The sequence below is a fragment of the Mobula hypostoma genome, chromosome 9 (assembly GCF_963921235.1).
Source record: "Mobula hypostoma chromosome 9, sMobHyp1.1, whole genome shotgun sequence".
In the NCBI taxonomy this organism is placed as follows: domain Eukaryota; kingdom Metazoa; phylum Chordata; class Chondrichthyes; order Myliobatiformes; family Myliobatidae; genus Mobula; species Mobula hypostoma.
In genome coordinates this window covers 58,547,862-58,619,950 of record NC_086105.1, presented here as the reverse complement: position 1 = coordinate 58,619,950, position 72,089 = coordinate 58,547,862, and the positions used below count along the sequence as shown (strand labels likewise).

The 72,089-nt window shown below is 43.6% G+C and overlaps 1 protein-coding gene across 1 annotated transcript; it reads right to left on the bottom strand.

The window, feature by feature from the left end:
• Positions 1-36,023: 36,023 nt before the first annotated feature.
• LOC134352249 (equilibrative nucleobase transporter 1-like) lies at positions 36,024-48,869 on the bottom strand. Its single transcript, XM_063059541.1, has 12 exons — positions 48,680-48,869; positions 47,620-47,752; positions 47,069-47,115; positions 46,212-46,288; positions 45,536-45,628; positions 44,887-45,026; positions 43,725-43,969; positions 41,106-41,279; positions 39,799-39,894; positions 38,443-38,635; positions 37,000-37,123; positions 36,024-36,122 (listed from the first exon to the last, which is right to left on the bottom strand). Exons 1-12 carry the CDS (start codon positions 48,867-48,869, stop codon positions 36,024-36,026), a joined length of 1,611 nt encoding a protein of 536 aa, XP_062915611.1.
• Positions 48,870-72,089: the final 23,220 nt, after the last annotated feature.

Genomic DNA, 72,089 nt, shown 5'->3' with positions numbered 1-72,089 from the left:
AAAGTAAGTACATATTTGGCACAGCATTGTGGGCCGAAGAGCCTGTATTGTGTTTTTCTATATATTTAAAAAAATCTGATAGCTGGCCACAATTGGGAGTATTACTGCTGAAGACAAAAGTGTTTCTCAGCAGATTAAATGTGGTTGACTTCAACGTGGAGAAGGATGCAAAGTTGTGAAAGAGATGACGTGGTAATACCATGGTTACTTCAGAAAGTTGGGAGTCTGGGCAGTTCCTGTAAGAGGGAATCTGTCAGACAGTTACTGCACCTCCTCCTGTGTGACTACTGCATCTGCAGATGTAAATCTCTCTCCCCTGTCTACCCCAAATATTGGTTAATGCCCAACCTGGATAGATGGAGAACTTTGTAATTAAATGTTGGCAGCTAAATATACAGAGAGCAAAACTGTCTTGATTATCCTGAGAAACTTGTTTAATCTTGCCCTTCTGTGATGGATATCAAGCCTCTTTCAGCCTGCCTGTGAGTGAGTCCATGGGAGAAGAGTGGAGCAGATTTCTAACAGAACAATTGTTTTGTGCTTGCTGCTGTGGGTACAGAAGTTTTTTTTTAATCCCAGGTTCATTTAAGTTGGCTGAATCACCTGAATTTATATTCCCAGCAGCGGTGGAGATAAGTGGATAACTGGAGATGAGCATTCTCTGTGTGTTGCAGGCAAGTTACTGACCTAGTTAGTAGTGATTATCTGGCAGAGGAGGTGATCCATGAGAAGCTGGAATACTGATTACATAACATGGCCATGTCAGTTAATTCCTTTGAGACCAGACCATGTTGTATTGCTGGAGACTGACATGTGCAGTGTATGGGAATATCACACTAGGTTTGCTGATGTGGCGCTCAGGGTTTACATCTGCTGATACCAGTGAGAAAAATTGTGGCCCAACAGGAGGTCAATAAGAAGTTTAGCTTTCTCCATTTTCATTCACAGATTATAGTTCAACAATCACTGAGATCAGGACAGATTTGTGTGATTTCAAATAGTTCAAGGGCCAGCAGAGTGTGTGACCCAGGGAGGGGTGGTGGGCTCGCAAGAGTTTGGACAGTGAGTGACCCAACAGGGTTCTTGGAGGATAATCCTAGTAAGATCTGTCGGTGTCACTGCAGTAGTTGCTATAGAGATCCATTCATCAGTACATTCACGTGCTGTGTAATTATTTTAAATTAATTGTACTGCCTACCCTGCTTGTGCACTGACATAGTCACCTCCTCTCGAGATGATCACCCTGCCAATGACCCAGTTAATAATAACTCAGTGTCCCGCTCCAGAATCTGCTCACCCGGATCCTTGACTCATATTGCAGCCCCTCATTCTGAGTCCGTGTAGTGCGTGGTTTAAATCACTCTAACCTGCATTTCGTGATTTTATTTTTCAGGTGGGAAACTAACTTGGATGCGGAAGTTTTTCAAACGTCTTTTGTAGCTCATCAAGGGGGCATGATCAGGCTTCAGGAATCACAACCACAGAGCAAAGTGTGATTAAGGAGAGTTGCCTTGTGGAATCTCTCCCAGCTTCAGGGAGGGACGAGCAAGGTCAGCATGAAAATAGTGTTGTTAGGGATGGTGACCAGGCTGCTGTGGACAGCCCACGTGAGGCAACTCCTCTCCTCAGAGATTCATTGATGAGGGAAATGTCAAGTTTCGACCAAGGTACGGGTGAGTGAACTGGGAGAGGACAGGGCCGGGGAATGAGGAAGAACAGAGCTGCAGAGTTGAGGGAAAGGTGATAGCAGCTATGGAGGAGACAAAGTGCTGTGGGAGGGGGCAGAGGAATATGGGGGGGCAGAAATGAAAGGGGAGTGGGTAGGAGAGGGTACTATTGCACCTTCAGAGCAGGAGGGTTGATGATGCTCAGAGCCTTTGGTTTATGGTATTGGAGGAAATGTAGCTGCCTGAGTGAATAAGTATTTCTGGGGTGAAAGTGTCATTGGCAATGCCAGGATTTATTGCCCGCTCCCCACTGCCCCCATTCATGGGTACGGAATTTCTGGCGTAAGGACTTTCACTGCACTTTTGGGTGGGTTTTAGTCCCAGCAACACTGAACAAGTGGAGAAATATTTCAGGTTGGGGCTGTGACGTGCAGGTGGTGGGTCAGTTTCCATGTACCTGTTCTCCTTGTCTTTGGTCAGTGAGCCAAGGGGCTTGGGAGCCTCTTCTCATTACCACCATCAGGGAGGAAGTACGAGTCTAAAGACGCGCACTCTGTGCTTTAAGGATAGCTTCCTCTTCTCCGCCGTTAGATTTCTGAACAGTCCATGAACCCGTGAACACTACCTCACTTGTTTGCTCTCTTTTTGCACTGTTTATCTCTAAAATAAATTTATTGTTGTAACTTAGTTATAATAAACCTGATTGTGAACTGGGTGAACAACAGCACTGCACTTTGAAGGGGGAACACACAAAATTCACTGTGAAAGCGAGAGCTGTGCGCTGGGGAGGGGAGAAGGGTGGTGGGCACAGTTGAGCAAGTTTTGGGGGTGAACAAAGGTTCAGGACTGGAGCTAGTGGGGAGTGAGGGCCATTTTCTGGCCAGCGTTTACTTTTCCATTGCTGTACACAGACCCAATGTTCCAGCTTGTGAAACAGTGGGATGATTACCAACTGTTCCAGCTGACCAACTTTCACCGAGAGAGACTGAAACAGGCGATTGAAGAAGGGGTAGAGGGACTCGCCATGATGTTGAGACAGAAGGGCCATTTCAGTGGACAAGAACAAGAGGTGAGTGGGAGATAGAGGGTTCATTCAGTTTATTTTAACAGAACTGACAACATCAAAGGAAAGAGACCAAATTTGGTGTTGCGCACATTCTCCGCATTCTCGTGTTCTGGGCCTGATTACTGCAGTCACAGTGTTATGTGTACCGCAGATCAGAGCCATAACCTGTGAGCTGGGGAGCACTGAGGTCCGCAGCTTCAGAGCCCTTCTATTCATGTCCCATCTAGACCTGTGGCCCAGTTTCCTTCATTAAATCACAAAGAAAATTCAGGATGAAGTAGCCTATTGGATTCAATATTGGCTTAGCATGGAAAACTACATTGGTAGTAGATGGTTGCCTCTCTGACTGGAGGCCTGTGCTGAGTGGTGTGCTGTACGAGTTGGTGCTTGGTGCATTGTTGCTTGTCATCTAGATCAGTGATCTGGATGATATTGCGGAAAACTGGATCAGCAAATTTGCAGATGACACAAAGACTGGGGGCATAGTGGACAGGAGGAAGGTTATCAAGTTTTCCAGCGTGAAAAGCCAAGCTGGGAAAATGGACTGAAAAATGGCAGATGGAATTTAATGCAGACGAGTGTGAAGTGTTGCACTTTGGGAAGACAAACCAGAGTGAACAGTAGGGCACTGATAAGTGTGGTAGAACAAAGTGATCTGGGAATACAGATCCATAATTCCTTGAAAGTGGCATTACAGTGAGATGGGGCAATAAAGAGGGCTTTTGGCATATTGACCTTCATAAATCAAAGTACTGGGTACAGGAATTGAGATGTTATGTTGAAGTTGTATAAGATGTTGGTGTGATCGAATCTGGAGTATTTTGTGCAGTTCTGGCCACCTACATACAGGAAAGATATCAATAAGCTTGAAAGAGTGCAGAGAAGATTTACAAGGATGTTGCTGGGACTTGAGCACGGGAGTTATAGGCAAGTTTGAATAAGTTAGGACTTTATTTCCTGTAGTGCAGGGGAATGAGGGAGATTTGATAAAGTTATAGAAAATTTTGTTGAGTCTGGATAGGGTGTGTGCGTTTAGGCTGTTTCCCCACAGGTTGGTTGAGACGAGAGCTAGAGGTCATAGATTTAGGGTGAAGGTGAAATATTTAAGGAGAGTCAGAGGGGGATCTTTTCCACTCAGAGGGTGATGTAAATTTGGAACGAGATGCTGGTGGAAGCTCAATTTAACATGTAATAGAAGTTTTAGGTACATGAATGGCATGTACAGAGGGATATGGTCTGGTGCGGGTTGATGGAATTAGGTAAATGGTCAGATTGGCATGGGCTAGATGAACAAAACTGCTTGTTTCTGTGCTGTAGTATGCTCTGACTCTGTAACATAAGGATGTCAGGGTGTCGTCGTCAAAGCTACTGGATTCACTGATGTCATTTAGGAAAAGAGCTCTAGTGACTATACCTGGTCTGGGCTACATGTGCCTCATCGGTGGCTGAGTCATAATTGATGTCCTATGGCAAAGGAAATCGCTGGTTCAGCTTCAGAAGCGTAGAATAAAAGACCAAAATCTGTTGACTTGCCAGCCCAGATCACCTTGCAGGATCCTCACAAATAGTGAGGTTTGTACTGCAGAACTGTCACGTCAGCCTGAGTGTTATAGGAAAATTAAACATGTGACGGTGAGTCACTATATACGCATTCTGATTCAATTACTGTGGTCCTTAGTACATCAGAGAGGCTTCAGTTTGTGATGTAAAGAATAGGAATATACGATTGTATATTAAAGTAGCCACTTTATTAGGTAACTCCAGTATTTTAGTGGCCACTGAGTTTGTTCATGTTTTCTTCTGTAGCCTATCAAGGTTCGACGTGTTGTGTGTTTAATGTGTGCTAATTTGAGGTACTGTCACCTTCTTGAACCAAACTGGCCAGTCTCTGATTTCTCTAATTAACAAGTGTTTTCTCCCACAGAACTGCTGTTTACTAGATGTTCATTGAATTTGCACCATTTTCCATAAGCTCTTGAGACTGTTGTGCATGAAAGTCCCAGGAGATCAGCATTTTCTGACATACTCAAATCGCCACATCTGGCACCAACAATGATTTTATGGTCAAAGTCAATTAAGTTACATTGCATCCCCATTGTGATGGTTGGACTGAACACCAACTGAACCTCTTAACCATATCTGCATGCTTTTATGCATTGAGTTCCTGTCACTTGATTGGTTGATTAAATGTTTGCATCGAGGGACAGATGTACCTAGTAAATTGGCCACCAAGTTTGTAGTTCAGCATATAATTTCATAATCTGATGATTTTACTTCATTTTTTTTTCAATTTTATTTTCAAATATTTCCCACAACTCTAAACTCCTTAGACTAGTTAACAGAGGGAATCCAAGTGAACGCAGTTACAGGTGGACAGCAGAAAATTACTGCTGTTGTAATTGCGTTCTCCATATTCCCAGTGTGGAAGGTCTCTTTGCTTCCCTACAGTGAGCTATGCATGGAGATCAGACCCAGGATATCACTGCAGGACTTCCTCCAGTGGTATTCCTGGTGCAGCCGTCTTCATCTGCTTCATCAGTGACCATCCTTCCTTTGTCTATTCAGAAATGTGAATCTTCATTACTGATTGTATAATATTCAATTCACATCTCAGTAAATGCAGCAGCTCAAATCTGTACATGGCAAGGTGTGGAGAGAGTTTAAAGCACTAGGGTTCAGACTAAAAGCACAAACATAATTTTTACATTGTGAATACCAGGCAGTGATCATCTCTGACAAGTAAAAGTCTAAGCACTTCCCTTTGTCACATAGTGGCCATGATGCATCATGGATATCTCAAAATTCAAAGTAAATTTATTATCAGAGTACATCTATGTCACCATGTACAACCTTGAGATTATTTTTCTTTAAATGCCTGCAAAAAAAATCAAAGAAATACAATAGAATTTATCAATAGCTATATTTAACAAAGACTGACAAACGGCCAATATGCAAAAGAGGACAAATCGTGCAAATAATAAATTTAAAATAAATAAATAGAACTGATTGTCAAGTTCTTGAAAATGATTCTGTAGGTTGTGGGATCAGTTCAGTGTTGAGGTGAGTAAGGTTATTTACACAGGAGCCTGATTATTGCAGGTAATAATTAGTCACGAACCTGGTGATGTGGGGTGTCGGGTTCCTGTATCTCCTGCCCTTTTTTAGTAGTGAGAAGAGAACATGGATTCACTTTGTTTGAGAGGCATTTAGACACACACACACAAACCATAGAAGGAAATTGTTATAATGAAGGTAACTGGGATGTATAGACGGGCAAATTGTCAGCATAAGTGTGGTGGGTAGAAGGCCGTTTATCATCTGACTGTTGTACCTTACAGAAAGTCACAGAGCTTGTGGGGAAGGGAAACCGGACAGAGAGCTGCACACTCTTTCTCAACCTGGTGACAGAGAAAAGCTTACAGGCCCGCAGGGTGATGTGGGAATCCTTTGTGAAAATGCGGAATGGGGTCCCAAAGTTGGACCAAGCACTAAATAAAATCCAGGAGATGGGTATGGTAAAACAACACAATGAACACAAAATTAGAATAAAACAGTGGAAAATTAATAATATTCAAATTTTGTTTCATGAATCCTCATTAATTTAACAGGTCCTAATCCTCATGAATACATGGACGTCACTCAAGGTTTATCTGAGTTATCCAATCAACTGAAAGGTGAGAGGGAATGCAGATTTGAAATCTTTCAAATATTTTTTATATTATATACAATTTTTTTTGAAAGATTGTGGATTTGAAGGTTATGGGAAATTGGCACAGAAGACGAGTTGAGGTCAGTGCACGTTAACCATTTTCATATCCAATGGGGGTTAGGCTTGATGGGTGGAGTGGTCTGTGTTGCTCCTATTTTCTTGTGGTGTTCTGAGACTGCACCCATTTGTTGAGAGTATGGAATGGCTAGATTGCAGATGTAGAAGACCATGAGGGATATCAGGTTGGAGCAGATTATGGAGACAGAGGCATCAAGAACCTGCAGTAGATTGTGAATGGGAACTCAGTTGTTAATTCAGGCTACTGTAGGGCAAGCAGTGAAGATATGGAGTGAAGTGTGAGCTGGCTAAATGAAGAGGGTCTTGCTACATGTTAAAGGGCAGGCTGGTGGTGTAGTGGCATCAGCACCGGACTTCGGAGCGAAGACTCCCGAGTTCGAATCCAGCTGGCTCCCTTGCATGCTTTCCATCCGTGCTGGGTTGAGCGTCGAGCTAGCAACTTGGCCTCGTAAAAATAAGAAAGCCTGCTTAAAAAAAAAAGACGCCGTCATGACGGCATCCCGATGACTCCACTCGGAGTTAAAGGCTTTCTTCTTCTTCTCGCATGTTAAAGGACAGTAACTAAAGTTTCAAAAAAATTTATGTTGATGGGGAAAAGGGACCAAGCAGAAAGCCAGAGCAGTCCATCTGACGAGGTGAGGAAATGAAAGGAGTGGGTTGTTGAAGACCCATCGATACAGCAGGAATGGGATGATATTGTGAAGGTGGATGGATCCTGTGATGGAGAGAATATGGTATCACCATCCCAGCTCATGTGGACACACAGTGGAAACAGTCTAGTGAAAATCCTTTCCTCTCCCAGTACACTGATGATTGGGGTAACAAAAGCACACATTGATACAGTCTAGGTGCAACCCCTGCCCATTCATGAAGCGGGCTGCCCTTTTCCCTGCGTAGTGTCCTCCAGAAAACCTATCCAAGGGCTGAAGCAAGAGCCGCCAGCAGATGTGTGATGCCAGCCATGGACATAATTTTTCCCCTTCTCATCACTGCTTATTGACAGTTTTCTCTGAATTCCAAGTTTTCTCTTCCATCTTCATCAACACCAACTCGTCTTTTGGCAGCCTGTTGTTTTACCTCCTCCCTGCCACCATTCAGGGACAGAAACACCTTCCTGCAGAAGCAGTAGTGTGTTGCATTTGTACTTCAATGCATTGGATTAGGTACTCATTGGTGGCCTCCTTTACATTGGAATAAATAAATACAGCCTGGGTGACAACTCTGCAACACGATTGCACATTCCTCCCCACCCCCTTCCACGCACAGACAGTCGGACACTTTTCAGCTGTAAAGGATAGAACATAGAACATTACAGCGCAGTACAGGCCCTTTGGCCCATAATGTTGTGCCGTTATTTTAACCTACTCTAAGATCAATCAAACCCTTTCCTCTTACATAACCCTCAATTTTAAAATTATCCGTATACCTGCTTAAGAGTTTCTTAAATGTGCCTAATGCATCTGCCTCTACCACCACCCCTGGCAGGGTGTCCGTACACCCCACACTCTGTGTTTTTTAAAAAGTGCCTCTGATATCCCCTCAAGTTTTCTCCAGCCACCTTAAAATTATGTCCCCTTGTATTAGCTGTTTCTACCCTTGGAAAAAGCCACTGGCTATCCACTCCAACTATACCTCCTACTATCTTGTACATCTGTCAAGTCATCTCTCGTTCTGCTTTGCTCCAAAGAGAATAGCCTTTGCTTGCTCAACTTATCCTTATAAAACATGCTTCCTAATCTAGTCAGCATCCTAGTAAGTCTGCTCTGCACCCTCTTTAAAGCTTCCACGTCCTTCCTAGATTTCAAAGTATTATCAAAGTACATGTATGACACCAAATACAGCCCTGAGATTCATCATCTGGGCAATCACAGTAAATACAAGAAACACAATAGAATCAATGAAAGACCGCACCCCACAAGATGGATAATGACCAATGTGCAGAGAAAAACTAACCTTCCAAATACAAAAAGACAAGAAATAATAATAACAAATAAATGATAAATATCAAGAACATGAGATGAAGAGGCCTTGAAAGTGAGTCCATAGATTGTAGGAACAGTTTAGTAATGGGGCGAGTCAAATTGATTGAAGTTATCCATCTGGTTTGAGAGACTGATGGTTGAGGGGTAATAACTGTCCCTGCGCCTGGTGGTGCAGGTCCTGAGGCTCCTGTAACAACTTCCTGATGGTAGCAGCGAGAAGTGTGCATGGCCTGGATGGTGGGGGTTTTTGATGGATAATGCTTTCCTGTGATAGCGCACCATATAGATGTGCTTAGTGGTGGGGTGGGCTTTACTCAAGATGAACTGGGCCATATCCACTACTATTTGTAGACTTTTCTGTACAAGGGCATTGGTGTTTTCATACCAGGCTGTGATGCAGTCAATATACTCTCCACCACACATCTATAGAAGTTTGTCAAACTTTTAGATGACATGCCGAATCTTCGCAAACTTCTAAGAAAGCGAAGGTCCCGTCCTGCTTTGTTTGTAACGGCACTTATGTGCTGAGCCCAGGACTGATCCTCTGAAATAATGAAGTGATTAGAACTGAAAATGACATACCAAGTGTAATCTAACCAGAGTTTTATAGAGCTGTAACATTACCTTGAGGCTCTTGAACTCAATCCCTGATTAATGAATCTGAGTGTTCAATTGCCTTCCACTTGAATTCTGCATGTTGAATTACAAGTTGACCCCACTAACTTTGGCCCTCCATGTATTCCAAGAAAGTCCAGAGTAGTTCAAGGAATAACACACTGATTTTCAACAAGATGCATAACAGCACTCTGACCTCAACTTTAAATGCAGTATCACCATATTACAGCCTCTCCAGTCTGTATCTGATTGTTTTCTCGTTATGACAGCTTGTCAATCTGTAAAGTTAACTGAGTTCTCCTTTCTCCAGAGATGCCGCTCAACCTGTTGGCTTTTTCTCTCAACTCCAGCATTACTTTACCCTCTCATGCAGTAGACCAGCTTTCACTACCCTCTCTCAGCACCGTGTGCATCGTTCAGTCTTCCTCAGTCCAGCCCCTCACAGACATTCCCTCTGTGCTCTTCACTCACCCTTTTCTCTGCAGCTGAGGACGCTCTGGTTTTCCAACTTCTCCGTATTCCGATGACAGATTCTCGACTGGAAATGTTAACTCTGCTTCTCTGCAGGTGCAAGCTAGCTCACTGAGATCTCACAGCACATCCTGCTATAATCTGACATAATGCTTGTGAATCTCAAATCTGTACTCTTCCCAGAATATGCAGTGCTCTGTACCCCATCTCTGCACAACAGCCAAAAAGAGCAGTTTTGAAAGTGTCGATGGGAAAGTGGTAACTGCAGCTTAAAGTGCAAGGTCCCCTACAGTACGGATGTGGAACAATAAGGTGTCAAACTTCTACCTTTATAGCTTAGTGCACAGCAAAATATGATATCTGACATTCCCCTTTGCTGTTCACTAGCTACTCAGTGACTGTTAATCAAATTGTTTGCTAAAGTTCATGGAAATATTGAATTAAATGCCAAACATTGAGTGAGTTGGATATTTCAAGTTCTACTTTAAGTTCAGGAGCTAACATTGTGGCCACTTTCTGTCTCTTGCCATGGAAGATGTTCAAGAGAAACACAAGGAGACTCTGCGGGCGCAAACTGAAACACTGAGAGTGAACATGATGCTGATGAAGGAGAAGGTGAAGAGTTTCCTGCTGGTTGATCGCTGTGCTGAGCTCACGGTCATTTCTACAGTTCAAGGTCAGAAGCTGGTGGAACATGAGCTGCTGGCAAAAGGCCAAGACCATGAGCAGTGGAGATGGAAACTTCTCCAGGGTGCGCTGGAAAAAATCCAGACTGATGTATTGTTCGGGAGCAGCATTTCCCAGAGTGAATCCAAGTCTGGGATTTCGGCATCAGTGTCTGGAGTGGCGAGGATTGGGAAAACAACAATGGTGAAAAGATTGTTTATGACTGGACCATGGGAAAAGTATATCGACAATTCCAATTTGTTTTCAGTTTCAGATTTCGATATTTAAATTCCATTAACTGTAGAATAAACCTGAGGGAATTGATTCAGGATCAGTATCCTTACTTTAGGAATATCCTGGGAGAAATCTGGAAGAACCCAGAGGGATTACTCTTTATATTCGATGGTCTGGATGAATTCAAGCACAGAATAGATTTTGCTGACAGTTGGAGACACAGAACCTCAACACATGTGCACGGATCCTGAAGACTGGTGTGAAGTGTCTGACATAGTGCACAGTTTAATCCAGCACAAGCTGCTCCCAGGGTGTTCAGTGCTTGTGACCACCCGTACCACTGTGTTACATTTGTTGGAAAAAGCGGAGATCAGTGTCTGGGTTGAAATTCTGGGATTTGTTGGTGATGAACAGAAAGAATATTTTAACAGATATTCTGAAGATCAGGCAATGGCAGCGGCTGTCTTAAAACACATGCAGGAGAATGAGATTTTATACACCATGAGCTACAACCCGTCCTACTGCCTCGTCCTCAGTCTGGCACTGGGCTTCTTCACACAGAGAGATATAGACATGGGGCAATTTCCCAAAACCATCACCCAACTGTATTCTCACTATATTTGCAACATTCTGAAACATTGCAGCCGTGAGATTGAAAGCCCTCATGATGTACTACTGAGGGTTGGTCAGATGGCCTTTGCAGGAGTGTCTGAGGGGAAGATTGTGTTTACAGATGAAGATTTGATCAAGTACAATCTACAGCCTTCCCAAATCCTGTTGGAACTTTTGGAGAGAGAGGATTGTGCCGGAGTGTGGTTTACATATTCCTCCACCTCACCATCCAAGAGTTTGTAGCTGCACTTGCACAGTTCCTGACCCCAGGTTTTGGGGGAATCCTGAAACTCTTCACTGAAGCCCACAGCAAGGAAGATGGGCGATACGACATAGTTCTTCGCTTTGTTGCTGGTCTCTCCTCCCCAGAGTCATCTTGGGGCCTGGAGGAGTTTCAGGGTCCATTTCCTCACCAAACAACCTACCAAGTGCTTGAATGGATGAAGGGAGAGATTAAACACCAGAATGAAAACTCCAGGAGTGTTGTGAGAAAAAGGAACCTTTTGAACACATTGCACTATGTGTTTGAGTCCCAGAGTAGTGGACTGGCTCAGGCCACACTGGGATCTGTGGATTGCGACTGACCTCAATTGACTGTGCAGTCTTGTCTCATGTCATTGGGTTCTGTAATACAATAAAACACCTCAATCTGGAATGCTGCTATATTGAGTGTGAAGGACTCCAGAGGCTGGGACCTGAGTTGCACAAATGCCAAGAGTTGGGGTAACCATTCATTTATTTGTAAAAGAGAATTGTAATTTTTTTCTTTGTTTTGCTTCAAAATGACACAATCGGTTAGAACTGCAGAGAAGCAGATAAGACACTTTTGACAAATGACCATATCTAAAATTGTTTCCAGGTATGGAGGGAATAAACTGGCTCCTTGGGATGGGCAGTTAGGGTTTTTATCAGAACAGTAATACCATCCAGTGCGTTAATTCTGTTTATACCTGTGGTTCTCACTGAGGTTCCTTCCCGCTGTTACTGGTTCCCAGGCTGATGTTAACAGCAGTGGTTTGTGTGCCAGACCATCTTGCCCTCTTCCCATGTGGCAGGACAAGTGCGAGCAGGAAAACCAGGAATTTAGTAATAAAGGACAGTATAGCCTCGGGCTATCAGTGGGTGGGTTGAGTTTTCCCCAAGGTTGGGGGTTGGGCCAAAAGTGTGGTATCTAATGCCGCGGATACTGCTAGTTTTTGACCCCAGGAATTCCTTGCGATCCATCCCGTGTAATGTCCTGCTCAGAGAACTTCTGAAAAGCCCAAAACTCTTGGACAGTCTGTGGTCAGAACTTAATCTTGAGGAATGAGGTGTTGCATTTTGAAGCACTAATAATGCTTGTGTATGAACCTTGAATGGTCACGTCCCTGGATGTATTGACAACAGAGAGAATACAGTGGTAGGGTGGCTGCCTCACAGCACTAGTGATCCTGTTCTGATCCTGATCTCCAGGGCTGTGTGTGTGGCATTTCTTCCACAATTTCTCCTTGTCACCATCTGTCTTTCCTCCATTCGCTGTTTTCTTCCACATAGTGCACAGAGATGAAATATAAATGCTTCTCATGCGTAGGTGAGAGGTACATCTGGGAATGATAGGGATGTGGGGGAATAAAATGAGTGTTTGATGGTCAGCATAGACTGTACTCTGAAAGGCTTGTTTCTGTGAAGTGACTTGACGACTTTAATACTTGCCAGATGCTTGCTTTCATGATCAGAATCGGGTTTATCATCTCTGATATGTTGTGAAATTTGTTGCTTTGTGGCAGCAGTACAGTGCAATACATAAAATATAGTTTAACTTGCAGTGAGCCATATTAGAAAATAAAAGACACAAGAAGATGCTGGAAATCTGGAGCGGTACAGTGTGCTGGAGGAGCTCAGCAAGTTGGGCAGCATCTGTGAGAATAATAACATAGATGGGAATAACAGTCGACATTTTGGCTGAGACCCTTTATCAAGACTCAAAATTAATACTGCAGGTCGTGCAAAAAGTGATGAGGTAGTGCTCATGGGTTCATTCTGTTCAAAAATCTGATTGGGGAATGGGAAGAAAGAAGCTTTTACTAACTTGCTGGGTACAGGTCTGCAGGGTCCTGTAGTACTTTTCTGCAGGTAGTAATGAGAGGAGGGCATGTCCTGGGTGGTGGGGTCCTGATGATGGATGCTGGCTTTTGAAGGTGTCTTCGATGGTGGAGAGGCTAGTGTATATGATGAAGCTGGCTGAGTTTTTAATCCTCTGATGCTTTTTCTGATCACATACAGTGGCCCCTCCACACCAGACAGCAGAATGATCTCCATGGTGTATCTGTAGAAGTTTGCTAAAGTCCTTGATGACATACCAAATCTCCTCCAGCTCCTAATGAAGTCTTGCCGCTGTCATGCTTCCTTTGTAATTGCATCAATATGTTGCAATATCATTGTCTGGAATTAGAGGATGGTGGTTATGATGAAACTATACTGTATTTAGCAGCTGTTAGACCGCAGCTGGAATATGCAGTACCATTTTGCTACCCGTAGGACGGAGGCAATTGTACTGGAGAGGATGCAGAGGATAATGAGAATTCTGCCAGGGATAGAGCACTTTCACTATGTAGTGACACTGGGTTTGTTTTCCAAGGAGTGTGGAAGGCTTCAGGAATAGTTTTGCAAAGGAACTAAGCAGTTATGTTGGGGACAGAAGGGGCACTTTTTTTTTCCTGAGAGCAGAGCTGTCTGTAACCAAAGGGCAAAAGTTTCCGTCCAGACTAAGAGGTTTAGAAAGGAACTCGGGAAGAAAGTTTCACCCAGAAGGAACTGTTGGGGGCGGGGGCTGGGTGGGTTGAAGGTGGTACTCTTACCAAGAAGTAGCCTAATGGTATAGAAGGTCATGGCCCAGTATTTGAGCATGGAGAGGTAGTGGGTGGTCAAGACATGTAATGTATTGAAGGAGGGATCATGGACTAAAATTGTGCAGTATTCCAGGTGAGGCCTCATCAACACACTGTACAACCACAAGAAACTGTCACTATTTTGAAACAGCATCTCCTTCACTAGAAGGTCAAGATGTTGTTTTCTTTGTGACCTATTTGTTGGACCTGCCTGCTAACTTTCTATGATACCTGCATGCAAACACCTGGATTTGCACGCTTGTGATTTTAAGTAATAGTCTATCTTTGGATTTCTTTTACTGAATTTTATGACCTTGCATTTGCACAATTAAACTCTAACCACTCAGTTGCTCAACCCATCCATCTTCTGTTGCAGAATCACGTTGCCCTAATTACAACATGCTCTTCCACCTATCTTGTATCATTGGCAGACTTGAAAACCTTGCATTTCATTTCTGACTCCACTCATCAGTGTAAACAGTAGACAACTGAGAGCTAAGAACAGATTCCCAGGCTTGTATCTTCACTACATTCTTCCAGCTGGGAAAAGTGCCCATTTATTACAACTATTTTCTTTGGGACAGTTATCATTCTATGCTAGCACACTTACTGCAGCATCTTGCATCTGACTGGAGGCATCTCATTTTGTCTGTCTCTGTTTAGACTGGATAATAATAAACTGGGAGATTCAGGGGTGAAACTCGTGTGTGCAACTCTGAAGAACCCGGAGTGTAAAATACAGAAATTGCTGTAAGTACTATACTGTGAAAGATTATTTTTACAGCCACTGGGTATCTGAAACAACATCAGTTTTGGTGCTGCCAATAAATTATATATAAGTAAGCAGATACATAAATAAATAAACAAACGCATACATTAAAATAAAGGGGAGCCTTTCTAGTTGGCTGCCAGTGACCGGTGGTGTTCTGCAGCGAACAGTGTTGGGGCTGCTTCTTTACACATTATTCTCATGCACTTTGGTAGAAGGAAAAAAGGTGCAGACTATTTCCTACAGAGGGAGAAAATTCTGAAATAAGGGATGCAAAGGGACCTTATGCAGGATTCCTTAAAGTTTAACGTGCAGGTTGAGTTGGTGATGATCTTCATCATGTCCCATGTTGTATGATGTGGGTGATCATGATCTTTGACCATAATTGGTCTTAGCAAATTTTTCTACAGAAGTGGTTTGCCATTGCCCTCTTTTGGTCTGTGTCTTTACAAGACAGATGGCCCCAGCCATTATCAGTACTCTTCAGAGATTGTCTATCTGGTGTCAGTGGTTGCATAACCAGGACTTGTGATATGTACCAGGTGCTCATACGACCGTCCACCACCTGCTCCCTGGCTTCACGTGACCCTGAATCGGGGGGCTAAGCAGGTGATACACCTTGCCCAAACATGACCTGCAGGCGAGTGGAGGGAAGGAGCGTCTTACATCTTATTTGGTAAAGAAGTACCTGCATCCTGCCAGCCTATAGAGTCAGTGATAAGGAAGGCAAATACAATATTAGCATTTATTTCAAGAGGACTAGTATATAAAAGCCAGGATGTGGTGCTGAGCCTTTATAATACAATGGTCAGATCGCACAGAGTATTATGAACAGTTTTGGGCCTCTTGTATAAGAAAGGATATGCTGACATTGGAGAGGCCTGAAGGAGGATCATGAGAATGACCCTGTGAATGAAATGGTTAATGTATAAGGAGTGTTTGATGACTTTGGGCCTGTACTCACAGGAGTTTAGAAGAATGGGGGGTGGGGTGGAATCTTACTGAAACCTGTCAAATATTGAAAGGCCTGTACTCACATTGCCACAGAAGGCTGTGGGGATCAAGTCATTGGGTATATTTAAAGTGGAGGTTGATAGGTTCTTGATTGTCAAAGGTTATGGAGAGAAGGCAGGAGAATGGGGTTGAGAGGGATAAATAAACCATGATGAAATGGAGCTGACTCAGTCGGCCAAATGGCCTAAATCCGCTCCTATGTCTTATGGGTTTATGGTCTAATCACTGGGGATTTGCATATGTGTGTGTGTGTGTATATATATATATATATATATATATATATATATATATATATATATATATATCTCTCTCTCTCTCACTCACACTCACACTCACACTCACACTCACACTCACACTCTCACTCACTCACATCCATCTCTAGATTGGGTGCTAATGGTCTCACACATTTATGCACCTTGGATCTTGCTTCTGCTCTCAATGCAAGTCGCTCACTGATGAAATTGGACCTGGGTGGGAATAAACTGGGAGATTCTGGAGTGAAGCTGCTCACTGAGGCTCTGAAGTACCCAGAATGTAAAATAGAGGAACTGTGGTAAGTATCTATGAGAGAGATTGTGTTCAGTGGCTGGGTGGCTGACGCTGATCATTAAAATGCTAAGTAATTGTGTTACAAACATTGGGGATTTGTACTGTCGTCTGTCTCTCTGTGCCCTTTACCCTCAATCTTTCTGATCTCCAGGCTGGGCGCCAATGGCCTCACAGATTCCTGCATGGAGAATTTTGTCTCTGCTCTCATTACAATCCCCTCACTGACAGATCTGGGCTTGAGATCAAACTGCTTCACAGACCAATCAATCCTAGCTTTCCAGTGTTTTATACTGATCTGCCAGAATTTGGAACGGATCTGGTGAGTGTGCTAATGTTTGACATACCTGATCCATAAACCTTTCTGTTGCTGTTTGTGTGCAAGTACTAATCTCAGCTCCGTGTTGTTGACACGTGTGAAACCCATATATTTTAGCTTTCTTGATTCTTCCTTTCTTTCCTAGGCTGGAAAGGAATGCATTCAGTTGTGCTGGGGTCCTACAATTGGAATCACTGCAGCAATCCAGACCCAAACTGAGTGTGGAAGTGTGACCATCTCAACAGTTCCTGCCATGTAGTCAAAATGATCGTGCTCTGGTTTAAAACCGAAGGCATTTAGTGCTTCCTGATGGAGCTGCTATTGTGCTCTTCCTTTGGGACACTAGTAGTTGCAGTCATTCTTGGGGGGGGGGGCGCAGGTGGGATTATCTAGGGACAATCCTTTTGTCCACATTGCTGTGGGTGATGTGGGAAATTTTTCTTATCCGATCAGCAGCCTGAAAGTATGATAGTTTATTACATCCCTTTGAGTGTAAATTTATAATCTATGGTCTTGCGCAGAATTACACTAAAACTCAGGATTGAATATTCAGCCTGCCACTCATTGTCACATGAATGCTAATGCTGTGGGATTGAAATTGTAATGAGAACCTTTGTGCAACTTATTTTATCCACAAATGAGAGTTACTTTGCCATAGAGTAATAGAGACCTACAGCACAGAAATGGGCCCTTTGGCTCATCTATTCCATGCCAATCCTCTAACCTTATCCTATCAAATCCAGGGCAAGCATTAAAAAGGGCCACTTTTCAGCATAATTGTATAAGGGCTAAGAGAGTTGTAAAAGCGCGCCTGAAGGCTTTGTGTGTCAATGCAAGGAGCATTTGTAACAAGGTGGATGAATTGAAAGTGCAGATTGTTATTAATGATTATGATATAGTTGGGATCACAGAGACATGGCTCCAGGGTGACCAGGGATGGGAACACAACGTTCAGGGATATTCAATATTCAGGAGGGATAGACAAGAAGGAAGGGGAGGTGGGGTGGCGTTGCTGGTTAAAGATGAGATTCACACAATAGAAAGGAAGGACATAAGCAGGGAAGATGTGGAATCGATATGGGTAGAGCTGCGTAACACTAAGGGGCAGAAGACGCTGGTGGGAGTTGTGTACAGGCCACCTAACAGTAGTAGTGAGGTCGGAGATGGTATTAAATGGGAAATTAGAAATGTGTGCAATAAAGGAACAGCAGTTATAATGGGTGACTTCAATCTACATGTAGACTGGGTGAACCAAATTGGTAAAGGTGCTGAGGAAGAGGATTTCTTGGAATGTATGCGGGATGGTTTTTTGAACCAACATGTCGAGGAACCAACTAGAGAGCAGGCTATTCTGGACTGGGTTTTGAGCAATGAGGAAGGGTTAATTAGTGATCTTGTCGTGAGAGGCCCCTTGGGTAAGAGTGACCATAATATGGTGGAATTCTTCATTAAGATGGAGAGTGACATAGTTAATTCAGAAACAAAGGTTCTGAACTTAAAGAGGGGTAACTTTGAAGGTATGAGACGTGAATTAGCTAAGATAGACTGGCAAATGACACTTAAAGGATTGACAGTGGATATGCAATGGGAAGCATTTAAAGGTTGCATGGATGAACTACAACAATTGTTCATCCCAGTTTGACAAAAGAATAAATCAAGGAAGGTAGTGCACCCGTGGCTGACAAGAGAAATTAGGGATGGTATCGATTCCAAAGGAGAAGCATACAAATTAGCCAGAGAAAGTGGCTCACCTGAGGACTGGGAGAAATTCAGAGTTCAGCAGAGGAGGACAAAGGGCTTAATTAGGAAGGGGAAAAAAGATTATGAGAGAAAACTGGCAGGGAACATAAAAACGGACTGTAAAAGCTTTTATAGATATGTAAAAAGGAAAAGACTGGTAAAGACAAATGTAGGTCCCCTGCAGACAGAAACAGGTGAATTGATTATGGGGAGCAAGGACATGGCAGACCAATTGACTAATTACTTTGGTTCTGTCTTCACTAAGGAGGACATAAATAATCTTCCAGAAATAGTAGGGGATAGAGGGTCCAGTGAGATGGATGAACTGAGCGAAATACATGTTAGTAGGGAAGTGGTGTTAAGTAAATTGAAGGGATTGAAGGCAGATAAATCCCCAGGGCCAGATGGTCTGCATCCTAGAGTGCTTAAGGAAGTAGCCCAAGAAATAGCGGATGCATTAGTGATAATTTTTCAAAACTCATTAGATTCTGGACTAGTTCTTGAGGATTGGAGGGTGGCTAATGTAACTCCACTTTTTAAAAAAGGAGGGAGAGAGAAACTGGGGAATTATAGGCCGGTTAGCCTAACGTCGGTGGTGGGGAAACTGCTGGAGTCAGTTATCAAGGATGTGATAACAGCACATTTGGAAAGCGGTGAGATGATCGGACAAAGTCAGCATGGATTTGTGAAAGGAAAATCATGTCTGACGAATCTCATAGAATTTTTTGAGGATGTAACTAGTAGAGTGGATAGGGGAGAACCAGTGGATGTGGTATATTTGGATTTTCAAAAGGCTTTTGACAAGGTCCCACACAGGAGATTAGTGTGCAAACTAAGAGCACACGATATTGGGGGTAAGGTATTGGTGTGGGTGGAGAATTGGTTAGCAGACAGGAAGCAAAGAGTGGGAATAAACGGGACCTTTTCAGAATGGCAGGCGGTGACTAGTGGGGTACCGCAAGGCTCAGTGCTGGGACCCCGGTTGTTTACAATATATATTAATGACTTGGATGAGGGAATTAAATGCAGCATCTCCAAGTTTGCGGATGACACGAAGCTGGGTGGCAGTGTTAGCTGTGAGGAGGATGCTAAGAGGATGCAGAGTGACTTGGATAGGTTGGGTGAGTGGGGAAATTCATGGCAGATGCAATTTAATGTGGATAAATGTGAAGTTATCCACTTTGGTGGCAAAAATAGGAAAACAGATTATTATCTGAATGGTGGCCGATTAGGAAAAGGGGAGGTGCAACGAGACCTGGGTGTCCTTATACACCAGTCATTGAAAGTGGGCATGCAGGTACAGCAGGCGGTGAAAAAGGCGAATGGTATGCTGGCATTTATAGCGAGAGGATTCGAGTACAGGAGCAGGGAGGTACTACTGCAGTTGTACAAGGCCTTGGTGAGACCACACCTGGAGTATTGTGTGCAGTTTTGGTCCCCTAATCTGAGGAAAGACATCCTTGCCATAGAGGGAGTACAAAGAAGGTTCACCAGATTGATTCCTGGGATGGCAGGACTTTCATATGAAGAAAGACTGGATGAACTGGGCTTGTACTCTTTGGAATTTAGAAGATTGAGGGGGGATCTGATTGAAACGTACAAGATCCTAAAGGGATTGGACAGGCTAGATGCAGGAAGATCGTTCCCGATGTTGGGGAAGTCCAGGACGAGGGGCCACAGTTTGAAGATAGAGGGGAAGCCTTTTAGGACCGAGATTAGGAAAAACTTCTTCACACAGAGAGTGGTGAATCTGTGGAATTCTCTGCCACAGGAAACAGTTGAGGCCAGTTCATTGGCTATATTTAAGAGGGAGTTAGATATGGCCCTTGTGGCTACGGGGGTCAGGGGGTATGGAGGGAAGGCTGGGGCGGGGTTCTGAGTTGAATGATCAGCTATGATCATAATAAATGGCGGTGCAGGCTCGAAGGGTCGAATGGCCTACTCCTGCACCTATTTTCTATGTTTCTATGTTTATCCTCTTATTTCATACAACCCAAATATATAATTTTATATACAGTGGATTCCAGTTAATTGCAGCATTGGCTAATTGGTGCAGCCGCTTACTTGGGACAATTCTAATAACTCTTAAGAACAAAATTGAGACAATTGCTGGGATTCTTGGTTTATTTGGGACTCATGCCGCTTAAATTTGGGCAGAAGACTATTGCTGAATGGTTTCTAATTGGCAGCAGTTGCATGCGCTTATTGTGACCTTTAGACCCTACACCATGTTTGGATCAAACAGTTTGTAAGTAGCATTTGTTGTATGTGTTGATGTTCAAAAACCAGTGATTTTGTCATGTACAGTTGATGATAAATAAGCAGTAAGACAATTTAGAATTGTTTTCCTCACTGTGGTTTCAAGCATTTAGTCTTGGAGGTGCCAGAAATGACCAAGAGTGAAATGGAAGGATTGCACTTCAAGTTTCAGAGGTACATTTAATGTCAGAAATGTATACAATATACATCCTGAAATGCTTTTTATTCACAGCCATCCATGAAAACACAGGAGTGTCCCAAAGAATGAATGACAGTTAAATGTTTGAGTCCAAAAGACACCACCCCCCCCCCCGCCAGTGTAAGCAGCAGCAAGCAACAATCCCTCCTCTCCCTCCCCCCACCAGCAGAAAAAAATACCGGTACCCGCCACCAAGCAGTCAAGCTTGAGCAAAGCAACAGTAAAGACACGGACTTGCAGTACCCCAAAGACTACTTGTTCACCTGGTATTCAACACGCTACAGGCTCTCTGTCTCCCCAATAAGGGAGGAAGGGGTGTCTCTGTTTCACAGCAAGAGGAGAGACATAACAAACAATTCGCTGGTTTACGATGTTAAAGTCTGTGGTGTCACTTCATATTGAGGTCTGTGCCCAAAGATCTCGGGTTTCTGTGCACACAGCCGTAGATCTTCTGACTCCCCTGACGACACACGGATCTCCTGCCGTGACACTGGCCTTCAATCCACCCGTCTTCAGACCCCCAAGATCCTCCACCTCCAAAGGTGAGCTGACTTCTTAGGCTGAGCCCTTGGCCTTGTGAAACCCCGACAGCAGGTCCCTTTCCGGTAAAGAACCGTAGTCAGCGTGTAACTCCAGGTCAGGGTCTTCAAAAGAACCCTGAAAGGGAAAAATAGAGATATTAAAGATGGAAATAAAGCTGTTTCCGAAGATGCAAGCAAAGGAGTTGCTGTTAGGCGCCATTAACCCGCCTACTCCTGCACCTATTTTCTATGTTTTCTATGTTTTAAGCTCCGCCTCCTAGTAGTAACTATGTTGATAGTAACTATGAAGAACTTGGAGGTATCATCAATTGTCTTGAATGTTACAGTGAAAGTGAATACTTGGAGGATGCGATCACCATATGAAAGCAGTCCATTATAGAACCATGGAACACCACAGCACAGAAAACAGGCCATTTGGCCCTTCTAGTCTGTACCGAAACTGCACTAACTGCATTGTCTGCGCTAGGTGTCTGTGCTGATTTGGTTCATTGCATACATTGGATGAATTCCTCCATAGATAACCTAATACTTAGCTTATAGTAGTGTAGCACCATTGGCAGTGTTCTAATTCATTCTGTATTTCATTTTTGTAAAAAAGTTTTTTTTAGTTTGTCATTAATTATTTCTATGAAACCAGCTAATTGGGATAGCTGCTTAATTGAGCCAAAATGTACTGGTCTCAATGTGTCCCAATTAACCAGAATCTACTACAACTTTATAAGATCACTGGCATCCCCATTCTCCTGAGCTCTAGAGAAGAAAGTCCTAACCTATTTAACCTTTCCTGATTAACTCAGGGTTTCAAGTCCTGGCAACATCCTTGTAAATTTTCTCTGTACTTATAATCTGTGCATATAAAGCAATTCCAGAATCTTAGTATCAGTCTGAGGCAACCACTCAGTAGCTGGACTCTTTCCCACAGTCTGCACAGCTCTGTACTCCCGCATTTATCCATTGGCTATAGCTCAAAACTTCTTCTGGGAGAAGAGTAGATCCCCACTATGATCTGCCGGTCATGTCCTCCTGCTCTGAATTTTGCAACTGTTACTTTTTTTTTCCCACCTATGTCCTCACTCTAACTGCTCCCATCCACCAGCTGATCAGATAGTGTTGTCTTACAGCTTATCCCCAGCGTCACTTTAGTTTTATTCTGTCAGAATAGTCACTCTAGTCTTACTGTATCAGAGCCATTCTCCACTGCTGCAGGGAGTGTCACTAAGACAGCCCACCTTCTCCAAGAAACTGGGAGCTGGCTGTCGTGCAGTTGCTGTTTGATTTATGTAATTACCAAGATGATTACAAGATCAATGTCCATGGAGTCCCAGTCAGTGAATTTTTGTTTCTTCTGTTTGGTCGTGACTTGGTAAGTGAGATAAAATTTTAGTATGGAGAAGCCCATGTATAGCTGTGCCAGAGCAATTTGAGCTGCTTTATAAGAATGGGCCTCTGATGCAAAGCTAGAGTTGGAAATATGAATGCCATGGTGCAGAGGGAAAGATGTGTATTTTGAATGCATGCGAACTACATCCTGGAGGAACTTCTTAGTCTGTGAATGGAGGTGCTCCTTCTGCCCCAGTGTGACAGGCTTGACGGTCACACTCAAAAACAAAACCACTGGAATAACATGTTGGATCAAGCTGCATTTGTGCAACTATGTAATGGTCAATACGCTGCATCAGTAAGAAAATACAGAGGGAGGGTAGCCAGTGTGTGGAACTGAGAACAAGGGGTAATGGGTAAGAGAAGGAGGAGTGTTGTACAGATACAGCAAGTGGTGGAGGCAGTAAGGAATATTGATAATCTGGGTAAGTAAGATAGTCGATAGTTTGAATGGAGGACAGAGGACCAGTAGCTACAGCAGGTGATGGGTGAAACCAGACTGAGGGAGGTAGGGTGATAAGCAGATTGGAACCAGGTAGGTGAGATGTGTTCTGATAAGGGGGGAATCAGGAAGGTCCTACCACTTTGTAACAAATTTGAATCATCTCCCATCCATGCCCCTCACTTGCTGAACAGCACTGGTACAGTTTACCAGCTACTTTTAAGTGCCCCTTACTGTCTGGACATTGCAAGCGCACTCATAGCGACCATCCCCAGAATGCCCTCAGTCTAGTTTATAGGCTCTCTGATCACCTGGATTTTGCCTGTGGTGCCTATTTCTGATCACAGCACAAAAAGAGGTGCTCTGTCAGGCTGAGTTTGAACAGATCTTTGAAGTGCAGCACTACATATATAATCTCTGGATTTCTTCCAGTTCGCTAGCTATAGGAAAGAGAAAGTCAGAGGAATATGTGACTGAAGGGATGGCACACATCACGTTTAGTTTCTTGGATCATTGGGACTGTTTCTAGGAAAGATCTGGTGCATACAAGAAGGGCAGGTTGTGCTCAGATCAAGAACGGGGACCAACATTTTTGCAGGGAAGATTTATGTGTTTCTGGGGAATTTTCAAACTGGAACTGGGTCTGGAGTAGATTTTCAGATTGGGAAGTGCAGTCAGTTGGATAAAATATGTCAGTCAGTGCAATACGCAGAGCAGGCAGTGAAATGCATGCATGGATACATCTATTTTAATGCATGGTAAATAATCAGGTAGATAGATGGACTTGAAACTTAAAAATGTGACCTTGTTGCCATCTCAGAGACATGGCTGAGTGGCGGACAGAATTCTGGAGGAATAGCATATGATTGTTGTTGTTTATGCAGTTCCAAAGATGATGTTCTTGTTTCTAATCATGCTTACGTACTGTTTCCGAGCTCTGATGAACCATCACAACCACCATCGCAATATAAATGGTTCAAGAGTCAGTAGGACATAGTGATCATAACTCTAAATTACAATGCCTTAATGTTAACGTAATTCCCCCACCCCACCCCGGTAATCTTCTGTACTCCAGTCGGGCAGAAGCTCGAGAACATGTACCACCAGATACAAGGACAGCTATGATTCTGCAATTATAGGACCTCTTATGCAACAAAATGAACTAATGTTCTCCCAAAGTACCTTTTTCTTGGCTTTTGCACTTTATTTGCCCACCTGTATGCATCAATTTTCGTTTTGTACTTCCTCTATGTAAATGGAATGATCAGTTTGGAAAGCATGTAAACAAGATTCACGATATCTCAGTACATGTGGCAATAATATACCGATCAGCAGGTAGTTATGCAAGCGGATGGATCAAAAATTTTGAAAGGCAGGTGTCAATATTTTCAGACAGGTGACTAAAATGATATGAGATAAAATACAGCAGCAGTGAAATAAAAGCAAAAATAAAAATCTGAGGGATGGAATTAATCTCCACTTAGAAAGGTAATGACCAATTATGGATTCATTTGGTCTTGTTGGAAAGATCTGTATGATAAGTTTTCCTGCCGCCTTTTTCTGGAGAGGTAAGAAAATATATGGACGATGGGTATGCTGTCGTCACAATGGGCAACAAGAGCTAAATATCATTTCTGATAAGAGGCAGTATGTGAAATTAGATAAGCACATCTCCACATCCTTCTCAGTCAGCAGGAATGTGTTCTCTTCCTTCTCATTTTCTCTCTACAGCAACGACTGCATTTCCAGTGATCAATCAGTTAAAGTGATAAGTTTGTAGATGACATCACTATCATTGGACCGATTTCCAGAGGCGATGAATCCGAGTACCACGAGGAGTACGGTAAACAAGATAGCGTCCGGATGCAATCACAACAACTTGGAGATGAATATCAATCTCAGGTCACCCACTTATCAGCAACTCCACAGTTAGCATTGTTTCAACTTTCAAGTTCCCAGGCATCATTATTTCACAGGACATTATGTGAAATAACCATATCTCCTTCATTAACAAGGCTTGGCATGGATGTACTTCTTGCAACAGTTGATAAAATTACACCTTTCTCAGAAAATATTGGTACAGTTCAAGCAGGTTTCAATCACACCGTTACATGGTAACCTGTCTAAATGATTATCGCCTAGTGGCAATTAAATCCACAGTGATGAAATGTTTTGAGAGGCTGGTGTTGAAGAATCTCAGCTGCTGAATTGTGACTTGGATCTGCTCTAATTTACTTATCGAAGCGACAGGTCTACAGCAGATGCTATCCCGTTGGTTCTTCACAAAACCCTGAAACATCTAGACAGCAAAGATGCATACATCAGGATGCTGTTTATCGATTACAGCTCGGCATTTAACACCATCACCCCCTCAAAACTATCTGCGAAACTCCAAGACATGAGCCTCAATACCTCTTTGAGCAATTAGATCCTGGATTTCCTTACTTGTAAACCCCAGTCAGTTCGGATTAGCAATAACACTTCCTCCACAATCTCAATCAGCGCAGGAGCACCGCATGGTTGTGTATGTAGCCCTCTGAGTGGTGTAAGAACAATCACCTCTCATAGAACGTCAGTAAGACCAAGGAACTGATAGTAGACTTCAGGAGGGGGAAACCAGAGATCCATGAACCAGTAATCATTGGAGGGTCAGTAACTTTAAATTCCTATCTCAGAGCACCTGACCTGGACCCAGCATATAAACATAATTGCGAAGGAAGTATGACAGTGCTTCTACTTCAAAGATCCTCACTACCCAGGCCATGCTCTTTTATCGCTGCCGCCATCGGATAGAAGGTACAGGCGCTTCAGGACCCACACCACCAGGTTCAGGAACAGTTACTGGTCCTGAACCATTAGGCTCTTGAACAAAAGGGAATAACTACACTCATTTATGGACTCTTGTCAATTTCATGCTCGTTATTTATTGCTATTTATTTATTATCTGCATTTGCAGTTTGTTTACAGTTTACAATTCCTGATGTTTACAGTTTAGAGATCCTGTTCCTATTCCAGAGATTTGTTACCGTTCCATCGATTTGCTAAGCATGCCTGCAGAAAACGAATATGGTGACATGTATGTATTAAAAAAACACTGAACTTTGAACTTGTCGTCCCCCTGTTTAAGAGCAAGAAAGTGAAGCAGGAGTTGTACGGTAAAATGTGGTTAATTGGGACACATAGGGTCAGTACATTTTGTCCCAATTAAGCGGTTGCTCCAATAAGCAGAAGTTTCATGGAAATAATTGAAAAGGTACAAAGGAAGACGAACGACCGCTTAACTAAGTTTTTTTTAAAAAAGAGTTTAAATCGAATACAGAACAAATTAGAACATTACAGTAATAGAGTAGTATTTGTAAAAATTGTGTATTGGATCCTAATCAACGAGGAATTCATCTAGTTTACGCCGCTATGTTCCTTCGATTGACTTTAAATGAGCAAAATCAGCGCAGGCACCTAGTGCAGATAATAGATTAGCTTCATACAATGCTTTTGACGACTGCAATCTTCAAGTATTCATTTTCATTGTAACATTCAAGATGATTGTCGATATTTTCAAATAGGCATCGTATTCTAAAGTGAGAGGAACCAGTCTATTCTGCCCTTTAGTTTATACTTGTTAACCAACACCTAATTCTCACTATATATTACACGCAGTTATATTGATACTCTTAACTTTTATCAAGGGCTCCTTCGTATTCTTTTTGGTCCAGAAAATCATCTATATACCACTAAAACTCTCATGCTCTGTCTGTCTGTTTGTGATCTTCAACTAGCGCAAACGGTGCATTACAGCGGCAACATACATCAAAGTTGGTGAACGCAGCAGGCCAGGCAGCATCTGTAGGAAGAGATGCAGTCGACGTTTCAGGCCGAGACCCTTCGTCAGGACTAACTGTTAGTCCTGACGAAGGGTCTCGGCCTGAAACGTCGACTGCACCTCTTCCTACAGATGCTGCCTGGCCTGCTGCGTTCACCAGCAACTTTGATGTATGTTGCTTGATTTTCCAGCATCTGCAGAATTCCTGTTGTTTGCATTACAGCGGCACTCTTTTTTTGGCTAAATCGAACTAAAATGCGCTAACTTACAGAATGCAGACAAATTTCAGGGTTACATATTCGTATAAAATTGCTCATTCGCCAAAAATCAACAGGCTGTCTCTCACCGGCGACCTGATCGGCCATCATGGAGACCGCGACGCCGTCGTCCGACGCATGCGCACGGCCAGCCTCGGCAGCGCCTCCCGATGCTCATAGCAGCTAAAGGGCAGGGCTATCCCGTCCATTTAGGAGAGCACCAACCACATCATCAAGAAACAAGAGCAACTTGGAGGCTTTGGTGTTACTGCTTCCTATCTTCTGTCAAGCATCAGGGTAAAAATATATGGATAGCCTAATTATGCCGCGTGGAAAGAGAAAGGGGACATTATGGTCAAGAGATAACGCCAAACGTCGTCGGGAAGCGGCAAAGAGAGGGAGAGAACAACAATCGGATGAGGCCAGGGCCACACGAGTCCAGGATCAAAAAGTCAAGACAAAACAGATGAGAGAAGACGAGACAGAGGAAGACAGGCACGCAGTCTCCAAAATGACAACAACAATAGGCACAGACGGAGGAGAGAACAAGAATCCGATCAGGCCAGGGCCGCACGACTCCAGCTTCAGAGAGAAATAACAAATGGTAGGAGAGAAGAAGAGACGAAGGATGAAAGGGCTGCGCGTCTCCAGAATGACAAAAACAGTCAGAGAAGGAGGAGAGAGGAAGAGACAGAGGAGAAAAGGAAAGAACAATTCGAGAATATGTGGCACAGAGTAATTATTGCGAGAGTTGCTAAAGACGACAATGCCCGCTTTCGACGACAATACCTCGACAGAGAAAGAGCAAGGCAAAATGCACGACTCACATGCCGTCACATTTCTGCTGATGTTGATTCGATGACCAGGGTATGCCCTCACTGTCGTGCCTTCCTATTCACTGGAGAAACCGCACATTTCTGCTGTATGAAAGGAAAGGTCAGGATAGGCAATTTGCAGCCTCTACCCAATGAACTCCTCAATTTGTACAGCAATGATGAACCTATTGCAAACGAATTCAGGAAGAACATCAGACAATACAATTGCCTCTTCTAAATGACATCCTTTGATGCCAAAGAAGTCGGTCCAACTACGAATCGATGGAATCCCTCTGTGATTATTCAAGGCCAAATCTATCATTACATCAGACATTTAATGCCAGACCCCAACCAGCAAGCCCGATTCCTTCAAATTTACTGCATGGATCCTTAAAACAGCGTAGAATTGAGAATGGGGATACTCCAGAATGATGGAATTCAACGTGAGATTGTTGAATTACTGGAAAACCTACTACGACAACGAAATCTATACATTGCGTCCCTTCAACTTGCAAAAGAACAAATTCGAGGCATGCCAGAGGCGTCCATTGTCACTGCTCCTGACCGGAGACCGGCATTTGAACATGAGAGATCTAATGCACAAATTGCCAACGAAGTCACTGTCATTACACCGAACAGCACCGAACCTGAAGTAAGATCACGGCACATTGTGTTGAAAGAACGAGGAGGTGATTTGCAAATAATTTCAGAGTCCCATCGCTCATATGACAGCTTTCAATACGTACTTTTCTTTCCACTTGGAGACAATGGCTGGCATCCTCAACTCCGAATGACGAACAACAAGAAACTGACGGCAATGCGTCGTTATGCGTATCGAATAATGAACCATGAAAATGAGTTTAATTACCTTCTCAGCGGAGGACGTCTATTCCAACAATACTTGGTCGATATGGCTGCTAAGATTGAAGGCGAGAGGCTGAGCTACATCGGAACGAATCAAGCAACCTTGAGATCAAGAACATATAGAGGCCTGACTGATGCATTGAATGATGACGATGATTTCGGAAACATCGGAAGGAGCATCATCCTCTCCTCATCTACCCGATATTCCACAATCCTGCAGAACTCTTCTCAAGGAATTCTATCTTGGTTCCTCTTAATGAAATGATGCGAAAAATGAACTTCAACTGCATTAGACACCTCCCTGGAATCATGAAAAAATACTGCTCCTTCAATGCCGTAAGTAAAGAAATTAATGCCACTCATTTTCCTGCAGAATTCCTTGATTCCGTTGAACTCTCTGGATTGCCACCACATAAACTGGAATTGAAGAGGGGATCTCCCATCATTTCAATGAGGAACTTGGATCCACCAATGCTTTGCATTGGAATGCGAATGATGGTGGAAGAACGGCGTGATAATCTCATGTAGCAAAGATAAACATTGGTGCATTCAAAAATGACACTGTCATGATCCCAAAAATTACTCTCAATTTATCAGAAGCGGAAGATGTCCCTCCTCAGCCGAGCCAGCTCCCGATACAGTCATGCTTTGCTATGACTATACATAAGGCACAAGGCCAAACATGGTGAATGTGTTGATTTATCTGGAGAAACCGGTATTCCAGCATGGTCAGCTGTATATGGCTTTAAGCCGGGGAAAAAGGAATGAAAATGTTAAGAGTATTCCTGAAGGGCGGCAGATCAACCAGAAATGTGGTCATAAAAAGTGTCCTTCGTTAAACGAGGAGGAGCAATATTTGTCTTGCTACGTGTCTTTGTTCTTTAATACACTGAGTACTTCTTCTTTAATTTCCACAGCACATCACATCACACTGCACTACCTTTCTCTCAAAAGGTGCCCCAGCGAGTCACCTGGTTGTCAAGTGCGCCAATAAATTCGACAAACTCGTAATTTCAGTGGTGTCGCACTGGCAATTAATTTGGGGTTTTGTATCTTACATTTATTAATAGAGTACCTGTAACCGTTTGTTGTTTTTATTGTTAGATGTTACACAATTGTCTAATAAATATCCCAATACACCAGCCGTGTTCAAACAGAGCGTTAGTAATAGAACTCCCGCTGACTCTAATGCTGATCTATCAGGTTATGCGGGATATCGTAACTTTACTGAAGTACGAAATCTCTCCCCACCTCCCCCTCGTAAGGGGAGTCTAATGCCAGAGAGTAAAGGTGTAAGAGATTCGGAATTTGATAAGGATTTGAGGAAAATCTTTTATCACACCAAGGGATGGTTAAAATCTTTCTAGAACACATTGGCCAAGGGAATGGTTGAGCTCAAAACCTTCCCCAGGTACCTAGAACGTCCTTATCAGTCAGCAAGAACCCATTTCTCTGCGCATGGCCTGTGGCCTTCTCTGACTTCAAGTGCGCGTCCTGATTCCTCTTAATTCTGTCCGAAGTTCCTCCTCCATCGTATCCTCAGATAGTGCGCTACAGAGTCCAGCTAAGGGAAATGACATCCTCTAACCCCTCTACACCGTACTGTAAACCTTTGCTTTGCGCCCCTTTTAAGGGGAACATGTCCTTACAATCCATCCCCAACCGAAAATGATTTCTACTCTAGCCCGCAGCCTCCTCCGTACGAAGGACTAAAAACAAAGATCTGCGTGTATGCGTGTACAGAACGTTCCTAGAAATAAGCAACGCTCACGACACACTGGAGGAACTCAGCAGGTCGGGCAGCATCCGTGGAAAAGATCGGTGGACGTTTCGGGCCGGAACCCTTCGTCAGGACTGTAGGAGGAAGGGGCAAAGGCCCTATAAAGAAAGTGGGGGGAGGGTGGGAAGGAGAAGGCTGGTAGGTTCCAGGTGAAAAACCAGTAAGGGGAAAGGTAAAGGGGTGGGGGAAGGGAGGCAGGGAGGTGATAGGCAGGAAAGGTGAAGAAAGAATAGGGGAAAACACAATGGGTAGTAGAAGCAGACAGAAGCAAGAGGGAGGTGGTAGGCAGCTGGGGGAGGGGACAGAGTGACATAGGGATAGGGGAAGTTGGGGGGGGGGGGGAATTACCGGAAGTTGGAGAATTCAATGTTCATACCAAGGGGCTGGGACTACCTAAATGGTATATAAGGTGTTGCTCCTTCAACCTGAGTTTAGCCTCATCATGGCAGTAGAGGAGGCCATGTATGGACATATTTGAATGGAAGTGGGAAGCAGAGTTGAAGTGGGTGGCTACTGGGATATCCTGTCTGTTTTGGCGGACGGAGCGGAGGTGTTCGACGAAGCGGTCCCCCAATCTGCGTCGGGTTTCACCGATGTAGAGGAGGCCGCACCAGGAGCAACGGATGCAATAGATGACCCCAACAGACTCACAAGTGAAGTGTTGTCTCACTTGGAAGTACTGTTTGGGGCCCTGAATGGTGGCAAGAGAGAAGGTGTAGGGACAGGTGTAGCACTTGTGCTTACAGGGATAAGTGCCAGGTGGGAGATCCGTGGGGAGGGACGTGTGGACCAGGGAGTCGCGGAGGGACCGATCCCTGCGGAAGGCGGAGAGGGGTGGAGAGAGAAAGATGTGCTTAGTGGTGGGGTCCTGTTAAAGGTGGCGAAAGTTGCGGAGGATAATGTGTTGGATCCAGAGGCTAGTGGAGTGGTAGGTGAGGACAAGGGGAACTCTGTCCCTGTTGTGGAGGTGGGAGGATGGGGTGAGAGCCGAAGTGCGGGAAATGGAGGAGATGCAGGTGAGGGCATCATTGATGACAGCAGAAGGGAATCCACGATCGTTAAAGAAAGAGGACATTTGAGATGTCCTGAAACGGAAAACCTCATCCTCGGAGCAGATGCGGCGGAGACGGAGGAACTGGGAATAGGGAATGGCATTTTTGCATGTGGCCGGGTGGGAAGAGGAATAGTTGAGGTAGTTATAAGAGTCAGTGGGCTTGTAGAAGATGTCAGTGGACAGTCTGCCTCCAGAGATGGAGACCGAGAGATCGAGAAAGGGGAGAGAAGTGTCCGAGATAGACCAAGTGAATTTGAGGGCTGGGTGGAAGGTTGAAGTAAAGTCGATGAAATTGACGAGCTCAGCATAGGTGCAGGAAACAGCACCAATGTAGTCGTCAATGTACCGAAGGAAAAGTTGGGGAGCAGTACCAGAATAGGTTTGGAGAACAGACTGTTCCACATAACCAACGAAGAGGCAGGCATAGCTAGGACCCATGCGAGTTCCCATAGCTACACCCTTGGTTTGAAGAAAGTGGGAAGAGCCAAAAGGGAAGTTATTGAATGTGAGAACCAGTTCCGCTAACCGGAGGAGGGTAGTGGTGGTGGGAAACTGGTGAGGTCTATTATCCAGAAAGTAGCGGAGGGCTTTGAAGTTCCAAGACATCTCAAACGTCCTCTTTCTTTAACGATCGTGGTTTCCCTTCTGCTGTCATCAATGATGCCCTCACCCGCACCTCCTCCATTTCCCGCTCTTCAGTTCTCACCCCATCCTCCCGCCACCACAACAGGGACAGAATTCCCCTTGTCCTCACCTACCACTCCACTAGCCCCCGGATCCAACACATTATCCTCCGCAACTTCCGCCACCTTCAACAGGACCCCACCACTAAGCACATCATTCCCTCTCCACCCCTCTCCGCCTTCCGCAGGGATCGGTCCCTCCGCGACTCCCTGGTCCACACGTCCCTCCCCACGGATCTCCCACCTGGCACTTAACCCTGTAAGCGTAAGTGCTACACCTGTCCCTACACCTCCTCTCTTGCCACCATTCAGGGCCCCAAACAGTACTTCCAAGTGAGGAAACACTTCACTTGTGAGTCTGTTGGGGTCATCTATTGCATCCTGTCCTCCCGGTGCGGCCTCCTCTACATCGGTGAAACCCGACGCAGATTGGGGGACCGCTTCGTCGAACACCTCCGCTCCGTCCGCCAAAACAGACAGGATATCCCAGTAGCCACCCACTTCAACTCTGCTTCCCACTTCCATTCAAATATGTTCATACATGGCCTCCTCTACTGCTATGATGAGGCTAAACTCAGGCTGGAGGAGCAACACCTCATATACCGTCGAGGTAGTCTCCAGACCCTTGGTATGAACATAGAATTCTCCAACTTCCGGTAATTCCCTCCCACTCACTTCCCCTATCCCTATGTCAATCTGCCCCCTCCTCCAGCTGCCTACTACCTCCCTTTTGGTTCCGCCTCCTTCTACTACCCATTGTGTTTCCCCCATTCTTTCTTCACCTTTCCTGCCTATCACCTCCCTGCCTCCCTACCCGCACCCCTTTATCTTTCCCCTTCCTGGTTTTTCACCTGGAACCTACTAGCCTTCTCCTTCCCACCCTCCCGCCACCTTGTGTATAGGGTTTTTGCCTCTTCCCCCTACAGTCCTGACGAAGGGTTCCGGCCCGAAACGTCGACCGATCTTTTCCACGGATGCTGTCCGACCTGCTGAGTTCCTCCAGCGTGTTGTGAGTGTTGCTTTGACCCCAGCATCTGCAGATTATTTTGTGTTTACGGTTCCTATAAATAACATTTCTATTTTACTTCAATCAGCCTCTTTTGAATACCATCAGTTAAGTGTCATTTGTAATGTGAATACGATTACACCACATTGGGGCCACAGTTACTGCGTTACTGCTTTAGAGACCCGCGTTTGACCCTGACCTCCGGCTCTGTGGTGTGGGAATTGTCGCCTTGAGTTCAGAACTTTATTCAGTAAACTTCAATTTATCCCACCTACCAAAAAGGCCGCGTGATGGATTATTATAAATTATCTCGAGTGTTTCGTTGGGGGTTTAGATCAGAGGCAAAGGTAGAGTTGCCAGTCAGCACGTTTTCCCAAAGAGGAAATGGGTAATACATGAAATATTTATAAGGCGATTAGAGGAAAGTATGGGGGCGCGGATGCCAGAGGTCGTTTTTGTTTGACACAGTGCATGGAACGCATTGCCAGGGACAGGTAGAGACATGTAAGTTACGGATATTCAAGAAACTTTTAGTTAGGCAAATGGATGGAAAGAAATGGATGGATGGAATGGATGGATGTGTGTTGGAAGGGTTAGTTTGATCTTGGTGAAGGTCGGCACAACATCTTGGGTGCAAGGACGTAGTGTGCTGTACTGTCATAAGTTCCATCAGTTGTAGATTCTGAGAGGAGTTGATGAGAATATGGGAAGAAAGACATCGGATCAGAGTGATGGTCGGAGCGGACTCTATGCGTTTTTTTTTATTAAGTGCAAACGTGAACAATGGCCAAATCAGAAATACTGATCAAGTCAACTAGCTCCCAAAGAGAACTCTGATAGGCCAATCAGATGGTTCACTGCTGCTCAGCGATAGACCACTAAAAATCATATGTACAATTAATTAGCTCGTAGCAAGTACATAGAACAGGACCAAGGGTCGCTAGCGCCCGTACCCCAGAAACACACCTGAGCAGTGCGGCAGAGGTATGTGCTGTGCATGACCTGATGTGAAAGTCTCATGTTGACTCATAACAGATAGTGTTCACGGTGGAACAGCTTAGTCAAGGATGGGGTGATCAGCACAGATGGACAAAATTATACCTCCACTACTCCTAAAGTATCTCTTTAGGTGCTCTGGGATTAGTGTAACTTGGCGCTTGATGGTCGGAACCGAGTCGGTGGGCGGAAGGATAATCTTCTCTGCTGTGTGACTCTTACACGGAGAGTTCAGCTCCAAAACAATGGAGAGACACATCGATTTTAGTCTCACTTGTTTTCGTATGAATGCAGAGTACTGCGGTACACTCGGGGAAGAGATTTAATTCTGTGAATAGAATAACTCTGTGCTTTTTATCACTGAATGGAAGGACTTTAATCCATTATTATTCTTACTTTTTCACTATTGCACCACATGAAATGTGAGCTTTGCTCTCGGGTCTCAACAATACTCCACATCGGAGTTACCAGTACTCTGAGCGATCTTTATCCCGAAATACGGTTTCGGATGAAAGGACTTCTCTGCTCTCACACAGTCCCGAGCTGCACGCCGAAGCCTCTTTGTTTAATTGAGATTATTGACAAAGACCAGCCTTGCCGGAGGGGTTACCTTCCGCGGAGCAGAAATCATAATGGACAAACAAGATTAAAAAATGCAATGAAATCCCCGTCTGACTGGCAATGTTAGTAAGAAATAAAGGAATTCAGAGGGAAACAGAAATTTTATTGTGTTACGGACGAAAACATTGATTATACAAGACGACGCGAGCTGTGAATCTTCCACTCTCTGTTGATATTTCAGAAACAAATCGCCCAAATTAAATATTCCGGATTGTTGGACGGAAATAACAGAGAAGTAGGTAAACCATAGGTGGGTGTGGTTATGGTTTCCAAGTTGTATTCAGGCTCTAGTCAGGAAAGTATGGGTATATGTCAAGACAGACCATTGAAGAGTGTAAGGATGTACACCTAAGAAGGAAATTATGAAGAAAGGGGGACATGTGACATTTCTGGCAGATGAGGTAAACATCAATCATAAGAGGTATGTAAATATATCTTTACCCAGGAGATGGTATATCTCCTTAAGAAATAATATGCGCATATAGATTTTTTTTCATACTAAACAGCTCTATGAGCCTATTTGAAGAAAAGTGCGAACTCCTAATAGTAGCCCTACTCCACCATACTAGCTCTGACTCACCCGACTTCCCCAGAAGCTTTGGCACAGATGCCCTTCCACCATTAGCTCCAACCGACCACACAACCACTCCACATGCTCCCACTGACCGCAAACTTGCCCTTCAATGCCACTAATACAACAGCTCCTCCACCAGCAACCACTGATCCCACACTTCTCCCTATCAGTTCCCACTCTCGACAACGCCCCCCCCATTAGTACCCACTAACCCACAACTCCCTACTAGTCCCTCCCATTCCCTAACCCTCTGCCACTGGACCCTCCCACTAAACAAATATGTCTCGTCGGCAGCTCTCACTGCTCCGAGGTCCCCCGTGAAAAACGTGTTGTCCGTGCTCCTGTACGCCTCTCGCTATTCCACAGACGTACCACCTCACCCCGTTCTCTTCATTCTCTCCCGTCTGCACCACAGGTAGACGTTCAGTGGGTGGGTGAAGGCCAAGGTCACAAGCGCAATAAACGCGACGTTCATCTGTCAGACAAACACGGAATAAATAGCCATCAGTGGGTGAGAACTTTTTTAAGAAACTCAAAAATTCTTCCTTCCTAATAACAACGTGGTTTATTGTACCGATATACTACTACATGACCTGTCGTTTATGCCGTTACATAAATACATATTGGAGCTGATGTGAAAATCTGAATCCAACATTGTAAGCAACAATCCAGAAAATAACTAACATGGTCTGGTTCTGATACGCACGAGGATGGAATTTTGGACGAAGTATATGTGATGTATCTGAAAATGTTCCATTCAGAACCGTGCCCTGAAGACGTATGTATGAATATTAGATACATCTATCACTGGATTTCGCCAACTCATCCTAATAGATTTTCATCAGATTCAGCTACTTTTCTTTCAACCTCATTCGTCTTATTCAGCATAGATCTGTCTTATTCAGGTGCGCTCTGTCCTTTCTTTTCTCGGTACATTGGCCACTGAATTTGTTCACTCATACAGAATGGGGAATGTTTATCACTTTCACTGCCAATTTTCAAACACTGCCGTTTCTTTCACCTTGCCTATCTGTATGAACCCTCATAAAATGCTTGAGGATCTCAGCATGTCAGGCAGCATCTATAGAAATAAATAAACAGTCGACGTTTCGGGCCGAGACATTTAATCAGGATTTCCCGCACCTGTAGATTTTCTCGTGTTTGTGTATAAAACTTCTCCTTCTCGAATATCTCCACGTCAGGAGATAGAGATGGTCCATTGGTCGAATAGCACCCCAATAATACCGTATCCTCAGAAATGCCAGTTGGATAATCTGCTGAAGGGCACAGGTTATCTACCTTTCTGGAACCGTCCTGACGCCCTGGACTGGGGAGGAACTTCCGATACTTACGTACAATGGGTTATTTTTCAAAGGTCCCTTGACGAGAATGAAACACGGATACTGGATGAGGGAGACCACGGCCCCGAGAGCCTGCGTGGTTCCGCAGACCTTCCCGAAATGACACGGGGGGAAACTGTGGCGAGAGGAGAAGGAGGCAGTTAAATGTTTAAAATTCCGCACTTTCACAATTGAGTGATTCGGCGAAATTGACGATTTTGGGGTTGGCTCGGGACAGTCTGTTTCCTGCCCTACCTTTACATTCTCTGGTCCCCTTTCCCTGCGTTGCATTTAGAACCAGCGGAACCTCGTTTCCGGCCTCCAATTAGTATCTTTGTGGCCCGTTCCCCGCGGTTTTTTGAAACATTCAATTGTTTAATTTTACCTGGTGCACCAGAAAACTGACAGAAAGTGTGTTGAGCGTGAACAATTATAATATCTAAAAGCGCAGCAGAATGAGAATGGTCTTACTGAGCATAAAACATCCCGAGCAGGTGGAAAGCAGTAGATTCCGAGATGTTTCCAGGAATGAGAGACACTGCAGCGAGAGGGACGCATTTTCAATGAAACGGACCCACCACTTAAAGTAAATATGTGCGGAAATTTCTTTAGAGAACGGCAGTGTAGTTCTGGACAACACACGCAAAATACTGGAGGAATTCAGCAGGCTAGGCAGCATCTGGGAAAAGAGTACAGTCGACATCTCGGGCTGAAACCCAAGGGTTGTAGATGCTGCCTGGCCTGCTGGGTTCCTCCAGCATTTTGCTTGGATTTCCAGCATCTGCATATATTCTCTTGTTTACAGTATAGTTTTGGAATTTTCTATCCCAGAGGGTGACGGGGTAATATGACGAAGCATACGTATAAACGAAGGATTATTGGCATAGAAGAGGAGATAAGGTATCTTGTAGGTCAAATTAAATGGCGGATTAGGGCAAATTTGATGGGCAGAGTGGCCTAACCCCGCTCCTTTTGCGATTGTATTTTCGTGACCACAACTCCAAGGTCCGGAACGTAGGCTACCTCATTCCTTCCAGGGTGGAAAGCCGGGAGGAGCTCAGCTACTAGATCCGCTGTCTACAGACCAGTGTCCCAGATTCGTGCTGATTGTATGTGCTATCCCGGTTGGGCTTGAACTTTCCCCCTGTCGCTGTCTGGATCTCCCATTGGGGCTCTGTCTTTCCTTTCACATCTGAGTTACATGCTGGGTAGTTGATTAGCAGGCTAGTAAGACTTTCTGTGGTCGGTTTTGTGTGGATATTATTCGGGGAGTTGAATGTCTCTGTGGACGAGGTAGACTCGGTGAGCTTGGGTCCTTCTTTCATTGTTGAAATGAAATGGGGATTCTACATGCAATATGGGAGCCCAGAATCGTTGATATAATTTTAGGGAAAGCAGTAAGATTCGTGAGTGACAAGTACAACTGTGTGCTAGCTGGACTGTACTTGGACTTACGCGACGGCGACGAATGCGGAGTCACTTCCGTAGAGGAACGCTACATGGATCACGTGTAGGATGAAGGTCAGGAACTGCACTTTCAGCACTGGGATAGTGGCGCAGAGAGAGAAGAGGACGGAGAAAATGACGGTGAAAACGAGAGAGAGAACCGCTGACTGCATGTCTTCCAGTCGCTGACGGGCAGCCGAGCCTGAAAACAGGAGGGGAGACCAGCTATGTGTTACTCCGGGACCCTCCTTATCCATACGGACAGTTAAAACCACAAGGTAAAACACCGGACAGACAAACAGATCAGCAGCATCCACAGAAGTAGAAATAAGTAATAATTTAAAGGTGAAGTTAAAGCGTGTTGGATTATTAATGGGAATGCTACCAATTATACCGGAAAATAATGCAGTGCGACCCCACAGAACCGGATGATCAATGTTAGTTTTTCCCTGTTTCAATACATCTGTTTTGGACAGACAGGAGCATTCCAGCACTAGGAGTTAGAATAGCATCTAGCGTTTTTAGAATACCGAGACAAAAACTGAAGATGTTGGAATCAGATCTGGGCGCACATTTTGGAAGTGAGATAGTTCAATGTTTCGCTCTTCTCTCCCTGACTGCCAGCTTCCTGGCTTAGTGTTCTCTTGGCAATTATTGTCTGCAGCCACGCAGGGACATTACCTCTCTTCTTTCTAATCCTTTCCTCTCTACAATTTCATACGTTTTACATTTTGTTTTCTGTATTGCGGTTACCGACGTGTATCTTTCACTCTCTCTGTTCCTCGATATTGCCAGATCTGCTTTCGGCCTTTGTCTCTTATCTTAGAGCAATACAGAGATATTTTCTTTAATAATTCCAATAATTTTAGCCTCGTAATCAAGTAGCATACAACTATTCAAATAACATTCTTGATTTTAATGGATCTGAGAGGAGAGAGCGAGAGAGAGAAAGAGAGAAGGAGGGTAAGGTGCGTGAAGGAGGAAGAGGGATTGTCAGAGAGAGGGAGAAAGAAGGAGTTACATAGCTAAAAAGTTCGAGAGGTAGGAGAGGAGAGAGAATAGAGAGTGCGTGATGGGTGGTTCGCAAGGAGAGCGGTTAAAGAGAGAGTGTTGGAGTGGGGGGACAGAAGGGCAGGAGGAAGGTGAGTCAGAGAAAAGCGTTTAGGAAAGAAGGGAATAGGAGAAAGTGTGGGATGAGTGTAGAAATGGAATTCTGATCGAACCCGAGATAGCGATGCCCAGGGTAAAGAACGCAGAGTTCTGAAGGAAATGTTAGTCCCCTAAATGGTTTTAAATCCCGACCTCCGAAGGCGGGAAACTATCTTTACTGCCATGGATTACCTGTGACTGAGTCTACCCATCGACCTCTTCGTTTGTGTCGATCCAGGATCAGCCCATTCCAGGGAGCACAGAAAATGGCGCACATCTGGGTGAACGCGAAGGCGTTTGTATAGCTGCTGACTGTCAGAGAGGAGAGGGGTTGTGGGCAGACACAGAGAAGGAACGGGTCAGATATGGCACAGATGGGCGGGTGGGTAGATAGATAGATACATAGATAGACAGACAGACAGACAGACAGACAGATAGTCCCAGTTTTTGCTACCGTATCTACACATTTCCAGATATCTATCTATTAGCCCCTTACGGCCTCTAGATCCCCGCCATCTCCGTAAGCCCCTCCAGTCTTCAAAGCCCCACGTATTCATGTACTATCTTACTCCCCCCAATGTGGCTGGTTCTTCGCTTGCGAAGCTTAGGAGGGATCGCTTCGCCCCTTCTCCATCGCTGAAGTACTTTTCTTCCCGACTGCATCGCGTGGAATTATAGTGAGGGTCGGTGAGCACGGACTGATTCCTCATCCTTAGGCCGTGGAACGTTGCACACTGGCACAGCGAGTTGCGGCGACAGTGACGACCGCAAGGCTGTAGGTGGAGAACTGGCGTTTTCCTTCTCCTAGACAGACTGCCTGGCAAGGCTAAGCAGTCCCGTCTATCCAGATTTGGAATCGGAGTTGTTCTTCTACTGGTCTGGCTGCCAGCCAAGGCTGATGAGCCTAGCCTGCCTGCTCAGTTATACCTCTGGACACTCGGTCACGCCATGACATAGAAAACTGAGTAAGAATAGGGATGCCACGTGAAGGCGTTTCTATGGGCACAGTAGTGTATGAGCGGCCATATGCGAGTGACCTCCTGCATGGCAAGGCTAAGAGTAGTCCTGCGGGGATCACTACACCTGGAAGGGAGAGGCTATGGGAGACGTTTCACTTTCCTTAAGTGAGCAGGACGTCCAGCCCAGGACTCACCCTTGCCGTCTATAACTTCCTCCGTAGATCTGTAAACACTCCCGCTTGTTATCCGCGCTGGTCACTTTCTCTACAAATACCCTCCAAACATCAACTCTTATATTTCTGTAACACTCTCAAGTCCCTAAATGCGTCCCTATCTCTATTACATCCTCTGATCCTTCTACCCCAGCAGTCTATCACCTGCTCGCTCTCTCTCCCTCCCCCTCTCTGTCTGTCTGTCTGTCACTCTCTCTCTCTCTCTCTCACTGTCTGTCTGTCTCTCTCTCTCTCTCTCTATCTATCTATCTATCTATCTATCTATCTATCTATCTATCTATCAATCATCTATCTTACTGTCTCTTGTCACTGCAATGGGTTCCTCCCTTACCTTTCCTGGGATCCCCGTCCGTCATCAAGTTCAGCATGGGATTCAGCGTTCCGATAAACAGGAAATGACGGAGCTGGATAAGCGAGAACCAGAGGAGGTGCGTAAGATAAAGCCGGGAGAAAATGCAATTCCTGAAAGAGGGACTTTGATCCTGGTTGTCTCTGGCCACCGACTCTGTAACGAACAAGGGGAAAATAGATCTGAAAATAGCTGATGATTCATGGTGGATATATCCAGGCCGTATATTCCAGAAATTAATTCTCGTTGCAGCGTAAGAAGCTGATTGTCTCTGTACTCTGTTTTGGTACAGTAGTAAACACAATCAGAAACCCAATCCATCCTTGTCGTTCACTTCTGTCCACCACCCATAGGGCAGAAAATACAAGACTAAAAACACATAGAGTAGGCTTCTATTTCCCTTTTCTAATGTCAATGAATGATCCCTTAGCATCCTGAAGATGAACTCTTGATCTCACAATCTACTCGTCGTGGCCCATTTTCCTTATTGTCAGCCAGCACTATACTTTCTCTGTAACTGTCAGACTTTATTCTGCATTGTTTTCCCCTCGCATTCAATGCACCATTGTGCTGAAATTATCTATATGCATGGCGTGTGAAAGGCGTTTTTGTTTCACTGCATCTCTGTACATGTGATAATCATAAATCAATCCCCCAATTTACCTATTTACCAATTTACATGACCCAGCATTGTAAAATTATGAGGGACAAAGATGCAAGAGACAGTCACAATCTTTATCCCATGGAAGCGAAGTGTACAGCTATAGCGCACAGGGTTGAGGTGAAAGAGGAGAAATTATCAGAAGACACGATGAGTAAGGTGATGGTGAAGAACTGGAGCGGCCGACCTGAGGACATAGCAGAGACAAATGCAATTGCGTTTAAAGGACATTCGAACTGGAACTTGAATAAGAAAAGCGTTGCAAAATACAGGCCGAACGCAGGCAAACACGATCAGCGCAAAGAGCATCACAGTGGGTATAGATGAAGTGGGCCTAACGCGCTCATGTCTGTGCTCTATGATTCTGTATCTCCGCGATGTTCTCCCAATCGGGACCATGCCGCATCATAGAGCAATGTCCTTTCATTTCAGACAGCGGAGGCAGCTGTTCGTGTAACATAAATCGTCGGATATTTTACATTTTTACTTCTCAGGTCATAGGGAAGCCATTTGGCCATCGAACCTGTCTAAATGCCTTTGACACGTAGTGATTGCATATAATTTCACCAGCTCCTCTGACAGCGGGTTCCCAAAATCAACTGCTTTCTGAAAACCTTGCCCTCAGACCCCATTAAAACGTTTTCCTCTTATGCTAACCCTCTTACTTCTGGTTTATCTTTATACAAAGATATTGGGGGAAATATTTTTGATCATCGACCATACTGACGTCGCTCATGATTTTACACAGTTCTATTAAGTGACCCTCGACTTCCCTTTCTTCATGGAAAACACGTCCAGGCAATTCCTTATCGCTTCATAACTCCTGTCCTTCCAGTCCAGTCAACAAACGGCGGAATCTCCAGCGCACCGTGCCCTTCTTGTAACGTGGCGAACAAAACTAGACTCGCAGATATTTGATGCATTCAGTCCTATTCGTTCCAGGCGCTTCTTGCTCTCCCGCAACGCTTCATCCTGCTTCTGTAGCCCCACGGGTGAGGTGGATTATAGAAGGAAGGGCTTGAGGTGGAGAAAGGGTAGCTGAGTGATGGGGCAATGGCAGAAAGACTGCAGGAGGAAAGACAGCAAGGTTGTTTTGTGGTTAAGCTGGGAAAGAGCGGCCGAGTATGAAAAGGTAAAATGGATTACAGAGTAAACGGGGTGGGGTGAGGTAGGCAGACATGGGAAGCGGAAATTTGGGACGTGGAAGAAAAGAGACAGTAGGGAACTAATGGAAGTGCAGGAAGGGGGATGGATACTGAAAGTATGGGGGAAGAGGGGCGAAGCGTACGGACTTGGTAATATGTGGGGTGCTATAGAAAGAGGTGGTATTAGGGCAGAATACTGGGAATGTAGTGAAGGGAGCTACTGTTGGAGAATCGTGGGGGGAGTGAGGGAGTTATGGAGGGGAAGGGCCGGGTGAGGTTAGAGCACAAAGCTTAGTTGTTGTTACTTTGATGCCAAGGAATAAAACAGAGGAATGAAAGGGAGGGTATGGAAGGATGTGGAAGACACTGAGAGGGAGGAGAAGTAGGAAGTTTCATTGCGGAGATGATGCGAGGAGTGAAGGGGCGCCAAGGAGGAATGGACAGACCTCGAGAGCAGTAAGGAGGACAGACAGGGAATGTTGAGGGAAAATTAAGGGTAGGAACGAGCCCTGTGGAGATCAGGGTGACGGCAATGTAAAGAGCTAGGGAGCGGACGGGATGTGGGAGTGCGGGGGTGGAGGGAGGTAGTTGGGGAACGGCGGGCTGAGGTTAGAGTGCAGTGCTTGGGCGGAGTTGATTTGGTGTCAAGGGATGAAACAGCAGAGAAGGGAGAGTAGGCAGGAAAAGAAAGCCAGTGAACAGAGTGAGGCTAGGAGGGACAGAAGGAGAAGGGCAGAACAGAGGCGAGGCCGGTGTTTGAGTGGGGAATGACACATGCTTTGAGGTAGTTCTTACCTTCTTTCCCATTGGGCTGGAGATTCCCATCATTACTTCCATGTATCTCTGCCGTATCCCCTTTGGACTCCATCCTCCTGTGTCTCCCCCCGACCACCGCGTCGTCCCTTCCCTCTTCAACGCCTCCTCCGGTCTGTTCCATGCACTTGCTCCTAGTTCTGGGTGTTTCCCAGCTGGAGCGCCACTGATCGAACGTCTGCTCTTCACGGCAGACCGTGATCAATTTAAACATCTTACAGGTCGCCCTGGGGGAAAAATATTCAACAAACTACATGTTATTGGGATAGGCAAGATGGCGGCACCAGCTCTCGGGCGATTTAATGTGGGAGGAGATGGACTAGTGCGAAGCATTTTTCCAAGACGATCATGTAATCAACAGATGAATTCATGCAAAATCTAGTTAATGTCCGTCGATATTTTGGTATATGGCACCGGTTAGCTTCGATATAATCCTGTCCCATCTGCTAACCTTTGCATACCTTCCATTCTCCCAAGTGCCCGTTCTACGTATAACGTGCATGTAAACTTCGATTACTGACTGGCCAGTAACCACTGCTGATTATCTGTTATTCCATATATAAACTTTCCGATTCCATCGGATACATTTCAGCCTGCAAACACGTCCTCTGACAGGTATTATTCTATATATAAATTACATGGACTCTCCGATTAGATGCTAGTCTATTATTTTCTCGCATACATCTTTGCCCTGTGAGTGATCATTCGAACACAATGATTAGAGTGCAACCTTCAGCTCACTGCCAGGGTTTGCTGTTCTGTAGGTAACTCCCAGTAGTAAATTCCATTTTGCATTGTGATTTCTGCATCCGTTACGTCCCATATAACTCCCGACATCACAGTTATTTTCCTCCCAGTGTTATCCCTTATTCTATATATAACATGTCCTTCAGTCCCAAACGAGTTCCTCCATTAGATTTCATCCTGTATCTAATGTCCGTCCACCTGCTGTCCCATCAGGACCCCACGATTAGATTGGTGCCTGTCACTTACTCATTGGCATATGATATCCCTTGCATAAACCCCAAGAATCCCACAATTATAGGCCGAGTTGTAACTAACACCTGGGTGTCTATTATTCTCCACATAAACCACGCTGATTCCCAATCCCCTCCCCCACCATGTATTCCCAGCTCCGCCTTACCCGTAGGTATATCCCTCTGGAATGGGGTATGGGATATGTGTCCGTGGCATCAGAAAGATAGTGCGCACGATGTGTAAGAGGCTCAGGGAGCTGATGAATAGGAAGATGGATCTCAGGGAGAAACCAGTTTCGTACAACACCTGCAGGGAGGGCAGAGTGCGGGAGGAAATATGTAGAGGGTGAAAAAGTGTGACTTTCAGACACCATCACCGCCCCCCTATTTATTCATGTTCCTGTTCTTAATCACGAGCGCTTCTCCCTGAAATAAAACATTCACTCTGTTCTGTCTGTTAATCTCATAACTTCTGTTTCCCTGCCTCCTTCTGCCACCCATCCTTTCCCGTTCATTCCATAGTCTCTCACACTGGAGTAGCGCGAGGAACTGTTGCTTCACAATTCCGTGCTTCTGATTTCTCTCATCCCAATCATTTTGTACCCCGGCGCTAATCCCTCACCGATGTCTTCTGCCCTTCGAGAATATCTCTTCCTCTCTCTCAGTTTCCCCTTCACCCCTTTGGTCAGAATGTCTGAACGTGTTGAGACCGTGGCAATTTCCTACTTAGGGTAATTACCAATCCCTCTCTTGTTTAAACCTGGTGTGAGATACAGGAACTACACTCAAAGTTGTGTCGCTGCTTGGAGCTCTTACCTTGACAACCAGAAACACGGCTGGCGATGAATTGTAGGCTCCGAGGTACAGTGTGATAACAATAGAGCGCTTGCTTTCAAATAGATTTCCAACCTGGGGGATGTTGTAAAACCAAAAAAAAAAACCACTCAGCGGGATGTCAGGAAGAAGGCTTGGTATTGAAACCCAATTATTTCACCACATAAATTGCAACATGCGGGCAAGAGGCATCTTTCGCATTGTGATTAGATGTCGGAGACACGCATAAAGGCAATTGAAGTAATATCCTCTATCCGATAGGTGGGGGTTACTTGCATAGCTGTTGCTATATGGGATTCAATATGCAGCATTCAAGTAACATATTATCGGAGAGTCAACCGGAGGGAGCATTTCATTTGGGGAAAGTTATTACTGAGGGAGCGCCGCTCCGCAGGAGACCAGAACCCAAGTAGCGCCGCACTCCGTAAAGGACAGCAACGCCGTAGGAGGGGCAATGTCTCGGGAACGGAGCAGTGTGTGCGGTCGCAGTTTGACAGAGCGCTGCACTGTGGAATCTGGATTGCGGAACGAGCGCCACGCTATGAGAGCTTGGGTACGGATGGAGCGCCGCACTGAGGGGTCGCCGTTGCCGAGAACAGTGGTCGCACTAAGGAAATACGTTGAGGGATCATTGCAAAGTTGGAGAGGAGCAGTTTACCTGTACGTTTGATATCAGCAAGATAGCTCCGCCCAGTCCAAGTAGGGCAAGTGCAGGAAACAGGAGCTTTGCCGAAGCTGCAAGTGAGAGAGACAAAGACAAATCTGACTGCTTTCTAGTTGTAAAATTTTCATTGCAGCAACAAGTTTCACCGACTGTTCAAACACGTCGGACAAACAAGGAGACCTTTATTTCAGTTCAGGTGCCTGGTGTACCAGAAGGAACAGTTCCTGGCGCCACATGTTCCAACAACTTGGGCAGTGCTTTAAAGGTAAGTATCGAGGGCCGGACTGTGGCGTCACGTCATTTATTTGTAATAGTGGCTGGAATATCTTTACATCCATATGGTGTGACACAATCAGTAGAAAGGTCTGAGGAATAACAGCGCCGATAATGGCGGATAGATTCTTGGCAAACCGTGCGTTCATAGCTCTGCGCTCCCTCGGTAATACCGCCAACATCACTGTAGCTCCCATTGCACAACACTCAGCCGTACTTCCCCTCCTACGTTGCGGCGCTCCCTCAGCACCTACCATGCTGAGAGTTCATAGCTCCATCTACACTAACGGTACAAGAAGTCATTATTTCCTCGGTAAAACCACGTTGATCTCTCTCTACTCTTAGTACCACCGCTCCCTTTGAAATGCTCCGACCTTATGTCGGCGTTCCCTCAGTATTTCGGCAGTCCCTCTGCGCTGCACTTTGGTGCAACTCTTCCACAATTGTGGCTTACCAGATGATAGGAAATGTGAGGATAGGCCCGGCTATAAGCTGCCAGTGTAACAGATAGAATGGGCATACTTGTATCTCTCTCCATCAAACACACATATTAACAAGCACAAGCACATCAGACTCACCAGCCGTGGAGAAGGCGGCCATCAGTGTTGCGGAAGTGCAGAAGGAGCTGCGAAGATACGAATACGAATTGGAACACTAGAGACGCGGCTGTCAATGCCCACTCCTCCCGCAGGGCACTCCGACCCTCACCCATAACCACCGGGAGTAGGTACCCTATTCTCCATCACCGTTCCCAACCTCAGAGTTTTCGAATCACGTTTCGATGGGCAAAGGAATAATTCGCGGCCTAGCCTTTTTCAGAAATCTTCCCCAGAACTCCGTCGAAGTATTGCGCCCGATTCCTGTTACTACTGGATGATCTATTATCGGTATTATATCTCTTTCCCTTTTTCATTGCACCATGTCCTCTTGCTCCTCCTTTCAGTTCGCTCTCTGTCTTCATCCCTCTTCCTCTCAGACCCAATCATGACCGCGCCTTCCACACGTTCAAACCCCCTCCCTGCGTCCTCGTCACCCGCGGGACACTCGGACTCCAATTCGTCGGTAGCTTTTCCCGTTGACCCAATCACTACTGCCTGTGCTCCACACCCAGCTCACCAGAGCGACTTACATGGCCACGAAGCGGGCCCCCATGGTGCCACAGTAATCGAACATGAAGCCAATGGCTGTCAGCGCGATGTTCATGACGAAAGTGGAGATGGTGTAGATTAGCGTGAATTGCTCGTCCTGTAGAGTGCAGTCCACTGTGTGATAGAGAGAGTGGGTGAGCGGGTGATTGCTCGTCGGAGGAAGGAGAGAGGAAGTGATAGGGGGACCAAGGACGAGGAAGTGAGTGAGGGAAGAAGGGAGTAATGAGAGAGAGGGAGGGAGGGAACGAAAGGAAGAAGAAGGGAAGAATAGCAAGAAGGAAATTCTGTGGAAGGGTAGAGGGATGGAAGATGTGATCAAGTGTATAATGCATTTGGAAGAGAGGATAAGAGAGAGAGAACTAAAAAGGGAAAGTGGAGGGGAGAGAGAAAAGGGTAAAGATATGAAAGGAGATGCAGGGAGAAGGGAGAGAAACAGTAAGGAACTGGGAGAGTAAAGGGGGATTAAGGGAGGGAGTAGTAATGACGGAAGAAGAATGCAATGGGGAGAGCGTGAGAAAAAGGAAGGGGGACTGGGTGAGAAAGGACATTTTCGAGAGGAGTAGCAGTTTGCAGCGTAGAGAGAGAAGTAAAGTGAGTGATGAGAGGAAAAGGGAGATTTAAAACGAGGAAGGCTAGGCACGGAAAATGAGATGAGATATGGAGCGAAAAGAGGGCGAGAATGGAATCTGACGATGGACAAAATCAAGTTGAAGTCTCTTCCTTCCCCGCTCATTGTGCGCTTCACTGTCTCTCAACCTCCATCTCTTCTCCCTCCCTCCCACTCCAACTTTCTATTTTCCGCTCTCTGTTGCGGCTCATCCTCATATGCTACCCCCTCTTAGCTTTTCTTGATCCCCCTTTCTCCATGACTTTGTTTTCATTTGCTTCCCTCTGCAAGCCGTTCTCTTCCTCACCCCAACTCTCTCCCCAACCGCTCTCTCCGTCTCGCCTTCCCTTTTCCCGGTTCATCTACTCTACCGATACCTCTCGTTTCCCCGACCACCCCGCTTCCTCTTAGTAGAGTCGCAGAGTCACACTCACCGGTGGCATTCGGTGCCCGCGGACCGCTGGAGTTGTGCGCCGTCACACAAAGCTCGGCGAAGTACCGATCCCGCTTCAGCACATAAACGAGCGAGGGCCAACCAGCAATCATACCGGTGAAACAAAGGCATTCGACCAGGCCGGTGGCAAAGGTTATACACCGTTTGACCCTCTCGCCCAACCGCCGCATTAACACGATTCGGAGTAAATCACCTCACACAATCCTGAGCAGTACCGTTCTGGCAGTTAGTCCGCGGACGTCCTGTAGCCCTCTCTCTCGGCACAGCGCTCCGCCAGCACTCCCCCTGCGACTGTCACTCCGCCCGGGATCCACTCCTGTGACGTGTGGTGCTAATTCTGCAAGCTCATTGGGCAAATCAGTGCTGAGCATATAAGCAGTTTAAAAATTTCGCGATGAACTGATGAAACACATTTGTTTCTGTGAGCTGGGGAGCGGAAGTGAAGAACGAAAGAAGAAACGGAATGACGTTTTATGAGAAGAGAGAATGGATGTCCTGAAACATTCTTCCACGCTTTTGGAGCGCTCCTGATGTGATTCATAGGTAAAGGGGCGCCTTTGCGGAGGCAGGGAACTTGAGCGCAAGATCTCACGGATTTTTTTCTCTCTGAGAGATGAGTAGATCCCCACCCTGACCTTTCGGGTATGACCTTCTGCTCTAAATTTCGTAACTACAACGTCCTTTTGTCTATGTTCTATCGCCAATGTCCCCTCTGTAATTGCTCCAACCACTCACTGAACAGATAACATTGTGTAACGCCCTGGTTAAGATTTTTTTTCTGCTACGCAGTAGGGATTTCATTTTAGCATTCCTCTAAGAGCAGTTTGTTCTGCTTTCAGCCTGTTTGGGTTTGAACTAAGATAAGGAGCTTGAAAGACTGGTGCCAAACTACAAATGTTTTCCAGTTGATGAGTTTTGGGGGAAGCTGTCCAATGTAAAATCTGTGAGCACAGGGCAGTTGAGTTTCAAAGAGCTCTGCCAGTTGATGAAGCTGCTTTTGGTGCTGCCAAATTCTAATTGTGATGTAGGAAGGGCAGTCAGCGTGGTGTGTCACATTGAGACAGAATTCAGAAGTCAGCTGTCTCACAAAACACTTGTGAATCCGGTGTCTTGCAAAATTAACAAATTTATTGATACAGACTGCTATGAGGTTGAGACTTCAGGTTGAGACCTCCCTGAAATAAGTTTTTGCAGGGTGAGATGTCTGGACTTTATTGCTCCACTCAGGAATGTTGTGTCAGCCAGTCAGGATGGTGGAATTGGGAGAAGGTTCCAGAGAAAGCTGGGTGGAGAGGTTTTTTGGCGGGAACTGGGAGAACAGAGGAACGAAGATGGCTGAGGATGTCGTCCCTGTTGTACAATGTGCTTTGTGCAGATGAATGGTTTCAAGGAGGAAGGTCCTATAATCCCATGAGGGAGCCCGTTCGTTCGAGAAGGAGTTCGAGCGCCGTCCGGTAAGTGGTGCTTGCTTTCACGCAGAGGGTCCAACGAGTGAGTTAAAGACAACTTCAAGATGACCTCCAACTTATGTGCACACTTGAATCAGGTTAACTAACGGGCCTTTTTAATTTTTTTCTTTTCTTTTTGGACCATAAGACATAGGAGCAGAACAAGGTCATCTGGCCCTTCGAGTCTGCTCCGCAATTCGATCATGACTGATCCCTTTTTCTTCTATCTCCTCCTCAACCCCAGTCCCTAGCCTTCTCCCCGTAACTTTTGATGCCATGTCCAATCAAAAACCTATCAATCTCTGCTTTAAATACATCTAACGACCCGGCCTCTACTGCTGCAAGTGACAACAAATTACACAAATTCACCACCCTTTGGCTAAAGAAATTTTTCCACATCTCTGTTTAGAAAGGGCGCCCCTGTATCCCGAGGCTATGCCCTCTTGTCCTGGACTCCCCCACCATGGGAAGCACCCTTTGGACATCTGTTCTGTGTAGACCTTTCAACATTTGAAAGGTTTCAACGAGATCACCCCTTAACCTTCTGAACTGCAACGAGTACAGACCCAGAGACATCAAATGTTCCTCGTATTATAAGCCCTTCATTTCTGGAATCATCCCTGTGAACCTCCTCTGGACCCTCTCCAATGCCAGCACATCTTTTCTAAGATGAAGGGCCCAAAACTATTCACAATACTCAAGGTGAGGCCTCACCAGTGCCTTATAATGCCCCATCATCACATCCTTGCTCTTGTATTCTAGACTTCTTGAAATGAATGCGAACGTGACATTTGCCATCCTCACTACCGACTCAACCTGCAAGGACTTTCAGAGTCCTGGATTTTCTCCCCGTTTAGAAAATAGTTTGCACATTTATTTCTACTACGGAAGTGCATGACCATCCATTTTCCACCTTTGTATTTCATTTGCCACTTTCTTGCCCATTCTCCTAATCTGTTTAATTCCATCTGTATCCTACCTGTTTCCTCAACACTACCTGGCCCGCCACCAATCTTCGTATCATTTGCAAATTTGGCAACAAAGTCATCTATTCCATCATCTAAGTCATTTATATACAGCATAAAAAGAAGTGGTCCCAACATCGACCCTGCGAAACACCACCAGTCACCGGCAGCCAACGAGAAAAGGATCCTTTTATTCCCAATCGCTGCCTCCTACCAATCAGCCAAAGATCGAACTGCATTTAATACTCCGCCTACTTCACTACTGCAGTTCTGATTGTACGGCGCTCCCTCAGTGTTTCCCCATTATTCTCCTTCTTGTCGAGTGCTACAGTTTCAGAACTGTCCTTCTGATAGTGTATTGGGTCGGCAACTGTCCTTGCGATTGGGCGCCCCTTCCTCAGTTGACCTTGGTCATGATAACGTGGCGCTTATTTAAGTCTGTAATTTCCTAACTACTACATTCTTTTGCCCAAGTCTACTCTGTAACTGCTCCCAGCCACTCACTGAACAGACAACATTGTTTTCAAGCTTAGCTCTGGTTTTACATCAACATCATCAAATCCATTCTCAACTCCGATTCTCTCTGCAGGTTAGCCAAGTTTTATTTTAAAAAAGAATCCTTTCCAGTTCTGACGAATGGTTTTCGACCTGAAGCTTTAACTCTGATCCTCTTCCCACTGATACGGACTGGGCATATGAGTTTTTCCTCATATTTTCTATTTTCATAGCGGATTCAGATTTATTTATCAGATGTACATCAAACATACAGTGTATGCATCGTTTGCGTACACAAGCAAACTTGTGATTTCCTTAACTTCATCTGAAACCCAGCGGGGAAGATGTAGTTAGTTATTTTCAAGGCAAGTCGTATTAGTGACAACAGGAGTAACGTCATTTCCTTATAGAGTGATAGTAACCGTTTAGGGATACGGGCTGTTCGCCCGAATAAGCAGCACTGCCTAACACCGTGCAGATAATTCTAAGCCCTCTTTATGAAATGCTGTGGAGTTCCTTCGACACTGCCATTTAAACCACATTGCACACCTTGAGTACCATCCGTCTGACCGCGCAGCGTTTCCTGAGTACTACACTTCCGAAAAGCTCAGCGCTCCGTCGGTACTCTCCACACAACAATGCCGCTCTTTCTCAGTACTGGTATTCCGGCAATACAGCGTTCCCTCAGTACCGCTGTTCGAATAGTGCTGCCGCCCCTCGTTGCCGTCGTTCCGATTGCAGGTGCTGTTAGTGCATTGGACCTTGAACAGTCCTTGCAATGGTGCGCCCCTCCCTCAGGAGACCTTCATAGTGATAGTGCGGCTCTTCTTTAAATCTGTTCCTGCGGCAGCTAGCGCTCCAGTTGTGCTTAGCTTCGCAACAGCAGTGCTGTCCTTTTTCTGTTCTTTTTAATAGCTTAATAAATAAACAACGCCAAATACCACATTAATGAAATAAATTGAGACCGGATCGTGATGTTCCTTCCCGTTCTATTTGACAACATGCATTCAACGCCCGAATGAACTTTCCGAATTATTTCACGAGCAAACGACAGTACCTTGCAAAATTTGCATATTAAGAGCACTTAACATGTCACTGCACCCTCTGTCATTCACTCCTCACTGCTATTCTCTCGTTTTCCCCATTTCTCTGATCTTTTCCCTCGTCCTCAACTGTTTTTTCTTTCTTCTATGTGCCCATCCTTTCCCTCTCCCTGCACTTTTAGTCTTATTTTATCCCATTCTCTTCAGCTTTTCATTTTTTCCCTCTAAGTCACTCTCGCAGTACTTTCTTCCCCTCTCTCAACAGTTGCACACCACTCGAACTGTTTCCAAACTTCTCTCCAGAAACCAAGATATTGCAGAGTTCAAAGGTTCATTATCATACTGTATATGCAGTGTACCACGATGAGATTCTTCCGCAGATAATCACGAAACAATGAAAAAGCTATAGAGAAGCACTCCCCTGCACAAGAAAACACGAACGGCAGTATGATTATCCCCGCATGAAACGCAGCAAGAACACTGGCCTCCAATTCCCCCTCTCCACGTACAAATAACTAATAAAAACGCAACAAGAACATCGACTCCAAGCCCCCCGCCCCTTCCCCTGCACAGAAACAAGAAAGAACGGGCAAAAACACAGAATATAAAAACCATGACACTGAAAAACGGCTATTTTCCAAATCCATAAACGCACAAACCTCGGTAACATCCTCCAACATAACCGGAAGAGAGAGACACACACAACGGCCTACGCCGCCGGGCAGAGCGATGGGCCCTAGACTCTAGAGTTAACATTTCCCAACCATTTTGATAGTTTTTTCCACTCTCTTAACTTTCTTGAATACCCTACAAAAATTGTTCCCTACTCTGCTAATTGTTAGAAAATATTATTCTTGCCACGTGATTGACCGCAGTATCTCATCTTTTGTCAGCACGCTCCTTGACTCAAAATTGAAATCAACTTCAGTAACTTGTAATACACACAAAATACTGGAGGAACTCAGCAGGCCAGGCAGCATCTATGGAAGGGAGTAAGCAGTTTACTTTTCGGACCCTGACAGTTCATCAAGACAGGATTCTGGCCTGGCCTGCTGAGTTCCTCCAGCATTTTGCGTGTATTACTTTGATTTCCAGCATCTGCAGATTGTCTCTTGTTTATGAACTACAGGAACTTGATGTTTCTGTCTCCTTCGTTTATCCATTATGCTATTGCCGAGGTGATTTTCCCCTCCCTACCCTGCCGAGAACGCCCTCTTGCTCTGATGTCCGCAAGTGCTCCATTCTTTTGTTCATCATCTTTTGCCTACGTGTTCACACTAACTGCTCCCAGCTAATCACTGAACAGATAACATTGTTTCACAGCTTATACCCCTGGCAACTCTAGTTTTGCTCCACCGGAGACATTCTGAACTCCCACCCTCCAGGGCAATGTTTTTTTTTGTGTGTTTTCTTTCCAATCCTGACGAATAGTCGTCGATTCGAAAGTTTAACTCTGTTCCTCTTCTCACCGATACGGACTGACCTGATGAACTGTTCTTTCATTTTCTGTTTTCTCACCAGATTCAGATTCACAAATTTGTTTATCAGATGTACAGTGCATAGAAGCATGAAGTGAAATTCCTCGCTTACATTAACAACTGATAAACAAAAGGATGTACTCCATAGAGACCTGAAGTTTCGCCATACATTCCTCCACCAGCACACCATGCCCGTAATGCTCGACTGAACAATACAAACAGCAGTAACAACTACGAAGGAAAACAAGACAATAGCTTCCTACCCACCCGCCCATTCTCTCGCACATAAAAGTAAGTCCCTAATTTCTGATCAGGCCGTTTTCGGGACATCAGTTCTTGGTCCCGGAATCGCATATTCGCAAACATCGGTCTTCTGACCTCTGGACAAGCCTACCCAGTATCTGCAACCTTCGGATCTCTACCTCCAGACGTCCCTGACCTCTGTGTAACTATTCCAGGACTCTGCGGTCACAGATATGATAATTGGGCATCGACATCAGGACTCACTGATCATGAGTTTGACCTTCGGGCCACGACTTCTAGACTTGTGTGGTTCCCCCGTGCGGATTTCCCATCCAGGAGCTAGGGACATAGTGATGGCCGACTCGGTTATCACAGGTCTCCTCAGCGTCTGCAGACTCGACTTCCGGGATTGCTGACTTTCGACCGAGGGCTCAGAACACCTAATACTGCCCTGACTCTTCATTTACTGCCCCTGACCTCTAACTGTTCCTCATCCTTCAACTTCAACCTGACGCTTAACTTCCACGCTGTCTCTAAAGCTATCCATACAAAAGTAAAAACAATTAAGTTTGAGCTACGACAATGACGGACACCACTTCCTCCCCTCCCCCACCTTCTTATGCTGACTCTCCCCTTCCTTTCCAGTCCTGATGAAAGGGCTCAACTGTGTACTCTTTTCCACAGATGCAACCTGGTCTATTGCCTTTCCGCTTTTTGTGTGTGTTGCTTTCGATTTCCATAATCTACAGATTTTCTCGTGTTTGTTCCATACCTCCTGAAGCATTTTCGGCGTAACTTAATGCTCACCAATTCCACCTGTATTTACCTGCCTTTAACGTATGAAGAAAGTATCCTTTTCGTAAGTTCAGCTTGTGGTAATAATTTTTCCAGTCTTTAAAAAGAGTGTTAATAACTTGCAGGGTAACTAGCATGTCTCCGTTTTCTTTCAGAGATAACAGTAGCAATCATGGGTTGGTTATTCTGACATTGGTTTTACGGATAATTCTAAACTTCTGTAGAAGATGCAATAGGTGAAAATGTGACACGGTCAGGGAGATTTGACAATGATCTATGAAAAGGAGGTTATGCTTAATAAATCTACTTGTGGCTAAAAGGGCAGTGGAGAGGAGTGCAGTAGTGATATAACATTCCATAGTTAGAGGACCAGAAAGGAGATTCTGTGGAGGTGATGGATATAACCGGATGGTATATTGCTCTCACAGGTGCCAGGGTCAGATTATTTAGGAAACCGAGATGAGGACCTGAAGAAAGAATTAGGCAGAGCTGAAAAACAAGACTTTAAGGTAGTTATCACTGGATTGTTGTCTGTGCCACGCATGAGTGAGTGTAAGCATAGGATAATTTGGCAGATGAGTTGATGCAGGGAGCAGTGTTTCAGAATCCTAGATCATTGGGATGGATTGAAGTGTGTCCTTAAACTAAATAGTAGGTTCAATAATTCAACAATTTGGAAACATGAGGACAAAGTTAAAAGGAAGGAGAGTGCAGGAGAGGTAACAGAAGTCTTCAGAATAAATAAAAGATGGTTAGAAAGAGATAAAAATTTAACATCTGGTAACAGGGGGGCAAAATTGAAAAATCTGGTGATTATAGAACTGGTGATATATTTGAATGCACACAGTTTATGGAATAAGGTAGGTGATCTGGTAGAGCAGTTACAGATTGGTAGGTATGATGCTGTGGATATCACCGAGCTGTGGCTGAAAGAAGGTAATAAATAGAAGCATAACATCCAAGGATACACATTGTATCGAAAGGACAGGCAGGTAATCAAAGGGAGAGGTGTGGCTCCTCTGGTAGGAAAAATGAAAGCAAATCCTTAGAAAAAGGTGAAGTGTTTCAGAAGATGTAGAATCTTTGTTGGTAGAGTTAAGGAACTGGGAACATTAAAAAAAAAACAGCATGATCTGGCCTCCAAGCAGTAGCCAGGATGTGGATGTAAATTACAATGGCAGATAGAAAAGTACTATGTTACAGTTGTCATGGGGGACTTCAATATGCAGGTAGATTAGGAAAATTACATGGTGCTGGAGAAAATTACATGGTGCTGGAGAAAATTACATGGTGCTGGATCTCACAAAAAGCAATTTTTGGGATGCCTACAAGATGAGGTTTTAGAGCAGTTTGCCATTCAGTCCACCAGGGAAAAGTCAATTCTGGATTGGGTGTTGCGTAATAAACCAGGCTTGATTATGGAGTATAAGTAAAGGAACCTTTGGAAGGCAATGATTTTAACACATTAGAAATCACCCAGCAGCTTCAGGGGGAGAAGCTGAAATCAGATGTATCAATATTATGGTGGAGTAAAGGGAACTGCAGAGGCCTGAGAGAGGAGCTGTCCAAAGTTGATTGGAATGGGACTGTAGCAGGATGATGGCAGAGCAGCAATGGTCAGAAAGGTGAGGAATTTGGAAGGCACAGATACATAGATACATCCCAAAGAAGAGATATTCTAAAGGGAGGATGGACCATCCATGGCTGACAAGGGAATCAATGACAGAATAGAAACATAAACTGAGGACATATAATATAGCAAAAATTAGTGGGAAGCTAAAGCTTTTTGGGCAGCTTTTAAAACAAACCAAATGCAACTAAAAATAATAATGAGAGAAAATATAAAATATGAAGGTAAACCAGCTGATCATCTGCAAGAGAATACAAAATGTTTTTTTTTCCCCCAAATATATATAAAGAATTAAAGAAAGGCGAGAGTGGATATCGGTCCGTTGGAAAATGACATAGTAGTGGGAGACAAAGAAGGGACTGACAAACTTAATAAATACTTTCTGTCAGTCCTCCCTTTGGAAGACACCAGTATTATGTCAGAAATTTCAGAGTGTCAGGGCAGAAGTGAGTGTAATAGCTATTTCTGTGGAAAAGGTGATAGGGAAGGTGGTTTTTCAAGGCAAGTAGTGTTTGTGCAACAGGAATAACAACATCCCCTTACATGGTGATACTGACCAGTCTGGGACAAGGGCAGTTCTTCGTGCTGAGTTGTTTAAAATTATTATGCTCCAGATTCCAACATGTGCAGTCTCTTGTGTTATCGCAATGTGGATTAATGAATTGCATCAAGCCGCTGTGCTTCTCCCCACCTTGACTGTTTTTCTGCTGTAATATCCATGATTTTATGCATCACATTTAATGTGGTGGGAATCTTCACCACTATTTAAAGCACAATAGAACTCAAAAATCCCAAATTTGTTATTTGGGCACTGTGCTGCTGCCAACCCTCTGCTCATGAATTACTATGACATTCCTTCAACACTAGCCATTAAACTGTATTCCACATGCTATCGCCAATCTGACTGTGCAGTTTTTCCTCAGTATGCTCTGAGAAGTGTCACTAATTCTCAATACTACAATTCCAATGATAGTGTTCCCTCAGAAATGCCATTCCCACAGTAATCCCCTCCCTCTCACTGTCATTCCTATTGCAGTGATTCTGCAATACTGTACTCAGTACAGTGTTTCATTTCCCCAGTTACACCACCTCTAATAGTACTCCTTCCCTCACTACTGTGGTTCTGATTGTACTGTGCTCTATCGGTGCTTTCCCTTTTTTCCCCTTCTAATCAGGTTGTGCTCTATCAGCATTGCCCTTCTGATTGTATACTTGACCTTCAGCAGTCCTTCAACTGGTGCACTCCTCCCTCAGAGGACCCTCAACAACACCGTCACAGTTCCTAAAGGCTGTTCCTATGACATAAATCTTTCTCTCCTGCCCCTTCACCAGCATTCTCATCCTATTCTCTTTATCTTTTCTTTCCTTCCTCTGTAACACTTACACACATCTTCTTCCCATCTCTCAACAGTTGCCCACTACTCAACCCATGTTTCCAAATGTCTCTTCTGAACCAAGATCTCTAGACTCTGCTATTAAAACTTGCCAAGCACTACAATTGTCTTCTCCACTCTGTTAATTTCTATTAATCTAAAACATTGTTCCTTACCCTGGTAATTACCAGAAAATATTAGTCTGGCTCTGTGCTTGACCCCAGAACCATGAAGTTCCGTAAACATGACCACAAAGCCATCAATTCCATCATCCAAATCATTTATATAGAATATGAAAATAAGTAATCCCAACACTGACCCCTGCAGAACACCACTAGTTATCGGCAGCCAACTAGAAAACATCCCATATATTCCCGTTCTTTCCCTCCTACCAGTCAGCCAATCTTCTACTGGTGTTAGTACCTTTTGAGTAATTCCATGGACTTGTATCCTGTTTAGCAGCCTCATTTGAGGCACCTTGTCAATGGCTTTCTGGAAATCTCAAGAAAGATTTGTCTATCCTGACTTATTTCCTCAAACAATTCCAGCAGATTTGATAGGCAAGATTTTCCTTAAGGAAAACATGCTGATTTTGGCCTGTTTTATCATGTCTCTCCAAGTACTCCAAAACCTCATCCTGTCTATTTCACTCCATCGCTCTACCCATGCAACACCCACTACTGTCAGCAGCACCCTATCATTGTCTATCTCAGTGAATCCCACCAATCTCCACCAATCTTAACTACTCTGCCTTGCCTGCTCTTCCTAGCTGCCTGACCCACCTCCCATCATGCATCCATCTCATCTACTCATGCCTCTGCTCATCCCATCCATCCCCTATCATTGCTCATTTCATGTTATCCCATTTTCCTCCCATCAATGTGTGCCTGAAACCCAGCCCCATCACTGGCAACCCTGCGTTACCTCTCCCAACTTCAACCCTACCACTGTTCCCCAAGCCAGCACCACTACCCATTGCCCCCTCTTTCCTGCTGTTCTCGGTGCCAATCAGGGGCCCAATCTCAAATGTCAACACTCTCTTTGTCTGCTTGGCTGCTGCTTGACCTGTCATGTTATTCCAGCAGATTGTTTTTTTTTCAGATTTGGACCCTGTATATTCAATCCCAGATCATTCAGCTCCTCCTACACATCATTCATTGCCCACCCTTGTCGACCCTCACACCCACCCATCAGAAAACCTTATCCCATTTCTACCTGTGGCTCCACAGCTCAGATATTGGATCCCAGCTCATATATCACTGTAACTGCTGCCTTTTGTAGCTTCCTTGATTTCACTCCCCACATGATTGAACTGATGTTTGTTCAGCTGTTAAGGTGACTTGGAAGTCCCTGTACATTGTTTCTGTAAATGCCTTGAGCATTTACAAAAGTTAAGTGGAGGGCTAATGAAAACTACATTCTGTGTCTCATAAAATCTGCTTCAGAATCAGAATCAGAATCAGGTTGATTATCACCGGCATGTGATGTGAAATTTGTTAACTTAGCAGCAGCAGTTCAATGCAATACATAATCTAGCAGAGAGAGAGAGAGAAAAAATAAATAAACAAGTAAATAAATTAATTATATTGAATAGATTATTTAAAAATGTGCAAAAACAGAAATACTGTATATTAAAAAAGTGAGGTAGTGTCCAAAGCTTCAAAGTCCATTTAGGAATTGGATGCCGGGGGGAAGAAGCTGTTCCTAAATCTCTGAGTGTGTGCCTTCAGGCTTCTGTATTTCCTCCCTGATGGTAACTGTGAGAAAAGGGCATGCCCTGGGTGTTGGAGGTCTTTAATAATGGACACTGCCTTTCTGAGATACCGCTTCCAAAAGACGTCCTGGATACTTTGTTACCAAGATGGAGCTGACTAGATTTACAACCTTCTGCAGCTCCTTTCAGTCCTGTGCAGTAGCTCCTTCATACCAGACAGTGATGCAGCCTGTCAGAATGCTCTCCACAATGCAACTATAGAAGTTTTTGAGTGTATTTGTTGACATGCCAAGTCGCTTCAAACTCCTAATAAAGAATAGCCGATGTCTTGTCATTTTTATGACTACATCACTGTGCTGGGACCAGGTTAGACCCTCAGAGATCCTGGGTACAAAGTCCTGGGTTCCTACACTAGGAACATAGGGAGATGTGCACAGCCCCACACCAGAGAAGGGAGAATCCAGCCTTGGGACACCATGGATAGATCAGATGATAGCAGCATTCCAGGGTTACATTAATCAGAAATATTACAACACAGAATGCATTGCCTGGGATTTGGAAAGTTGAGGAATGGGGGAAGTTTCATAATAATAGGCATGGGGAGAGAGGAAGAGAAAGGCGTCAGGTGGAGGAGAGTGAGAGAAGCTATTTGCCCAGCGCAACTGGAACCCGGGGAGACTGTTTGAAGATCGGAGCTGGGAATTTCAGCCTGAATCAGCAGAGGCTGAATGGAAAACACGAGAAAGTCTGCAGATGCTGGTAATCCAAGCAACACACACAATACTGAAGGAACTCAGCTGGCCAAGCATCATCTATAAAAAAGAGTAAACAGCATTTTGTATGAGGGGCTGAATGGAGGTCACATCAGATGTCAGACACCAAGGCAGGAAATGATAGCCAGTTATTGTTTTCATCTTTGTAATTCTAACATAAGTGCAGAATCGCTTTGCAATCTGTGGGCAAAATGATCAGTTCACAGTGCAGTTCCAATCACATATAATTAGTGGACAGAAATCAGTGCAGGTTAAGTAAGCCATCCTATTTATCACTGTCATTCTGCATCAGGGTGACCAGTGATTATAAAATCACACTTCAGGGCAGTGACTGAGATCTCTGCAGATGAGTCAGATATCTGATAAATTAACATCATATCAAAGGGCTACAGCATGAACTGGAGTCAAAATTTCAGTTGCACCATCTTCTGTAATGTGGCTAAATGGGTTCTGTCCCTGAATAACCCATCCTTGGGACACCAAATGCCATTACGATACCCCAGACTGAGCCCTAATCGAGTACACTACTGTCCCAGACTGAACTCAACCGCCGTGACATTGGATGCCATTACTTGTGTCACAGACTGAACCCCAACCTGGGAAACTGAATTCCATTACTGAACATCCTGGGAGTAGCTTGTACTGGATTAAACTGCACACAATGTCAGACACTTCACACCAATCTTTGGGATCTTTGCACAGGTCTGAGGTTTTGTGTGTCTCTGACTGTCAGCAAAATCTATTCTGTGCTTGAATCATCCAAACCATCAGATATAAACAACAGTCCCTCCAAGATCTTCCAGATACCTCCCAGGATATTCCTAAAGTAGGGATACTGATCCTGAATCAGCTCCCTCAAGTTTATTTTACAATTAATGGGGTCTAAATTTTGGAACTTGGAACTAAAAACAAATTGAAATTGTTAGATTTTTCAGGTGGCCCAGTTATAAGCAATCTTTTGCATCCTTGTTTGTTTCCCAATCTCTAGCATTCCAGTTACTGCTGTTGAACTTGCAGACTTGGATTCACTCTGGGAACTCCCAGACTTGTATTCACTCTAGGAACAGCTGCCCTGGAACAATTGATCAGACTGATGAAACCCTTCACCTTCTTCCTCGTCAGGAATGTGGTTACTCTCAGAGCTTTAGTTTGTGCCCACAAAGACTCATTGTGTTTCTGCTGAACATCTTCCACGGCAACAGACAGAAAATGGGCAAATTAGATATACAATGTATGAGATTACATGTATTAACTCAATGCTTTCATATGAAGTGAAAAGTGACTCAATATTGAAGAGTCCCCAATAAAAATCCAATCCTCACACTCTTATTTTAACTGAGCTGTAAAGATGAACGTTCCCCCAAGAGACTCCCACCATCTGGGTTATACTATCACTTCACAGCTACCAATGGAATTCCCAGCTCACCCATTCTGCTCCTCCCAAGTTTCCAGGCCCACACTTATAGCTGAGCTTCCCAGCTTCTGAGGATCTAAACACACTCTTTCATTAAACCTTCTAATGCCTTACTTCAGTATTTCAACCTTTAAGAGGTTTGGATAAGTGCATGGATGGGAGGAGAATGGATCCCATCTCTCCTATTGATCTCAACAACAACAACAGTTCTGTACATTGAATGAAGCCAAATGCATCTCATCCATTTTCATAAATTTATCAATTATAGTTAGCAATCAATCTCCTTCCACTGCAACATTCTATCAACAACTGAGGTGTAAACAACAAATCAAAGATGACAGCTGAATAAAAGACCTATGAAGAGGATGCAGTTCTGTTTAATCATTAAGAAGAAACTAGCCTAGAACTGTACAAGCAGGAACCATGGTGCTGGAATTATACTGGAGACCTCTGAAAAGTCACTAATAGATACAGGGGAAGGTATATAGAAAATTACTCAGAGAGGGGCGAGTGCAATAAAGTTGTAGAGGTAGGGGATTTCATCTTTCCTACGGCTAACTGGGATTGCATTGTATGGAAGTCTTGGAGTCAGTGTAATTCGTAAAGTGCATTGTAGTGAGCTATTTCAACCAGTACTTTGGTATTGGCAAATGAATGTCTGAAATGCGGGAAGGCCAATTTCAATACAAAACATCAGCCAGGAAAAGGACCTGGCAACACAGCACCTAGGTTGGTGCTCATCTAACAAGAGGAAATCATTCAAAGGTGAAACAATAAGAGCTGAGTCAATGGATTCCCATGTGTGTGGAAGCAAAGGCAGTGCATTCAGGGAACCTTGGATGTCAAGAAATACCAAAGGCTGGATGAAGAGAAAAAAAGTGTGTGGGAATCATGCCTCAGATTCAAAAATTCGAAGTACATTAATTTATATTATTATTATTATTATTTTGAAGAGGTGACCAAGAGCAGGGCAGTAGAATTGTCCACATGGATTTTAGCAAGGTGTTGGATAGGGTTCTGGTTGGCTGGTCTGGAAGATTAGAACACATGTGATTTAGGGTGAGTTAGCCAATTGAAAACAAAATTGACTTGGTGGTGGGAGGCACAGGGTGGTGGTGGAGGCTAGTGGTTTGACTCAGGTTCAGTGCTGTGTATCCTGGTTGTCATGTATATTAATGGTAGAACAATACAGGCCCTTCTGTCCACCATTATGTCTGTGATGATCATGGACAAACTAATCCCTGCCTGCCATCTGTATTCCTGCATTTCTTGTATGCTCATGTGTCTATTTGAATGCCTTTTAAATATTACTATCCTTTGGCAGTGTGGAACAGACATCTACTGCCCTCTGTAGGAGAAAATATGTACCTGCAAATTTCTATTTAGCTTTACGAACCCCACCACTCACCCCCTCCATGCAATTCCACCATAAACAATGTCCTCTGTTGTTTGAAACTTTCAGCCTTGGAAAAAGATAGTCTGCTCTATTTAGGCCTTTCATAATATTCTTCTGTCAGATCATCCTCAGCCTTAGACACTGAAAAAAAAACAAACTTGTAACTAATACTCTCCAATGCAAGCACCATTCTGCACTCTCTCCAAAGACTGCACACCACTCCTGTAATGTGGTGACCAGAACTCTACGCAATACTCCAAATGTGGCCGAGCTGAAATTTTATACAACACAGTTATGACATTCTGCCTTTGATACTCAATGGCCTGCCCAATGAAGGCAAGCATGCCATATGCACTCTTTTCCACCATGGGCAGCTGTGTTACTTATTTCAGGGAGCTATTGAGCTGTAATGTCAATAAATATATACGTGGTATGGTAAGCAAGTTAGCAGGCAATACCAAAGTTGAGTGTACAGTGCACAGTGAAGATTGACAATGTTTACAGAAGTATCCTAGTCACTGGAAAAGTGGGCAACAGAGTGGCAGGTGGAATTTACATCAGACAACTGCAAATCATTGTATTTTGAGAAGTTATACCAGGCCAGTGGAAACACAGGTTGACAGGATGGTGAAGGTGATCATCAGACAGAGTAAACTAAATATAAGAATCTGGTTGTCAGATTACAATTATACAAACTGTTGGTGAGACCACACTTGGAGTATTGTGTGCAGAACAATAAGGCTGTTATTAGATAGAGACGGTGTGGAAGAGATTCACAAAGATTGTTGCCTGGACTTGAGGTCTAAGGAGACTTCAGATAGGCCTGGGTAGTCTTCCTGGAGTGAAGGAGGCAGAGGAGGTGACCTAAGGGAGCTTTATAACCTTATGAGGGGTACAGGCAGAATAGTCACTGTCTTTTCCTAAGGTAGGGGAATCCAAACCTATCAGGCATGTATTTAATTGAGAGGAAAGGTATAAAGGGGACTGAGAGGCAAGAATATCCACATAGTGGTGGTGGGCATGTGGAATGTGTTGCTAAAGGTGGTGGTTGAGTCAGGTACAGTAACAACATTAAAATTACACTTGGACAAGCACGTCGATAGAAAAGATTTTGGATTATGGTCTATACATTGGCAAATGGAATTAGCTCAGAGAAGAATCTTAGCTGGAATGAACAAATTCAAGAGGCAGTTTCCATGGCCTTTTACTCTATGAACCCAGCAGATATAGCAAATAGAAAGCAGGGAAGGCGTATGTATAGAAAATGTAGGAAAGCGGACTACAGAGTAGTTGGGAATAATTGAAGGTAAATATCAATTTATATCACGGAGAGGAGGCAGAGTATCAGGACTCTTCCAGGGGTGTGTGGGGGTTTCATAGTGTGCCAAGACCCTGCCAAGGAATTGGTATTGGTTTATTATTGTTACATCTAACCAGAAACAGTGAAAAGCTTGCCTTGCATATTGTTCATACAGATCAAATTATTACACAGTGCATCGAGACAAAACAATAACAGAATGCAGAACAAATTGTAATAGTTACAGAGAAATTTCAGTGCCGGTAAACAATAAGGTGAAAGAACATTATGAGCAACACACACAAAATGCTGGAGGAATTCAGCAGGCCAGGCAGCATCGAGGAAGAGTACAGTCGATGTCTTGTGCCGAGTGGAAGTGTTTCACCCTGAAATGTTGACTGTACTCTTTTCCAAGATGCAGCTTGGCCTGCTGAGTTCCTCTAGCATTTTGAGTGCTTTGCTCAGATTTCCAGCATCTGCAGATTTTCTCTTGTTTGTGAAAGATCATAATGAGGTGGATAGTGACATCCAGAGTCTATCTTATTGTACACAAGCTCCATTCAAGAGTCTGATAACAGTAGATTAGAAGCCGTCCTTGATCTTGGTGGTACATGTTTTCAGGCTTTTCTGTCTTCTGTCCAATGGAAAAGGGGAATGTCCAGGGTGGGTGGATCTTTTATTATGCTGGTTGCTTTACTGAGGCAGTGAGAAGTATAAACAGAGCACATTGAGGGGACCAACACACATAAAAGTTGCTGGTGAATGCAGCAGGCCAGGCAGCATCTCTAGGAAGAGGTACAGTCGACTTTTCGGGCCAAGACCCTTCGTCAGGACTAACTGAATGAAGAACTAGTAAGAGATTTGAAAGTGGGAGGGGGAGGGGGAGATCGGAAATGATAGGAGAAGACAGGAGGGGGAGGGATGGAGCCAAGAGCTGGACAGGTGATAGGCAAAAGGGATATGAGAGGATCATAGGACAGGAGGCCCCGGGAGAAAGAAAAGGGGGAGGGTGGGAAACCCAGATGATGGGCAAGGGGTATGCTGAGAGGGACAGAGGAAGAAAAAGAAGAGAGAGAAAAAGAATGTGTGTATATAAATAAACACATAACGGATGGGGTACAAGGGGGAGATGGGGCATTAGCGGAAGTTTGAGAAGTCAATGCTCATGCCATCAGGTTGGAGGCTACCCAGATGGAATATAAGGTGTTGTTCCTCCAACCTGAGTGTGGCTTCATCTTTACAGTAGAGGAGGCCATGGATAGACATATCAGAATTGGAATGGGACGTGGAATTAAAATATGTGGCCACTGGGAGATCCTGCTTTCTCTGGCGGACAGAGAAACCCCTTCTTCGATCACCTGCGTCAATATCTTTTGCTAGTTGTTCCACTGCACCACATACTGGGAAATTGTCCACTTGCAATCTATGATCAGAAATGAAAATATTTCTGAAAGCAAACCACATTTAAAAGTAGCTTATATTTATGATTCTAATTAGCAATATAAATGAGAGACAAACAGTGAATGTCAAATATTTGATTTTTTTTTAAATTATAATTTTTATTCAGTTTTCAAAATGAATACATGAAAAGATAATACCTACCCTCCCCCCTCCCCTTAACCCTTCCCCCCGGTGTATACTCCTACCTAAAAAGAAAAAAAAGAAAGAAAGAAGAAAAAAGAGAAGAACCACCTGGATATTGGAAGGTTTCCAGCTCCATGGAATTCAAAATAAATATAGTATATTTATTTATTACTTTCCCCAAGGGACCAATATTTTTATCATCCGAGCAACTAAGTATGCCATCCTATCTTTTGTAAATAAGGGCGGCAAATATTCAAAAATGTTTCATATTTATCTCTTAAATTATAAGTAATTTTTTCGAATGGAATAGAACTAGCTATTTCATTGTTCCAACGATTCATATTTAAGTACGAATCAGATTTCCAAGTAACTGCAGCCTTCTTAGCTACTGCAGTGCAATTTTTATGAATTCTTTCTGATATTTATTCAATTTAAGTTTTGGTTTTATCCCTTCAATATCACCTAATAGAAATAATACAGGGTTATGTAGAAATTGAGTTCCAGTAATTTGTTCCAATAAGACTCTTAAATTTATCCAAAAAGGTTGAATTTTAGAACAAGACCAAGTAGAATGTAAGAAAGTACCAATTTCTTGATTACACCGAAAGCATTGATCCGATAGATTTGAATTTAATCTATTTATTTTTTGCGGTGTAATATATAATTGGTGTAAAAAATTATATTGTACTAACCTAAGTCGAACGTTTATTGTATTTGTCATACTGTCAAGACAAAGTCTTGACCAATTTGTTTCATCAGTATTAATATTCAGATCCGTTTCCGATTTTTGTTTTGACTTTTGGATTCCTTGTTTAATTGTCTGTTTTTGAATCAAATTATACATACAAGAAATACATTTTTACATTTTTCCTTTTTGAATTAAAATTTCAATTTCATTAGGTTTTGGCAAAAACATTGTTTGACCTCGTTTGCTTTTAAAGGTAACAAAAGAAAGTGTTATTTGATATTTTATATTTATTCTTTAGTTGTTCAAATGACATCAATATACCTCGTTCATAACAGTCTCCTGTAGATCTAATCCCTTTTTGGTACCAATTATATAAAAGTTGGTTATCCATTGTAAAAGGAATAAGTCTGTTTTGGAACAAAGGTCTCCTTGCTAATAAAGATTTCTGTATTTCATTATCAACATTTATCTTATTCCATAGATCAATCAAATGCTTTAATATAGGAGATTCTTTCTTTTCCCATATCCATTTAGATACCCATTTATATATAAAATCTTCAGGTATATTTTCTCCTATCTTATCTAATTCTATTCTAATCCATGTCGGTTTTCAATCATCGAAGAAAGATGCAATAAAACTAAGTTGATTTGCATTATAATAATTCTTAAAGTTTGGAAGTTGTAACCCTCCTAACTCAAATTTACATGTCAATTTTTCCAATGATATTCTTGACATCTTACCTTTCCAAAGAAATTTTCTCACACATTTATTTAACTCTTGAAAAAATTTCTGTGGCAATTGTATTGGTAATGTTTGAAACAAATACTGTAATCTAGGAAATATATTCATTTTTACAACATTGACTCTACCCACTAATGTTATTGGTAGTATCATCCATTTGTCAAGATCTTCTTGAATTTTTTTCAATAGTGGTAAATAATTAAATTTATATAAATTCTTTACATCATTATCAAGTCTTATACCTAAATACTTTATGCCATTTACTGGCCATCTAAATTGGGTTGCTAATCGACATTGGCTATAGTCTCCCTTAGTAAGATGTAAAATTTCACTTTTATCCCGATTTATTTTATACCCTGATACTTTCCCATATTCATCCAATCTAGAAGATAATTTATGTAACGAATGCTGTGGGTTTGTTAAGTAAATCAAAACATCATCAGCAAAAAGATTAATTTTATATTCCTCCTGATTAACTCTAAAACCCATAATATCTGGATCAATTCTAATTAGTTCTGTTAATGGCTCTATCGCCAGTACAAATAAAGCAGGTGATAATGGACAATCTTGTCTAGTTGACCTTTTTAACTGGAATGGTGTTGAAATTTGAGTATTTGTCACTACTTTAGCATTAGGGTTAGTATTTAAGGTTTGAATCCAGTTATAAAAGATGTTCCTAATCCATATTTTTCTAATACTTTAAATAAAAAATCCCATTCCAATCTATCAAATGCTTTTTCTACATCCAGGGCTACTACTATACTCATCTCCTCCCTTTTTTGTGCCAAATGAATTATACTGAGTAGCCGAGTTACATTACCTGCCAATTGTATATTTTTAATACATCCTGTTTGATCCATATGTATTAATTTTGGTAAATATTTAGATAATCTATTCGATAAAATTTTTGCTATTATTTTATAATCCGTGTTCAACAAAGAAATAGGCCTATATGATGTTGGTTTTAAAGAATCTCTATCTTTTCTTGGCAATACTATTACAATCGCTGTGGAAAAAGATTCTGGGAGATAATGTATTTTTTCTGCTTGATGTATTAACTCCATAAAGGGAGGAAATAAGAAATCTTTAAACTTTTTATAAAATTCAGGTGGAAAACCATCTTCTCCTGGAGATTTATTACTTTGGAGTGATACTAAAGCTTCTTCAACCTCTTTTAATGTAAAAGGCATATCTAATCCCTTCTGTTCTTCTGAATTCAATTTTGGAAGAGATACTTGTGATAAAAACCTTTCTATCTCATTAACATCATTTTGTGATTCTGATTGATATAATTCAGAATAGAAATTTTTGAAGGTTTTATTAATTTCTAAAGGTTTCTAAGTAATTTTATTCGCACTTGTTCTAATTGCATTTATCGTTTTGGAAGCTTGTTCTGTTTTCAACTGCCAAGCAAGAATTTTATGTGCTCTGTCACCTAACTCATAATATCTTTGCTTAGTTCTTATGATTGCTTTTTCCATTCTGTATGTCTGAAGCGTATTATATTGTAACTTCTTATTGACAAGTTGTCTTCGTTTTTCTTCTGACATATGTCTTTGAGATTCTTTTTCTAATTTTATAATCTCTTTCTCCAATTGATCTAGTTCTGCCATATATTCTTTCTTAATTTTAGACGCATAACTTATTATCTGACCCCTCAAATATGCTTTGATCGCATCCCATAGTATAAATTTATCATCCATTGAATGAGAGCTTGTATCCAAAAAAATTGGATCTGTTTTTTCATAAAATCACAAAAATCTTGACGTTTTAATAATGTTGAATTAAATTTCCATCTATAAGCCACTTCTTCCTTATCAGTCATTATTATTCTCATTAATAGAAGAGAATGATCTGACAATATTCTTGCTTTATATTCCATATTTTTCACTCTGTGTTGAATATGCATTGATAATAGGAAAAGATCTATCCTTGAATAAGTTTTGTGTCTATTAGAATAAAACGAATAGTCTCTTTCTTTAGGATTAATTCTTCCCCATATATCAATCAAATTTAAATCTTTCATCAATGATAAAGATTATTAAATAAAATTAAAGGATCCTGTATAAGAATGTTAATTGGGGAATGAAGAGAAAGCATTTGAAAAGCATTTGAGTTTTGGTTTGTGAGCTGTAATGGATGCAGAACCATGGGGGTCAGGCCCAGCTGTATGCAATGTCCTAAGGCCCAGCTTTACACAGTGTGTTACTGAGTGGAAGAGGGGTTCACAGGGATCAGTGCTGGGGCTCTGCTCTAGACAGTGTGTGTCACTAACTGGAATAGGGGATAAAATGTTACATATCTAAGCTTGATGATAATGCAACCTCAACTATGTTGGCTGCAAGGAGTTCAAAGAGTGGCATTAGGGAGATTGACAGGTCAATTGAATGGACAAGGACATGGCAGATGGAAAATAAAGTCATCCATCTGAGTCAAAAACATGGTAAGTGGAATGTCCGGTAAATCATTTTGTTGCATTCGCTCCCAAGGTCACTCCCTCTGCTTACAGGGGAATTAGAAGTGAGCAGCATAATGTGTAACACATGTTACAGCTGAATAAATCAGGCATTTGGGCAAGGGAGAATGTCAACCACATCAAGTAGCTGACAATAAAATAACAAACAGAACATCCTACCCTCAAAGTTTCATTAACATTGAACATTCAAACATATTTTCTGACTGTGAAATTACAATACTTGCCTTTACATCAACTATCAGATCTCTTGGTGCACTCAATAAATTAATTGCCAGCTCCAGATTTGCATAGCATGATCAATAGCACACCTACAGAAATGGATTAGTAAACCTGCTGCAATTATGCCATGCCAAAATACACGAGGACACAACTAAATCAAACAACTAAATTCTGTGGCGAAACTCTCAAAACTCACATGTTAGAACTGGTGAATCATAGCTTCAAAACTATTTGATAAGCAGACTTCTCAAAAAAGTTAAAACTAGTCTAGCCTAGGCCAAAACTTGCCTAGGCTTGAGTGTCCTACAAAATTTTCCCCAGAAACACTTGGGATAAGCTGTTACAGCCTAATCCACCAAAACCTGACAAAGGGGACAAAGGGACATTTAATCTCATGAAAAATAATCTGTTCCATCACAATCTCTGGACACATGCTCCAATTCTCTTGCCAAACATGGTTCCCTCACCTGACCTCAATGGGACAAATATATCCATAACCCCATGAATGTGCTTCCTAAACAATCTTCGTATTTCTGTTGTACATTTCCCTGAGCATGTCTGTTTCCAATTTATGCTCGTAAATTTTTGGCTAATAGCTTTGTAATTTGCACTCCCCCAATTAATACTTCTCCGTAGTGCACCTACCCCTGTTCAAGGCTATGCTAAAGGGCAGGGACTAGTGGTCACTGTTTCTGAATTGCTCACCCAATAAAAAATCTTTCACTTGACCAGGTTGGTTGTTGAGTACCACATCTTTTCTATTCAGGCTATCTACCTTTTCTGTCAAGAATCCTTCTGCTACCCACTTACTAAATTTTGTTCCATCAAAACCAGCGGTTCCCAACCTGGGGTCCTTGCCTAATGGCAGGGATTCATGGCATAATATGGTTGGGGACTCCTGATCTAAACTTCTTGCACCAAGGAGGTTCTCATGAATATTAGGGAAGTTGAAGTCATCCATGACATCATCACTTAATTTTGCATCTTCCTAAAATCTCCCTGACAGCTCCAACGACATGAGTTCAAAGCTGTGTGGAGTTTGCTAGTCTCCAGATGATCACATAGGTTTGTCCTGGATGCTTGACCCCTCCTCCATCCCAAATATTTACATGTTGGCAAGTTAGTTGGCCATTGTACTTTGACCCATGTGCTTGGGTGGTGATAGAGTCTCCAAGGGGTTGACTAGAATGTGGGAGAATAAAATGGGTGTGAGTATGATTAACATAAACATGATACTGAGGGAAACTGACAATGTTTATTTTCAGGTAAGACTTTGCCCCACTGACCTCCTCGCACCCTAAGGCGCAGAATTTCCAAACAAGATGCCACTCGTTTAAACAGGCAAGAATGAATTTTTAATTTGACAGCAGCAACCATTTGGAATTCTCTACCCAATAAAGTTGTTGAGGTGAATGCTCAAAATATATTCTGGACAAATATTGGTAGACCAAGGAATGAACTAAGAATCAAAGGGCATGGGGAGAGCAGGAAAGTGGCAATGAGGACACAGCTGGAGCAAATCAGATCTTGTTAAACAGCAAGTATGTTGAGCATGTGATGTGCAATTCTTTATTCTCATGTTCATTATTAACATTCACTCAATACACCAATGGGTAT

Coding starts and splice junctions, on each gene's coding strand:
- LOC134352249 (XM_063059541.1), bottom strand. CDS start 48,869: ATGCGGCGGTTGGGCGAGAGGGTCAAACGGTGTATAACCTTTGCCACC. Junction 45,027..45,535: donor CCGTGTTTCTGGTTGTCAAG/GTAAGAGCTCCA, acceptor CCCTCCCTGCAG/GTGTTGTACGAAACTGGTTT. Junction 37,124..38,442: donor TCCGCATTCGTCGCCGTCGC/GTAAGTCCAAGT, acceptor CTCTCGCCACAG/TTTCCCCCCGTGTCATTTCG.